Raw genomic sequence first — 67,928 nt, 5'->3', positions numbered from 1 at the left:
GCCCCCTCCTCAGTCTTGTGCAAGCTAAGCAGGGACCAAGCCTGGAATGGATTTCAGGAGAGCCAAACCGTGTGTGTGTGTGTGTGTGTGTGTCTGTGTCTGTGTAGTTTCTCCAACCCCAATTGCAATGGTCATCTTGGCTACTGATCTTCCATTTAGCTTTTGTTAAGAAGATTGCAGCACACACGCCTTTGTCGTTTGAGGGTACTGCAATGTCACATAATTTGAGATTGCCTGCTTGAACCAAATTACCGAATGAAGATGGTTGGTCTGTATGCTCTGTTGACTCACAAAGTAAGCAAATGTTTGGCTTAGTATACAGAGGGCTGAGGTATTGGGTAGGTGGGCTTGGTAGGTGAACTCGTCTCCTGCCTTGGGCAGGAGGTTGGACTAGAAGACCTCCAAAGTCCCTTCCAGCCCTAGGATTCTACGACCTGCTAAACTGCGGGGTCCTTGGTGCTCCCTGAGCTGGGTGGTTTTCTTGCAGACGTTTCATTACCCAACTAGGTAACATCTTCAGGGCTAGAACAGTGATGATATTACCTAGCTGAGTAATGAAATAGCTGCAAGAAAGGATCTCACAGTCCTCCTCCTCCCTCTCTTCATCCTCCTCCTCCTCCCCCTCCCTCCAAGAAAACCAGAGAGCACCAAGGACCCCACAGTTCACACCCGAGCTACAGATATTTCCTTCTGCTTAAGTGCAAGACAGCCAGAGCCCTTTCCCTGCCAGAGAATCTCTTCAGCCTATTTCTAAGGCAATCTGACCAGTTTGCTGAGAGAAGGGAGCCAGTGTGCAGCGTTCTGTGTCACCACCCTGGAAGGCTTTGGAAAGCTGCCTTTGTGGGCATTCCTCTCCCTGTCCCACCCTTAAAAGTCTTTGAAAGGCTGGTCACCCCAATACAGGACTGGGTGTCCACTCTACCTTGCCAGGACCTTTCCAGTGGGCAGACAGTGCCCCCGGGTGGTGAACAGCTGCACTACAAGGGAGAACCACCAGCCAAAGAGACCCTTTGCGCCAAGCCAAAGGGCGCTTCCCGGAAACTTCAATCAGGCCCCAAGGCGACAAGTTCAGGGCTACGTTTCAGAGAGGAAAGCATAGACTCAGCCAGTTTTATTTGCAGTGACCAGCAAAAAGCTGATGGAGCAAGGATGGTGATGGAGAGACAGCTTCTGCTCTGCGCCTCCCGTGGCGGCATCTCTAGAGAGAGAAGGGCAGAATCTAGTGGAGGCTGGGGGTTAAGTGAAAACGTGGGTCTTCTTTGAATGACCCATGGTTAGCGGAAAAAAGCCAGGTGTTCTTTCAGCCACTGCTCCGTCAGCTCTTCGGTGGATCGGATCTCAAAGACCTAGTCAAAAGAGAATGGCCGCCGTCATTAATAATTCAGCACGGTACATATGACTCTGCTCTATGCTACATATAAATGGGACATTTTACAAAATTGAAATCCAAGGCAGGAGAATATAAATCCAACAACCATACTCACCGAGTATACATAGCGATCGGCAGCAAGGAAAGCAAGATGAATAAAAAACTTGGTAATTATGTTCTATGCATCAGCAGCCGTAGGAAGGAGAGGGTAAGAAAAATTTCCCCCCAAAGCTGGAAGAGTCAAAGGGATTGGCAGAACGGTAAACAGTAAAAAAATTAAAAACAACAACAACCAGGATTAAATACCTTTGTGAGCTCAGCTGCCTGCACCAGCCTGTTTTTGCTTCCAGCGTACATCATTTGCTGCTCCGGCTTGCACCCTGGGTGGAGGGAAGAGGGAAGAGCTGTTTATTGGCAATTAGCATTCATTATCTGAGCCAGAATGCCTTGCAAAGGGTGGCATAATTCACGGGCACTCAAGGAGACGGGACTGACTGGGCTGGGCAGCGGCGTCCCCTTCCAAAGCCACAGAGAGGCTGGACCAGGGCGCTCCCTCCGGGGAAGAAAAAGGGAAAGCACACAGGGCAGGCGGTCCCCCACTTACGACGAGAGTTGGAGTCAGAATTTCCCTCGCTAAGCAAGGCAGTTGCTTAGAGAGTCACACCCAATTTTTACCATTATTTTAGCCACGGCTGTTAAGCTGTTAAGGGGAAACTGCAACGACGCCTACTCAGAATCACATCCTGCAGCCTTCGAAGGTTTGCATTTATTCCTATATGGCAAGGCTCTCCAACCTTGGCCGCTTTAAGACTTGTGGACTTCAACTCCCAGAATTCCCCAGCCAGCGCAGGCTGGCTGGGGAATTCTGGGAGTTGAAGTCCACAAGTCTTAAAGCGGCCAAGGTTGGAGAGCCCTGTTATACGGGATCAAGCCCACCTCCTAAAAACCAGCCCCGTCTTAAGCACCCCGGTTGAGACGGTTACCGGATCTTACCCGCTGGACTGGAGAAGATGAAGCAAAGCGGGTAAGAGACCCGCCCATCATCGTGCGTATATCTGTAGCTGTAGACAACAAATGTGGACACACGCAGACAGTCAAGGAAACAAAGGGGAATTTCAGAGCAAGCCAGCAGGACAGGGACCCTGAAAAGTCTACAGAGATCCGTTTCATCCTTTGGCGGATGGATTTCCATCCCTTCGTTCTGAGGGGCTCTTTTGGCAGTGCTTGCTCGTAAGCATGGAGCCCATCCCCAATCTGACCTCGCCTTTACCACATTGGCAAGGTAATCCCGAGATACCCAGGCTGCTTTCCTGGCTGAAAACGTATTTTGTTCCTTACAGCCTAACCTGTACTCTCTGCCTGCTGCTCAGAAACTTCGGGAAGGCAGGATCCATTTCTCCTTTGAACTATTCGCCTCCTTATAGCCGCTTTAATTCTCTCCCTATTACACAGACAGCATCACAGCCTTTGGCAACGCTGTCCTCTTAGCTGGGATCCATGTTTATGTGGCTATTTGTTTTGTGACACAATGGACAAGTGACACTGTTTGCCTTCTGTCCAGCAGTGATTTAACACAGGTCAAACTCATCTGGGCGGCAAACCTCTGGGTGAGCATTAGGCAGCAGCACAGAAATAGAGAAAACTCCAACAGAGGCAAGACCTCGACTTACGACCACAACTGAACCCAAAATTTCTGCTGCTAAGTCAGACGGCTGTTAAGTCAATCTTGCCCCATTTTACAACCTTGCTTGCCACCGTTGTTAAGTGAATCACTGCAGCAGTTGCGTTAGGAACACGGTTGTGAAGTGAATCCGGCTTCCCCACTGACTTTGCTTGTCAGAAGGTCGCAAAAGGGGATCATGTGACCCCGGGACTTTGCGACCGTCATAAATATGAACCAGTTGCCAAGCATCCAAATTTCGATCACGTGACCGTGAAGATGCTGCAAAGGTCATAAGTCATAAGTCACTTTTTTCCAGTGACATTGTAACTTCAAACAGTCACCCCAAAAATTATTGCAAGTCAGCTACCTGTAAAGCTGTTATCTCGTGGTCATCCTGATTTATACAGCCCAAAACTAAGGAGGAGGAGGAGGAGGAGGAGGAGGAGGAGGAGGAGGAGGAAGAAGAAGAAGAAGAAGAAGAAGAAGAAGAAGAAGGAGAAGAAGAAGAAGAAGAAGAAGAAGAAGAAGAAGAAGAAGAAGAAGAAGAAGAAGAAGAAGAAGAAGAAGAAGAAGCAGCTAAGCGAGCAGGATCTGGCTGTTGCTCAGAACAAAGGTCTATTTAGCTATAAACGCAGTTCTCTGGGTGGCCGGCCAGATGTTCCTGAGAAACTGCTGCGAGATTTGTCTGCTGAAACGGCCTTCCCCATCGACTATCCTTTAAACATTATAGCGATTAACCCTGGGTAAGATTTTGCTAATTAACCTGCAGATTCCTCTCATATTCTGCCCCCTCCTGAGAGCAAATTTCATGAATTAATTACACCTTCGCTGAGGGAAGGCTTCCTCTCGTCTCTCCTGAAGCCAGGGGAACAACGCGGAGCGACTGCCAGGTAGGGACAGGAGAGGGACTGGGATCAGGATATCGGGGCTGGCGCTCGGGTAGCTCCTCACTCAGCTGCTCAGGAGAGATGTCCTGCGGAAGAGAAGAGGGGAGGGAAGAGGCGGGACCTCAGAGTCACGGGGACTGCAAACACGGGGGGGGGCAGATTTATCAGCTGACACCTACACGCAACTTTGCTTGTGGGGTTGGAAGCAGGGAAAGCACGTCCAAAATGTAAGCCATGCAATGTTTCCAGCAGAATAACAAGAGTTGGAAGGGAACCTTGGAGGTCCTCTAGCCCAACCCCCCGTTCATTTCAGACAAATGCTGTGCTGGCTGAAGAATTCTGGGAGTTGAAGTCCACAGGTCTTAAAGTTGTCAAGATTGGACACCCCTGGCATAAGATCTGGACTAGAAGACCTCCAAGGTCCCTTCCAGTCTTATGATTCTACGTTTCTATTATACACTAGCACAATGTATAACGTTCAGAGATGCACCCCCCCCCCGGCCCTGCACTAGCCCCCCATGAGGCATTTAGGGCAGGTAGGGTCTCCCCGTCTAGTTCCCCAACCCAAACAGCCAGGCATCAGGTGGAGCTGCCCTGGCTAAAGGGAGCTGGAAAGTCTGGGCAGGTGGCAGTTATCACATCAAAATGCCAACACAGTTTGAAGCCTCAGCAGAGCCTCTCGACACTCCAGATAGTGGAATAAAATGGGCCATAAAATGCTGATGGTTGCTTGCAGCTCTCCAGAGCAGCGGAGGGTGGGGGCGCAGGAGGAGGAAGCAGCAACGGTGAGGCTGCGTCTTGCTCTGCATCAGAGGGAAGTTTCTGTCTTTGAAGGCTGCCTGCCCTGACTCGGTGTGGTGAAAAAAGGGGCTTGAAAGCTCTTTTCTTCATTTGTTCCACTGCGTTTGAGGTGCTTAAGCTCTGAAAAGAGCGATGGTTGTTTAGGAGGAGGGGAAAAACAGCTCAAAGAATCTAGAGAAAAGAAGAAATAGGGGGGACATGATAGCAGCATTCCAGTATTTGAGAGGCTGCCACAAAGAAGAGGGGATCAACTTATTCTCCAAAGCACCAGGAGGCAAGGCAAGAAACAATGGATTGAAACTAGTCAAGGAGAGAAACAACCTGGAATTAAAGAGAAACTTCTTGATTAGAAGAGTTAATCAGTGGAACGGCTTGCCTTCAGAAGTGGGTGGGTGGAGTGGGCGCTCCATCAACTGGAGATTTTTAAGAAGAGACTGGACGGTCACTTGTCTGAGATGGTACAGGCTCTCCTGCTTGAACAGGGGGCTGGACTAGAAGACCTCCAAGGTCCCTTCCAGCTCTATTCTGACTAAAGAGATTGGCAAGGTCCCCACTCATGTCCTTCCCAAGGCAGCAGAACTGATGCAGCCAGGGAAGAAGCCTCTGATAAGGGTGCTGCCACCAGCCCTTCTCTGCCCAGTCATAAACTCTGTACAGGTGGGCCTCAGGGGGGCTTGGAAGGCAGGGGGGGGGTGAGGAGGGCAGCAACAGAGGGCAACACAAGACCTTCCCAGAGTCAGACAACCTAAGAACAGGAGCCCAAGTACAGTCCTTGAATATCACCGTTCCTTTAGTGACGACTGGAAAAAAGGACTTTTTCATGCTTACGACCGTTGCAGCACCCCATGGTCACATGATCCAAATTCAGATGCCTGGCAACTGACTCATATTTATGACGGTTGCAGTGTCCTGGGTCACGCGATCTCCTTTTGCAACCTTCTGACAAGCAAAGTCATTGGGGAAGCTGGATTTACTTAATGGCCCCGTTACTAACTTAACAACTGCAGTGATTCACTTAACAACTGTGGCAAGAAAGGCCGTAAAACAGGGCAAAACAACTGCCTTGCTTAGCAGCAGAGATTTTGGGCTCAATTGTGGTTGCAACTCGAGGACCACCTCTATTATAGGGGGTAATCTCAAGACAGAACATCAATTAATATTTGGATCCCACAAGATGGAAGTAATTGTTCTTGACTCCCTGCTTGCCCTGACTAATCTAAGTGGTTAATTCTATTTAGAAGCATCTATTTTCTGCCTCATCCTAACTTTAATATTATTAAGTGCTGCTTTTTGCTTTCAGGATTCCCTCAGGACCGTTAAAATGATTCTGCATTCTGATAAAATGAAGCTTTCCGCAGAATCCCACCGACTCCTTGTGCTTTGCAAAAAAAGCAGTGAACCAGAGATCAAATCATGAACATCTCGCTGACATGTGTGAAGATTGTAAAACATACTGAATTAAATAGGAAGACAAACAATGCCATCAGCACATTGTTCCCGTGAGATAATAAATTTGATTTGAAATTCAATTTGCTTTTTGTCCGGCCCAGTAATTTCTAGCAAAATTTACATCCAGGAGGCTGGACTGTGTAATGGAAGAGTTGCTTTTGGGGGAAAAAAGTGAAGTTGCCTTAAGTCAGATTCAAGCAGTGGCAGAACAGGTTGGGAACTTACTCTTTGGATGACTGATTTAAGATCAAGAGGAGTGGAAATGGAATGTGTATTCCTGCGCATGCATAAGTGTATAAATGTACTTGCATGCACACGGGAAAGAATGAGTGCAAATGAAAAAGTAATAAAAAGGAGGTTGATTTCAGTGCCCTCTATGAAAAAACATTCAGTTTTGGATATGATTTAGGATTTGACAGCCTTGCTACCTTTCCATTGCACACAAGGAAAAGAGCTGGCTCATAATTTATCTTAATCCATAGTGTAGATCATTCATTTTTACGCCCCAAAGACAAAACTCCTTTATAATCTCCTCTGATTATAATAAGATACATATTTCTATGTCTTTCTAGTTTTACAAAAAAAATATTTTAGCATATGAAACTACGCTATTCATGAGATGCAGCTCTCCTCATGCTGCAAATGTGCACATTATTGGATACACAGGAGAACATCCTGCAGTTTGAGACTACAGAAAACATGCGGCTTTGTCTACATCCTCTGGTTTGGTTGAATGCAGGGATGTCCACTCCTGGCAACTTTAAGACTTGTGGACATTACAAAGAGCACTTCAGAGATGACTCATATACCCATTAAACCAGAGGTGTCCACCTTTGGCCACTTTAAGACTTGTGGACTTCAACTTACCATAATTCCATAGCCAGCCATGCTGGGAGTTCCCCAGAGTTCCCCAGCCATCATGGCTGGCTATGGAATTATGGTAGTTGAAGTCCACAAGTCTTAAAGTAGCCAAAGGTGGACGCCCCTGGCTTAATGTGTATATGAGTCATGTCTGCAGTTTAAGTGCTCTTTGTAATGTGTTTAGCAGCAAACACATGCTAGACAATTCTCTGATCCTTCAACCAACATATGTTCGAAGGCTAAATTATTTGATTAATGATTGTAACTATGATTATGATCTATGACCTATTACTTGCTGTTTATATGCACACTGTGAGCTTAACGCACCAGAGATAAATTCCTTGTGTGTCCGATCACACTTGTCCAATAAAGAATTACTCACTGGAGAAGAGCCTAACGCTGGGAAAGGTTGAGGGCAAGAGAAGAAAGGGACGACAGAGAATGAGGTGGCTGGTTGGAGTCACTGAAGCAGCAGGCGTGAGCCAAAATGGACTCCAGAAGATGGTAGATGAAGGCCTGGAGGAACGTGGTCCATGGGGTCAGACATGACTTTGCAACTAGCAACAACAAAATTCTATTCCATTCCTATTTCTATTCTAAATGCTGCTTTAATTTACAGATTGGAATTACGAAGAGGTATTTAAATAAATTCAAAATGTGGGTGGGCTTCTTTAATGGGAATACTGTACTGTTTTTAGTTTCAAAGATGAAATAAAAGTTGTGCCTACCTGAAATTCCTCCTCCAGAACCACCAGTTGTCTATTTTTGTCAACTTTCACTGATGACAGAGACAGGAGAAACCAATTAACATGTTTTTCACCTCTACCGGTTCCTAGAAAACTTGTAGCCTGTTATCACCCATTCCTTCCCAAATCCTCCAGCATGGCTGCTAGACCAGAGTGGGCACAGAGCACTAGTCTGGAAGCCCTGACTTTTTAATAGCGCTGAAGAAATCTACAGTAAGCAGGATTACAGCCAAGAGCTGTTTTCGTATCTCCTTCACTTATTCAAAGTGATGACAAATTCACTGATGTTAAAGGTTGCCGTTACAGCTGTCAGCAGAGTTTCAATGAACATCAAAGCCACTTTATATTAAGGTCCGCAAAGTGCTGATACATTTCAAAGTAGAAGGCTGCTGTCCTCTTGGGTTAAAAAACACAATCACAATGGTCTACAATGAGTTCATTAAAAGCATAAACACACGTGCATAATCACTGAGGAAGCACAAATTCTTGAAATGCATTAGGTCAGATATGAGTGCTACTAGCACTAAATTTGTGTGAAATATGGGCCAGGCACACTGTTTTGCACTAATAATTGTGCTAAGTCTCAACGCTTGAACATTCAAGGAGAGAAAACATGGGACAGAAGATGAATTGCAACACACAGGTGGTCCACTCACTAATTAAAGCTGTGTTGTTAGCCTCCTTCTGGAAACGAAATTTCTTTAGTTTTTCAATGAGCTCCGGATCTACATCACACACAACCAGAGAATCTGACTAAAAAAAGAAAGAAAGAAAGAAAAAGCAATGTGGATTTTCTCTCCCACTCAGGTGCATCATTCCATTTTCCTGAAGGCCACAAGAATCTCCTTTTCTCTTTGATTACTGCAAAAGGCTGCCTATATTTTCAAAAATTTGAGTCTCATATAAAAAAAAAACAACACACACACATACACCCAAATGGGAACAGATGACATATGCCAAATAAGCTTATTGTCTTAAAACCAGTCTGTTTTTCTACAGCTGAAGGATTAGAAGTAAATATAAATTTTAATTGAAACTGATACTAAAAATTCCAATTTCCAGGTGGCTACATGGGTTAGGGACGGATGGGGGAGCTGGTTGCACAAGCCTGGGGGATTGTACGCAACCAGGCGATATTTTTCTAATGTCTTTCTTCTTTTGCAGTTCCTCATTTTTTTTAAACAACGAAGTTAACACTAATCCTCCACAAAACATATATTTTTTACATGGATTTTGGTTCCTGCATCCTCATTCTGAACATGTTTGGTCCATGCAATATTTGCCTATAGTCAATCAATAAAATCTTAATTACAGAGACCAACAAATGCCTACCGTTAGAGTTTATCTTTCAACTCTTATCTCCTCCACCACTTCACCATTTTAAGGCTGGATTGTTAGATCTTTGGCAGCGGAAACCATGTTGCCTGTGTGTATTGTTGATGCAACATTCACAAAAACAGACAAGTTTTGAACTGACCAAGAAATCACAAGGTTATCAGGGGTCAAGTTAATCTCATCTGAGAAAAGGCAATTTTGACTCTTCATTTCAGGACCAAACAGGCTTAAATTTTCACAAGGGAGCCCGCCTCTTTGAGATAACTTAAACTCAGTTCTTCCAAAACACTCCGAAACACCCTTGTTTGGAAAAGCTGATCTTTCAATCCAGCATAGCACAGCAGAGGAAGTGCGTTTCTACCAACCATCCGCAGGAGCCTCAACTGGGGCCATAACTGTTTCTCTTGAAGCTTCATTTTGAGAGATGGCAAAGGAACGGTTCCTTCAAAACCTCCCCCAGACGGATTTTTGCATCTGAAAGACTGACTGACTAAATGGCAAAGTAACCAGTAAAATAAAACAAAATAAAAAGGTCACTTTTCCAAGCCAGCTAACCCAATATTTGAAGCAAAGGCCCCACCCAGAATTAGGAATTGCTTAAGCTAACCATTCTGCCCCGCTGCTCTCCAGTCTTATCTCCTCGTCTGGTCTGCTGAAATCTCGTAGCTCTGGGTTCGGTGCTTTTTCCCCTGGGCAGGATGTGTTGCTCTTCAGCTCAGCTCTTGCATCCGACAGATGCAAAGGAAAGACAGATCGGGAGGAAGTAATTGCTGGTGATGGGGTGGAGCAAAGAGCAACGCCAAAGGTTTGCATTTTTAGCTGCAAAAGAGGAAGAGCTACCCAGACCACAAGGTGGGAACTTACGCTGCTGTATTCAGGAGTATTTTTCAAAGGAGAATAGGGGCAAGGAGAGATTAAGGCTAGGACGAGGCTGCCGTCCTCAGCTCCAATTCAAATAGTAGTTTAGCAAAGTGGGTCACTCAAGCAAGCAAGCCAGGACATCCTCTTTAGGAAGAGGAAATCGGTTTTATCTACTAAAGCAGGGGTGGGCAACTATGGCAACTTTACAACCTGTGGACTGCAACTCCCAGAATACAGGGACCCAACAGATCTGGGTCAGATCAAGTAGGTCCCTTAAAGATTGGACTTTATTCCCAGAATCCTCAATCAGCTGAATTCAACTCAATGGAAGGCCAACTGCTGAGAAATAACCGGGCAATCACCTACGCAGATTGGATTAGCTACATCTGGTGCTAATATAATCAGCTTTAACCTTAATTCTCCAAATAAACCACAACTGACTAGGTTCCCACAAATAAGAGTTGCCTTATCTGCAAGATGGGAAACATGTAAATTTAATTCATTTTTATTTAATACAAATAAACATTTAGCCTATAAAGTAAATAAACATTCTGAATGAAAAGCAAGCAAAGTGATGCCTATTTCCTTGGGGGAAATCCACCATACTGAGTCAAACCCAGACCCACATCTGCAGGGCCATCTTGAAGGGGAAGAAAGCAACATCACAACACACACAATCTGGGATTGCAGCACACGCCTGCACGTGGAGGGTTTAGCTAGCAAACCCAGTTGGCTGGGATGCTCTGGCCCTGTCTTGCATGGCTGGGTTCACGTGACAGATTTAGCCTGTTGGGTGAACGGTATAAATGTAAGACTGGTGGGCTTCAATTCCCAGAATTCCCCAGACTGCATGCTAATGAACTTTGACTCCCAGAACTCCCCAACCAATACAAGGCAGTTGAAATGGAAGCTAGGCAGACTGCCGTTTCCAGGAATTCCATGCTGGCTGGGGAATTCTGGGAGTTTAAGTCCACACGTCTTAAAGCCTCTTGAACTTGTCAAAAACAGCGCTGGGCCGCAAGGGGATTTATGGGCTGGTGAATCCGACATGCTACAAAGGCCTGGTTAACTCGGGTTTGGGTTTTCCCAGGTTGTGTGAACTCAGCCAAGGGAGAAGGTCAATCTGGGCTCCAGGAGGCTTAAGGCCTGGGCCCGCAGGTCGCGAAGGGAGGCGGGGACCGGCCGGCGGGCGAGCGGAGCGGAGGGGGCAGCCTCGAGCAGCCGCTGCTGTGGGAGAACCGCGATTTGGGCGGGAAGCGGGGGGCGTGGCCGTTCCTGAGAGACTCAGGCCACGCCCCCGCTCCCTCTCCGTCTCACGCCTCGGTTTCCCGCCAGCTCATTGGCGGCCAGGAGCCCCTTCCGCACAAACCCCTCCCACCGCGAGCTCCGCCCCCCCGACGTCTCCGATTGGCGAAGGAGCGTCCGAGGGATTGGCGGCGGCGGCGGCGGCGGAGGGGGGATTAAAGGAAACGCTGGCGCAGCGCCGACCAATGGGCGCGCAAGGTGAGTGACGTAACTAGGCGACCGGGGCGAGTAGTTGGATTGGTTGGTCGGCCCGGGCCGCGCGTTCCCGGGCATGCGTGCCGCCGTCTCGCCAGGGTGCGTCCCCGCGTCGCCGTGCGTTGTGACGTCGCGCCCCCTCCCCCGGAGCGTGTGGTGGCTGGAGCTGCCCTGCGCGTGCCAGAGCGTGCGAGCGAGCCTGTGAGCGGGCGCGCGCGTGGATGTATGTCTGGACGTGGGTCTCCGGGCGGGCGCGCGCGCGCGGGTGTGGAACTCGCTCTCCCCGGAGGGGCCGGAGCGGGCCGCGGCCACGGTGAGTCTGACTGCGGGGGGAGGCGGAGTACTTGAGGCGACCCGGCCGGGCCCCACCCCCACCCCCTCCCGCGGGGGTCCTGGGAGAGCGCCGGCGGCTCCGCCCCCGAGGGAGGGGGTCTCGGCGACCCCGGGCCCCATCATCCCCAGCCACGCTTGGGGGGGTCCCTCCCATCGCAGCCCGAAAGGAGCGGCACGGCTGGACCCGAGACCCTCCCCGGACGCCGAAGCCCCCCCTTCATCGGACGGTTGTGGGGGGGTCGCTTCCTGGCTGTTATAAAGACTTTCCTTCTGGGGGGGTTGACGAGCAGCTGGAGCGGGAGGGCAGAGCTCCCCCAGAAGTGGGTGCCCCCCACCCGTGAATCAGGCCCTCCTCCTCGGGCACTGGAGCCCCCCCCCGTCCTTGGCTGAAGGGGCTCCTCGGGGTCTGCCTTTGGGCTGCCCGGACACCCCGCCTCAAAAAATAATAATTTATTAAATTTATGTGCCGCCCCTCTCACTAGCAAGCAACTCTGGGTGGCCTGCGATGCCATAAATGTAGAATAAAAACAATTGCAGAATTAAAAGCGTGAAAACATAAGGCATTAAAAGTGAAAGCATGTTAATAGTAAAGCGGGTAAGCACATTGATTTGTGCTTTAGATTGTAAGCCGCCCTGAGTCTTCGGAGAAGGGCGGGATATAAATGGGATTAAAAAAAAGAAGAAGAAGGAAGAGGTGGCCACTTTTCTTGGTCCGCCGCTTTTGCCCCCTTTAAAAAGTTTTTCTCTGGAAGGAAGGGTTGGGGTTTTTTTTGCTTTCTCCCAGGTCTAAATGGCATCTGCAGGTGATTTGGGGATTATTTCCACCCTACCATCTTGCTTTTGGTCCCAGCTGGGAAACTCCATGGCAGAACAGACCACAGATGGGAAACCTCTAAGGCTGCAAATATATCTGGGGGCATTGGCAATTTCTGAAAGTTTAAAATTCAAATGTATGAGAGCAGGGAAAGAGCTTGGGGGGGGGCTGACTGTGACCTTTCAGGTAACGGGGGAACTAGGATCGCTTTTCATCATGGTGTCATAAACAACTTATAAAGTCACTTGGATGTTTCCTTTAGGCATCTTTTACAGGAAATGTTTGCCTTTATTCACCTCACACGGGCTGCCTCATTGTTTCCATCCTTATGTTGATTGTTGCCTCACATTATTGCCTTGTGATGCTTTCCTCTTTTGTCCAAGCTCACATTAGTAGGGTTCACAGGTCCAACTTCAAGAGCACCCCTGGACTGAGGATTAGGGGTGACATGATAGTTGTCTTCCAACATTTGAGTGGGGTCAACCTATTCTCCAAAGCACCTGAAGGCAGGAAAAGAAGTCACAGATGGAAACTTATGAAGGAGAAATCCAACCTAGGAGAAATTTCCTGACGGAACAGTTAAATCAGTGGAACAGCTTGCTTCCTGGAGTTCTGGGTGCTCCATCACTGGAAGCTTTCAAGAAAAGACTGAACAACCATCTGTCCAGGATGGTATAAAGCCTCCTGTCTCGGGCAAGGCGCTGGGCTAGAAGACCTCCAAGGTCCCTCCCGTTCTACTTCTCTGTTTTTATCTTCTCCGTCTCAGGAAAGCATTCCTCTGTTTTGCCAGCTTCTGACTCTACGTGGTAGTGATGCCTTGTCTCAGTATGGCCCGTGCACTCTGCTGCCAGGTGCTCAACAGAACAGGCTCAAGTTCTCTTCGGGATAGTGGAGACCAAATGCAAAATGAATACTTCATATTTAGCTCTGGGTGCTTTGTAGAGGTAAAACCGTTCTAGCTTAATAGACTTACCGCATTCTTCATTTTCGCCACCTACTTGTTGCTTGCTGTCTGATACAGGTTTTCTTTCATGAAATTACTAATGATGCTCTGATCTTTCTTCCTTGTTGATGGAGGATTTTTTTTTAAAAAAAAATGACTAGCCCACGTTTGACGGTTGTCTTTGGATCCAGAACAGAAAGCTCCAACTTCTGGAAATGCTGCCTCCGAAGGCGATAAACTGGTGGTAACTCCAAGATGTAAAAAGTTTGTTAATCTGTTTTGGGATTGGTACAGAGATCTTTCTTGATCCTGAGTCCTGAAATGGATGGTGAAAAGAGGATCCAGCTGGGTTAGTTCTTTGCAAAATTTTGATAACTGGGAAAACCCCACATTGTGAAATTGGAGGTACACTTCAGTTTGGGCTCTTTTTTTAAACTCGTTTTATGAATAACCCTTTAAGGTGAAAAAGCTGCTATTCTGCTTGCAGTTAAGTTCATAGGTTAATGGTCCAGCCTATATGGAGGGAGTCCTCAACTTCAACCACAATTGAGCCCAAAATTTCTGTTGCTAAGTGAGACATTTGTTGAGTTTTGTCCCATTTTATGACCTTGCCACAGTGGTTAAGTGAATCACTGCTGTTGATAAGTTAGTAACCCGGCTATTAAGTGAATTGTCTTTCTACATTGTCTTTGCTTGTCAGAAGGTGGCAAAAGAGCTTGGGACACAGCAAAAGTCACAAGTATTTAAGCAAATGGCTGAATTTTGGTCACGTGATCATAGGGATGCTGCAAAGATTGTAAGTGTGAAAAATGTCATGTCACTTTTTCCATGTAGTTGTAACTTTGGTCGCTAAATGAACTGTTGTAAATGGAGAACTACCTGTAACCTTTTCTCAGCTAAACCTTAATTGTGGCTGTGCGTGATTTAGCATATTGGGGCAGATTCGTGTTTTAGATTGAACTTAATAATCCTCTGGTGTTCTTAACTTATATTAAGTACTTTGTAACTAGGCCTGCCAAGCCAAGATAATAGCCTTATGAGATTCTACGCTTTTTTTGTGGGTTTTAAAACTGGAACTAGAAAGCTGCACTAGATTAGAAATTTAGCACAGGTCCTAATGATCTTTGTCAATAAGAACAAAATTCCATACTGCATGTGATGGCTGAGACTACGTGAGGCTCACTAGAGGCCTATATTTAGCTGAAAGGCTTGTCCTACTTAATATCTATATTGTTTTATTGCCAATGACAGATGCCCTTCTATTGAAAGACAAAATTGTGCCACGAGCGCTCAATCAGATGCCGGGTGTCCATCCTGCCCCTTGATTTGAAAATGTTGGACTGCTTTCAGATCTTTGGATGTGAATGGCTCTAAATTGCGATTTATGGCTTGCTTTTCTTGGTCCTGAGAAAGGCCTGGTTAATGCAATGAAGTAATTTACAGAATAACAGTTGGAAGGGACCTTGGAGATCTTCTAGTCCAACCCCCCTGCTCAAGCAGGAGACCCTATACCATTCCAGACAGGTGGCTGTCCGGTCTCTTCTTGAAACCTCCAGTGTAACTCACAACCTCTGGTGGCAAGCAGTTCCACTGTTTAATTGTTCTAACTGTCAGGAAATTTCTCCTTAGTTCTAGGTTGCTTTTCTCCTTGATTAGTTTCCATCCATTGTTTCTCAAATGCTGGAAGAAGATGGCTATCGTGTCTCCTCTAGGCCTTCTCTTCACTAGACTAGACAAACCCAATTCCTGCAACTGTTCTTCATATGTTTTAGCCTACATCTCCCAATCACCTTTGTTGCTTTTTTCTGCACTCCAGAATCTCTACATTTTTTTAATAATATGGTGACCAAAAGTGGATGCCATATTCCAAGTGTGGCCTTACTAAGGCTTCATAAAGCGGTACGAAGTGTATGCCTCTGTTGATGCAGTCTAGGATTGCATTGGCTTTTTTGGCTGCTGCCGCACAAGGTTGGCTCACATTTAAGTGACCATCCACTAGGATTTCAAGATCCCTTCCGCTGTTACCGCTATTGAGCCAGGTTTCACCTACTCTGTATCCGTACGTTTGCCTTTCCTTGCCCAGTGTGGATCATTCCACTGTGTGTTCTGTGTGTCCCAGACCGTGAGAGCAAAAAAGCCAAGATTGACAGGTTGTTGCTCTTCTCTTGCGTAGCTCGTTTGCACAGTTCTTGGCTGGCAGGCGCTGCTGCCATAGAGAAAAATGGGTGTGTGTATGTGTGCTTTGGACGTGGTTTGTGCAGAGACAAGTTGGGCCAGCTAAAACTCTGTTTTTGCAAGAGAGGCCAAGGAAGGATCGCCGTGTAGCAAGCAGAGTTTCTTGGCTTTAATGGCGGTATACAGGCAGTCCTCGACTTACAACAGTTCATTTAGTAATAATAATGAAGTTGGAAGGGATGTTGGAGGTCAGGAAACCGTATACCATTTCAGACCAGTCTCTTCTTTAAAAACCTGCAGTGTTGGAGCATTCACCACTTCTGGAGGCAGGTTGTTTCACTGTTTAATTGTTCTAACTGTCAGGAAGTTTCTCCTTAGTTCCAGGTTGCTTCTCTCCTTGATTAGTTTCCATCCGTTGCTTCTTGTCCTGCCTTCAGGTGCTTTGGAGAATAGCTTGACTCCCTCTTCTTTATGGCAGCCCCTGAGATATTGGAAAACAGCTATCATGTCCCCCTTCGTCCTTCTCTTCATTAAGGATGACCATTTGAAGTTACAACAGCTCTGGAAAAAGCCACTTATGACCATTTTTTACACTTACAACCTTTGCAGCATCCCCATGGTCACGTAATCAAAATTCAAATGCTTGGCTACTAGTTTGTATTTATGACACGGTCGCAGTGTCCTGCGGGGGGGTGGGGGGGTTTCACATGATCCCCTTTTTGCAACCTTCTGACAAGCCAAATCAAAGGGGAAGCCAGATTCACTTAACAGTGGAGTCACCAACTGAACAACTGCAGTGATTCACTTAACAACAATGGCCAGGAAGGTCGTAAAATGGGGCAAACTTCACTTAGCAAATATCTCATTTAGCAATGGAAATTTTGGGCTCAGTTGTCGTATACAGGACGGCCTGTATTGGAACAGGGGCCATTCAGCTGCTGCTGCCTCTCTTCTTTGACATCCACCTATCTATCAAGGTCTCCACTGTCAAAGTCAGGGGTGTCCAAACTTGACAACTTTAAGACCTGTGGACTGCAACCCCCAGAATTCCTGGGGTGTTCTGGGAGTTGAAATCTACAGGTCTTAAAATTGTCAAGTTTGGACAGTCTTAGTCAAAGTTATTCTCAGCTCTCTTTTGTGCCATGCAAGTCAATAGCCTGTCTAGGAAGGATAAGATTAAGCCTTGCTTTGCCTTAGAAGCTTCACTGGAATGGAGACTTTAGGGAAAAATCTGACTGCTCTACAATCAAAGTGTTTTTTTTCCTCGCCCACCTAAATATCCTTTTTGCATCCACAACACAACAAATATGCGTGCAACGCTTCAAGGAATCCTCCTCCCTCAAAGAGGGCGGCCAAAATAGGGAGTCGTGCATTGCACACCGGCAACTAACCGTATTATGACATCTTGCTCCGTACAAAACTAGTTTCATGCTGTCCACCTTTGTATCCTCCCTGCTTGATCCGAAAGCAATGCAGTCTGCAGGAATCACAATAGCGGCCTGCTTGAGACTTCCTTTTATTAAGCTCTCCAGCCTCCTTCGGTCTGGAAATGGGGGTGCTCCATAGCATTAGCCCCTAAAGTTCAAACCGTGTCGTTTCTCTTCATTCTACTTTCTGAATTGGAAAGCTGGAAGTGAAATTGGAGGATCCTGTTGTTTTCTGGTTTACAAGTCCTATTTTTGGAGCTGTGGCAGTGATGTTTCCTTGGTTTTGATAGGCAGGGTGAGAACATGCCCTATTGTGCCCGGAGGGAAGGCGAAGGGTAACCACAACTCAGCTGCTTTGTGTTCTTTTGCTCCAATTAAATGTTCTGCAGGGTGTTTTGGGGTAGCAAAATAGGCTTAGCTCTGCATCCCTGGAGTCAATGGGGGAAATAGCCACAAGTATTTGGTAAAGGATGTTTTGGCTTAGTTGAGTCACTGTAACCTGACTAATTCTAGGTTTCTAGTCCTGGTTTGTTTGTATAACTGAAATACATTTCTCTCCTTTGGGCAAAGTCTTGAGAGCAGATATCAAAGTTTTATGTGCAAGAAATTTCAAAATGAAGCACAGGTTGTTCTCGGCTTAATTCATTTGGGGACCACTGAAAGTTATAACAGCATTAGAAAAAGTGGCTTAGGACCATTTTCACACTTATATCCGTTGCAGCATCCCCGTGGTCACGTGATCGAAATTCGGACGCTTGGCCGTGGGTTCCTATTTATGACGGTCGCTGTGTCCCGGGGTCACGTGATCCCCTTTTGCAACCTTCTGACAAGCAAAATTATTGGGGAAGCCGGATTCACTTAACAACCGTGTTACTAATTGCAGTGATTCACTTAACTATGGCAAGAAACATCATCAAATGAGGCCAAAGCTTACTTAACTGTTTCGCTTAGCAACAGAAATTTTGGGCTCAGTTGTTGTCGTAAGTTCAGGACTGCCTGTATCCTCTTTCCCCCAAGTTTAACTGGCCTGGAGTCGCGCTCTCCATTAGGCTACAGCTTGGCTTGCTGTCTTTTTGGTGCTGCTGCTGGTCCCCCCTTCCATGCTCCTGATCCCTCCCTCCCTGTGTGGCAAGGGGTCTCTTTTCGGTGAGCTGACAGTGTGACAGCGGATGGCATTTGGCTGCTGCCTCCCCCTTTTGAAGGTACAATTAGGGACAGCTGCCTCCGACCCCTCCTGGTTGTTTTCTTTGGGGAGTATGCTTGCTTCAGTGATCTTTAATTATGTTGTTGTTGTTAGCTGCGAAGTCGTGTCCGACTAATCAGTAATCACGACCCTATGGACAACGTTCCTCCAGGCCTTCCTGTCCTCTACCATCTTCTGGAGTCCCTTTAGGCTCACGCCTCCTGCTTCAGGGACTCCATCCAGCCACCTCCTTCTCTTTCGTCCCCTTCTTCTCTTGCCCTCAACCTTTCCCAGCATGAGGCTCTGCTCCAGTGAGTCCTTCCTTCTCATTAGGTGGCCAAAGGATTTGAGTTTCAGCTTCAGGATCTGGCCTTCTAAAGAGCAGTCAGGATTGATCTCCTCTAGGACCGACCGGTTTGATCCCCTTGCAGTCCAAGGGACTCGCAGGAGTCTTCTCCAGCACCATAGTTCAAAGGCCTCGATTCTTTGGCGCTCAGCCTTTCTTATGGTCCAACTTTCACTGCCATACATTGCAGCTGGGAAGACCATGGCCTTGACTATACGCACTTTTGTTGACAGGGTGATGTCTCTGCTTTTTACAGGGAGTGCAGAATTATTAGGCAAATGAGTATTTTGACCACATCATCCTCTTTATGCATGTTGTCTTACTCCAAGCTGTATAGGCTCGAAAGCCTACTACCAATTAAGCATATTAGGTGATGTGCATCTCTGTAATGAGAAGGGGTGTGGTCTAATGACATCAACACCCTGTATCAGGTGTGCATAATTATTAGGCAACTTCCTTTCCTTTGGCAAAATGGGTCAAAAGAAGGACTTGACAGGCTCAGAAAAGTCAAAAATAGTGAGATATCTTGCAGAGGGATGCAGCACTCTTAAAATTGCAAAGCTTCTGAAGCGTGATCATCGAACAATCAAGCGTTTCATTCAAAATAGTCAACAGGGTCGCAAGAAGCGTGTGGAGAAACCAAGGCGCAAAATAACTGCCCATGAACTGAGAAAAGTCAAGCGTGCAGCTGCCAAGATGCCACTTGCCACCAGTTTGGCCATATTTCAGAGCTGCAACATCACTGGAGTGCCCAAAAGCACAAGGTGTGCAATACTCAGAGACATGGCCAAGGTAAGAAAGGCTGAAAGACGACCACCACTGAACAAGACACACAAGCTGAAACGTCAAGACTGGGCCAAGAAATATCTCAAGACTGATTTTTCGAAGGTTTTATGGACTGATGAAATGAGAGTGAGTCTTGATGGGCCAGATGGATGGGCCCGTGGCTGGATTGGTAAAGGGCAGAGAGCTCCAGTCCGACTCAGACGCCAGCAAGGTGGAGGTGGAGTACTGGTTTGGGCTGGTATCATCAAAGATGAGCTTGTGGGGCCTTTTCGGGTTGAGGATGGAGTCAAGCTCAACTCCCAGTCCTACTGCCAGTTTCTGGAAGACACCTTCTTCAAGCAGTGGTACAGGAAGAAGTCTGCATCCTTCAAGAAAAACATGATTTTCATGCAGGACAATGCTCCATCACACGCGTCCAAGTACTCCACAGCGTGGCTGGCAAGAAAGGGTATAAAAGCAGGAAATCTAATGACATGGCCTCCTTGTTCACCTGATCTGAACCCCATTGAGAACCTGTGATCCATCATCAAATGTGAGATTTACAAGGAGGGAAAACAGTACACCTCTCTGAACAGTGTCTGGGAGGCTGTGGTTGCTGCTGCACGCAATGTTGATGGTGAACAGATCAAAACACTGACAGAATCCATGGATGGCAGGCTTTTGAGTGTCCTTGCAAAGAAAGGTGGCTATATTGGTCACTGATTTGTTTTTGTTATGTTTTTGAATGTCAGAAATGTATATTTGTGAATGTTGAGATGTTATATTGGTTTCACTGGTAAAAATAAATAATTGAAATGGGTATATATTTGTTTTTTGTTAAGTTGCCTAATAATTATGCACAGTAATAGTCACCTGCACACACAGATATCCCCCTAAAATAGCTATAACTAAAAACAAACTAAAAACTACTTCCAAAAATATTCAGCTTTGATATTAATGAGTTTTTTGGGTTCATTGAGAACATGGTTGTTGTTCAATAATAAAATTAATCCTCAAAAATACAACTTGCCTAATAATTCTGCACTCCCTGTAGTGTGCTGTCTAGGTTTGCCATGGCTTTCCTCCCCAGGAGCAAGCGTCTTTTAATTTCTTGGCTACAGTCCCCATCTGCAGTGATCTTGGAGCCCAGGAAAATAAAATCTGTCACTACCTCCATTTCTTCCCCATCTATTTGCCAGGAATTGAGAGGGCCGGATGCCACGATCTTGGTTTTCTTAATGTTTAGTTTCAAGCCAACTTTTGCACTCTCCTTCTTCACTCGCAACAAGAGACTCTTCAGTTCCTCTTCACTTTCTGCCATTAGAGTGGTATCATCTGCGTATCTTATCTTTAATTGTAGTGCCCAGAGAATAAAAGGACCCAGACAGTCGTTTCCTCAGTCTATTTTTTCCCTTTCATTTTTTTTTAAAAAATACAGATGCTCTCTGTTTGTAGAACTGCTTTAATAGAAGTTTTGGAACCTGCTTCTTCCTTTACCGAAAAAGGGATGTCCGAACAAGAACATTGTCCGGAGGCAACAGTGGCTGGGCTAGGCTTATGAATGTATTGTTTTTAATTGATTATTTCCTCTCTTCTGGGTTGTCGCAAAGGTGCTTTTTCAAGAGGCAGCTGGACTTTCTTTGTTTTTCCTTGGAAGATGTTTCGCTCTCATCCAGGAAGTTTCTGAGAAGAACTGAAGAAGCTTCTTGGATGAGAAGTGAAATGCCTTCAAGGAAAAACAGAGAAAGTCCAGTTGCCTCTTGAAAACGCATCTTTGGGACAACCCTGACTTTGATGACGGAGAATCTCCATAGACACTTTTCTGGATTGCTCTTGTCCTGCCTTGAATTCCTGCATCTTAACCCACGCTGCAAAATTTCCGGGATTTTCTGTTTGTTTGCACGCTGGCTGGCTGGCTTTGATTGGCAGTTAATTAGATTCATCCATCTCAACCAGCTTCTGTCTCCTTTGGGGGTCCTGGAGAAGTCATTTAAAACTTTCACGATATTGCTTCTTGGGGCTGCATGATTTGCATAACACTCTCCATTGAGCATCTTAAAATGCAGTTTGTCGGAGATGATTGTCCTCACACTCTATTCTTTTTGACACTCATCCAAACACCGTCTCGCTAATTCCATGCTAGCTTTTTCTCTGACTAGCTATGAAGAATGTCAGGTTCATTGTTCAGAGGAAATAATTCTCAAGATAGCTTAACACAAGAAGTAAGAAAACACAAGTTGGTGGGCTTAGGTGCTCCCTTAACAGAATAACAGAGTTGGAAGGGACCTTGAAGGTCATCTAGTCTAACCCCTTGCTCAAGCAGGAGACCATTCTATACCATTCCAGACAAATGGCTGTCCAGTCTCTTCTTGAAAACCTCCAGTGATGGAGCATCCACAACCTCTGGTGGCAAGTTGTTCCACTGGTCACTTGTCCTCTGTCAGGAAGTTCCTCCTTAGTTCCAGATGGTTTCTCTCCTTGATTAGTTTCCCTCCGTTGCTTCTTGTCCTGCCTTGAGATGCTCTGGAGGATAGGTGGACCCCCTCTTCTTTGGGGCAGCCCCTCAAATACCGGAAGACTGCTATCAGCTCATCAAATTAGACATACCCAAGTCCAGCAACTGTTCTTTATACGTTAGTGTACTGTGAAGTACACTGTTTTCTTTTTACGTCTGTGTTTCATGTTCCCGGTTTAGGAATGTGCTAGATCAACCTTGGCCACCTCAAGACTCGTGGATTTCAACTCCCAGCTGGCTGGAGAATTCTGGGAGTTGAAGTCCACAAGTCCTAACGAGGCCAAGGTTGGACACCCTGTGCTAGATAATAGAGAAATGGGGAGGGATTTCCAAATACATTTCCTATGTATTTTTCTCTCTTGTCCAGGGAGATCTGAAAGGATCTGTCAAAGAAGAGGAATCCCAAAGGGCCTGCAGAGAACCAGGAGCTTCTGACCTACTTCTGTGCCACCCTGTTTCCCTGTCAGTGTGAAAGTTGGTGCTGTGGTGCTGCCTAGGTGCTAAGCCCCCCTCCTTGAAAACATGTGAGGGGTGCCCCTTTCCCTGTACCTCTCTTGACCCCTTTGCGGGGGCGTTGCTGCTAAGGCCAAGGTGCTGGCCATCATGATGTTCCGGGATCAGGTGGGCATGCTGGCTGGCTGGTTCAAAGGCTGGAACGAATGTGAGCAGACGGTCGCCCTGCTCTCCCTCCTCAAGCGCATCTCTCACACCCAAGCCCGCTTCCTGCAGCTCTGCCTGGAGCACTCGCTGGCCGACTGCACAGAGATCCACGTTCTGGAGTCAGAAGCTAACAGCGCAGGTAAGTCGGGGGTTTTGGGGGGGAGGGTTGAGCCTTTCTCCTCATTGCCTCTTTGCATCCGCATAGCTTGCCCATTTGGGTACCGCTAAGTCTTGATTTATGACCATTCCTTTAGTGACTGTTTGAAGTGAACTTCACCAGAAAAAGTGACTTATGACCATTTTTCGACCGTTGCAGCATCCGTGATCAGAATTCAGGCACTTGGCAACTGGCATGTGTTGATGACGGTTGCCCTGTCCCGGGGTCACGTGAGATTCAAGGTGCTGGTGATGACCTATAAAGCCCTAAATGGCTTGGGTCCGGGATATCTGAGGGAACACCTGCTGCCGGCATCAAGCTCCCTTCGTCCTGTGCGCTCCCACAGGGAGGGTCTCCTCAGGGTACCGCCGGTAAAAGTTTGCCGGCGGACAATACCCAGGGGGAGGGCCTTCTCTGTGGGTGGGCCGGCCCTTTGGAACCAGCTGCCTGTAGAGCTTAGGACTGCCCCTGACCTGAAGACCTGTCTCTTTGAGCTCTCTGGCCTGGTCTGAGAATATTAATTGGGATTTTAACTGTATTTTAACGGGTTTTATTGCAAGGTCTATATAATCTTTTTAATTGATTTTAAGTTTTGTAATTGTTGTATTGTTTTTAAAAAAATCTTGTGAACCGCCCTGAGTCCTACGGGAGAAGGGCGGTATATAAATTGAATGAATGAATGAATGAATGAATGAATGAATGAATGAATAAATAAATAAATCAAAATTTGCAACCTTCCCAGCCAGCTTCAGACAAGCAAAGCCAATGAAGGAAGCCAGACTTGCTTAATGACTGCATGGTTCTCTTAATGACGGCAGGGATTTGCAAGGCTGGCTGGGGAATTCTGGGAGTTGAAGTCCACAAGTTGTAAAGCTGCCACGTTTGGAGAGCCCTGTCCCGGATCCTGCCAGCTGAAATTCCTTGGCTGAAAGGGTCTGCAGTGTATACGTCATACTGTTAAATATAACAGTCATGTAAAAATAAGACCCCAGAAGAGGTAGGGTGGCATCCGATAGGGCTGTTATGGCACCTCTCTTGTGGCAGCAAGCCAGCCATTGGCTCCATCACGTAGGCCAGGGGTGGGGGACGATGGCCCTTTTAGGACTTGAGGACTTCCAACTCCCAGAATTCCTGAGCCACAAGTCCTAACTGGGCCATCTTTCCACAAGCCTGACGTAGGCCTTGATAGGAAGGATCCCGCCTCAAGCTTAGGGCCTTCCCTTGGAGACCCCGGAAGAGGTTCCTGGCTCTTAAGCGTCTGATTTGTGTTCCTCTTCCTCCTCCCCCCCACCAGCCCTCGTCAACCAGTGGCATCAAGAGCCCAAAGACAAAGTCGTCTCCCTGCTCCTCTCCCACCTGCCCCTCCTCCAGCCCGGCAATGCAGATGCCAAGTCCGAGTACATGAAGCTCCTGCAGGAGGTGCTGGCCTACTCCATCGAGAGCAGCCTCTTCATCGAAGAGAGCCGGCAGCTGCTGTCTTACGCCCTCATCCATCCGGCCACCACCCTGGATGACCGCAGCTCCCTGGCCCTTTGGCTCAACCATCTGGAGGAGCGCCTTTCCAGCGGCTACCCGAGCCAGGGCAGGGGACGGCCAGACACGGCCTACCACTCGCGCCAAGGTTCAGACGACTGGCAAGGTCCGGTGGAGACGGGCCTCGGAGATCTGGGGCATGGCTGGCAGGAGAAAGCGCCGCGGGAAAACGGGCACCTGTCCTTCCACCCTGCTGGCTCGGTGTCCTCGGCCATCAATAGCATTGGGAGCAGCACGGGCAGCACAGGTTCGGAGAGGTGTCGCTGGGGGGTGGTAAATTGGGGTGTCGCCATCCAGGCTGGGATATGTGTGAGGAGCTGGGAAAACTCTTCATATTTCTGGATCAAAAGAGCCTTTTCCACGAAATACGTCCAGATCCTGGCTTGTGAGCTAGGAAACCCTCCAGCCCCTGAAGCTCATAGTTTGGGTGCCAGCCGTACAAGATAGAGCATTTGTTATTCGACTTTCTGCATGCCTTGGCCATTTGTTGGCCTGAGGAGGGCCAGCTTTGCTGGAGAAGCTCTTCCTCTAGATGAGAGCCAGTTTGGTCGGGTGGTGAAGGTACCAGGTTAGAGACCAGGAAGCTGGGAGTTCTAGTTCTGCCTTAGGGATGAAAGCCAGCTGGCTAACCTTGGGCCAACCACAAGGTCTTTTCCATAAGAGGAATGTGGTGATTTTGCGACCGGTGCGCCCTCCTCCCATCTCTTCCTCGCAGCTCTTCCTTGCCAAATCCACCCCAGCCCGTTGAAGCGCTCCATGTCGCTCATCCCCACGGGCCAGCAGGTCCCCAGCGAGTGGATGAACATGGACGAGATGGCGGCCAGGCCGGCCTTCATCTCCGGCGGGGAGCACGCCCCCCTCTCGCCCCAGAGCAGCGTGGCTTCCTCAGGCAGCGAGCAGACGGAGGAGCAGCCCGGCGGTCGGAACTCCTTCCAGGAGGACGGCAGTGGCATGAAAGGTATGGCTGGTGCTGGGGAAGGGGACCAAATCACTGCCCCGCAGGCCCGAGCCGGCCAGGGCGGGGGCGGCCCAGGGTCCGATTCCGTCTCGCTTGCCTGACTGCAGCCCTGCGGAGTCGGCAAGAGCCCCGGCGAGGTTCTCTTCTCTCAGGCTTCTTCAGGGTGCATCTTAGTTGCAAAGTCTTTTTGGGTGGAGACCTCAGAGAGAAAAACCCACCGGCCTGTCCACAGAGCTACGCGGGTAGTCCTTGACTTACAACAGTTCGTTTAGTGACCATTCAAAGTTACAACGGCTTTGAAAAAAGTGACTTAGGATCGTTTTTCACACAACCGTTGCAACATCCTCACGGTCACGTTATCAAAATTGAGATGCTCTTATTTATGACGTGAACCCCTTTTGTGACCTTCCCACAAGCAAAGTGAGTGGGGAAAGCCAGATTCGCTTAACAACCATGTTACTAGCTAAACAGCTGCAGTGATTCTCTTAACGGCATGGGGCGAAACTCACTTAACAACTTTCTTGCTTAGCAACATAAATTTTGGACTCAAATTATGCTCGTAAGTCAAAGACTACCCGTACCGCCTCAGCGGGCTCTGTAAGTCAGTTTCTTAGAAAGCCTCCGAAAAAACCTTTTGAAAGAGGATCCGGCCTTGTCAGCCTCTATCTGGCTGTCCCGAAGGTTGCCTCGAGGTGGGGAAGCCCAAGCATGGAGGGTGGGTGGGCCTCCAGCAGGCCCTGCTCTCCAAGCAGCACTAGGAAACTCAGTGATATTTCTCGCTTCGCCCCAAAACTTGTGAAACGTCTCCTGGAGGGCTGCATGTAGCCCCCTTCCTGGTGGTCTTCTCCAGGAAAGGGGGCTCTGGGCACGGGGGTCTTGACTCCTCGGTCCTTACCCACAGATGTTCCCTCGTGGCTGAAGAGCCTCCGTCTCCACAAATACGCGGCACTTTTCTCCCAAATGACTTATGAAGAGATGATGACTCTCACGGAGCAGCATCTGGAATCGCAGGTACTGCGGGGCAGAGAGGAGAGCGAGGAAAAGGGGGCTGCCTTCGAAAGGCGGGCATTTGGGTGTTACCTGGCAGAGCCAGCCTTGTTTCCCATTCCTGTGACTTTGGTCACAGGGACGCCCCTGAAATGCGACGCCATGCACCGCCGAGGGGGCCGCTCTGTAAAGGCTGGAGGGCAGATGCATCTCTAAATTCCCTTTTTGGCTCTTTTTCTTCCCCGAGCAGAATGTGACCAAAGGAGCGAGGCACAAAATTGCCTTAAGTATCCAAAAGTTGCGGGAAAGACAGAGCGTCTTGAAGTCCTTGGAGAAGGTGAGGGAGCTGCTGAGCGGGCCTGGGATTCCGTGGGATCGTGTGAAGGGTTCAGACTCAGAGCAGTGGTTCTCCGCCTGTGGTCCGCAGACCCCTGTGGGGCTGTGATGTCACGGAGGGTCTGCACAGCCTTGAAGAAATACTAGGATTTAAATCTTAAGTCTTGGGGATCCGTGGCCACAAACGGTATTTAAAGGGCTTGAGAACCACTAGTCTAGTCCAATTTTTCCTGAAACTCGGAAATGTTAAGATAGGTGGACTCCCAGAATTCCTCAGCCAGCACAGCAGAATTCTAAGGGGATCCTTCCCCTTTGTCTTGGCTCCCCCTTTTTTCTCCCCAGGACATTTTGGAAGGGGGGAACTTATGGAACGCCCTTCAGGAGCTGCAGCAGATCATCACCACCCCCATCAAGGCCTTCCACGCTCTGCAGGCCGCGGCCGCATCCAAGGAGGCCCTGCCGTTGGCCGCCGAGCCAAGAGGGGGTCCCAAGCTGGCTCTGGAGAAAAGCAGCAACAGCAGCGAGGACAAGGAAGCCACTGACGACCCCTTCCCGCCCCCAACAGGCTCTCCGTGTGATGGAGAATCTGGAGCAGCACCGATCGCCGAAGGGGACATTGCAGGGCAGTTCACTCGCGTGATGGGTAAAGGTGAGCTCTTTGGGGCGGGGGGGGTGTGTGTCTCCCCCAGTCACCAGGACAGGTTAGGCTGACTTTTTCCGGAGACACCTTCAAGAAAGCTAGAATGTATGGACTGCACTGTGGGTCTGTTTCCCCCATACAGAAAGCTCTGTTCTCATAAGCTACTCTCAACGTTCCCAGAGTTTTGAGGATGGATGAGGTGATGTTTCTCATTGATAGAATATTTCTCGCTCAGATGTGAACTGTGGGGTCCTTGGTGCTATCTCAGCTGGATTGTTTTCTTCCAGACGTCTCATGACCCAACTAGGTAACATCATCAGTGCACTCTGAGCTTGGTTGTCAGTTCACTGATGATATTACCTAGTTATTTATTTATTTATTTATTTATTATTGGGACTTATATGCCACCCTATCTCCCGAAGGACTCAGGGCGGCTAACAACAATAAGATACAATAGTACAAAAGTTAAGAAAAAATTAAATTAATAGCCCCAGTAAAAATTAAAATTAAGTTAAAAATTAAGACATTAAAATCCCTATCAGTCCAGATCAGCCTGATGGAAAAGGAGGCCGCGGTGAAAGGACCGGAGATCCGGGGCCGTCCGAAGTTCAAGGGGGAGTTGGTTCCATAGGGCTGGCGCTCCCACAGAGAAGGCCCTCCCCCTGGGGGTCGCCAGCCGACATTGTCTAGCCGACGGCACCCTGAGGAGACCCTCTCTGTGTGAGCGTACTGAGCGATGGGAAGTTGTTCCCGGCAGCAAACGGTCCTGCAAGTATCCCGGGCCTAAGCCATGTAGGGCTTTAAAGGTAAGTACCAACACCTTAAATCTCATCCGGTGGACAACCGGTAACCAATGCAGCTCACGCAGGAGGGGTGTAATATGGGAGTATCGGGATGCTCCCATCACTACCCGCGCAGCCGCATTCTGCACCAGCTGGAGCCTCCGGGTGGTCTTCAAGGGCAGCCCCATGTAGAGAGCATTGCAATAATCTATACGGGAGGTAACGAGTGCGTGAGTGACTGTACGTAGGGCATCTCGGTCCAGATAGGGGCGCAACTGCCGCACCAGGCGAACCTGGGCAAATGCCCCCCTGGCCACGACTCCAATATGATCTTCAAAATTGAGTCGTGAATCCAGGAGGATGCCTACATTGCGCGCCCTAACAACGGGAGGTAACACCTCTCCTCCCATAACCAAAGATGGAACCTCTTGGACTAAACGAGATGCTGTTACGTAAAGCCACTCTTGGCCGGGTTGAGTCGGAGCCTGTTCTTCCCCATCCAGATTCGTACCGCTTCCAGGCAACGGGACATCACATCGTGGGCATCACTGGGTTGATTCGGGGTGGAGATAAAGAGCTGGGTATCATCAGCATATTGATGATACCTCACCCCGAAACCACAGATGATCTCACCCAGTGGCTTCATATAGATGTTGAACAGGAGGGGGCGAGGGTACCGACCCCTGGGGCACCCCACAACTAAGGGGCCTAGGGGCTGACCTCTGCCCCCCTGCCAACACCGTCTGCGAACGGCCTGAGAGGTAGGAGGAGAACCACCGCAAAATGGTGCCTCCTATTCCCAACCCCCCAAGACGTCGCAGCAAGATACCATGGTCGATGGTATCAAAAGCCGCTGAGAGATCTAATAGGACCAGGACAGAGGAGTAACCCCTATCCTGGGCCCGCCAGAGATCATCCACCAGCGCGACCAATGCCGTCTCCATGCTATACCCGGGCCTGAAACCAGATTGGTACGGATCCAGATACTCAGTTTCCTCCAGGACCAAAGGGAGCTGCCGTGCCACCACGCTCTCAACGACCTTTGCAAGAAAGCGAAGGTTGGAGACAGGACGAAAGTTGTTTAAAATAGCTGGATCCAAGGCAGGTTTCTTGAGGAGGGGCCTCACCTCCGCCTCTTTCAAGGCGGCAGGGAAGCACCCCTCACTCAAGGAAGCATTGATAACTGGTAGGAGCCAGCCTCGTGTAACCTCCCGAGCCGCATACACCAGCCAGGAGGGACACGGGTCCAACAAACACGTGGCGGCACTTAATTTCCCCATGATCCTGTCCACTTCATCTGGAGTCACAGGGTCAAACTCTTCCCAAATGTTTTCGGCCAAACCCATCGCTTCCCCCTCGTCAGATACTGCCCAGTCAGAGTCCAGACCAGCCCGAATCTGAGCGATTTTATCCACCAGATACTAAATTCCTCGGCCCGTCCCCACAAGCGGTCCTCTCCCGTCCCCTGATTTAAAAGGGAGTGGACCACTCTGAACAGGGCGGCCGGGCGGTTGTCTGCGGACGCAATGAGGGTGGCGAAGTGAGCACGCTTCGCCACCTCCATTGCCACAAGATAAGATCTAGAAAAGGATCTTAACTGTGTTCGGTCAGACTCGGACCGACTGGACCTCCAAATGCTCTCTAGGCCCCTTCTCCGGCGCTTCATCTCCCGCAGGTCCACGGAAAACCAAGGAGCGAGCCGGGATCTGCGCCGGGTCAGAGGCCGCAAAGGCACAACGCGGTAATGAAACATCTTCAAGAAAACCACTAAGCTCAGAAAGCACCAAGGACCCCTCAGATATTTCTTATTGTGCCTTTATGTTGAATTTGACTCTGGTTTTCCAGCTTTGATATAAACCTTTTTAGGAGTTGTTTGAATGTAGTGATATATAAGCTAGACAAACAGTGCCACTCAAACGGGTCTGATTTCTCCACCTCTCCAGATCCCCCTTTGTAACCATTTCCTCCTCCTCCTCCTCCTCTCTCGTAGTGTGTACGCAATTGCTCGTCTCCCGGCCGGATGAGGAGAACATCACCAGTTACCTCCAACTGATAGAGAAGTGCTTGATGCATGAGGTAGGCCTGGGCATTACGGGACACACACACACCGCACTGCCCCAAGAGGTCAGCCATCTGAGACTGTTGATTCTTTCCTTTCCCAACATGGCTGCCTTTCCACCCGCCTCCCGTCAGGCCTTCACCGAGACCCAGAAAAAGCGTCTCTTGTCCTGGAAGCAGCAGGTCCTGAAGTTGCTCCGTACTTTCCCGAGGAAGGCTGTGCTGGACATGCAAGGCTACCGCCCCCAGAAAGGGTAGGTCTCTGGGCACCGTTGGGGTGAAACACGAGCAGGGCATCCAAGTGGACACAAGGAGCTCTCTAGGCCGATTAGAGAGCGTCAGGCTTTTTTGTGTGGACTGGGAAGGAGAACCCTGCAAGATTGGTCAGACTAAGAAATGGACACCGTGTAGACCAGGGGTTCCGACTTGTGGACTTCAGCTTACAACAGTTGTAAATCGAGGACTCCCTGTATTGCAGTGGTCTTCAACCTTGGCAACTTGAAGACCTGTGGACCTCCACTCCCAGAATTCCTCAGCCAGCCCTGAGTTGAAGTCCACAACTCTTCAAGTTGCCAAGGTTGAGGACCTCTGGTGTAGACCTATGGCTCCTTTTATAGCTATCCTAATAGTTTTAACTCTTCCGTTGTGTCCGAGTCTTGGTGACTGTGGGCAGGTGCTCTCCCTGCTACCCTGCCAAGCACAGCTTCTGTTCATCTTTGCTTGCCCCCTTCTTCTTGATCCGCCAACCAATCCTAGTATCACCGACACCTGCGCAGGAGCAGAATTCAGTTCCAAAAGGGAGCTCGGAGTCTTTCACAGCTTTCTGAGCAGCTGTTGCACTAGCTAATATTATGACAAGCAAAGGGCAAATCGGGATGGCATTGTCGGTTTGTGGTGTCAGCCTGCCACGCAAATGACACTTCAGGGATCTTTTGTGGGAAAGATGGAACTAGATCGTTGTCAGAACTATTTCCGAAGCCGCCAGCTTAAACTCGTAAATCCTGAAGAGCTTTGCGACTGATTGCTTCCGAAAGTGAATTCAGTTCAACAATAGGGTTTCTTTTATGCTACAAAATGACGGGGAGGTTTTTTTTTTGTTGCAACGAATGCTTTCATACTTAAGGGAAACTGTCACTTTAGTTAATAATAATAAGAAGAAGCCTGCGAGTGCCCCTGTGCTATGGTGAGGTTGCAATATGCAAGTGTAAACTGCTCGGTTTGGATCCTTTTTGAAACAGACGGGGCTTAATTGACCCATCCCTACTCAGAGTGAGGAGATTTGGGGGGGGGCTTCCCTGCAGCTCCACCTAGCTGGAGTCTGTTAGCTCACATTGCTCTTTGCGGTTGGGATGGGGTGGAGAGGAAAGCTTCCAAGGGTCCAAACCCCTTGAGGGAGGGGCCATTCTTCTGAGCCAGTTTAATAGCTTGGGCTCCCGAGGGCAGCTAGTGGCACCGCTTTGGGTGCAAAGCAACTTCAGGACCCCCCCCCAACGATGGTCTGGCCACTGATAGGATTGACTTCCTGTCTTTTTGCAGATGGGCCTTTGGCTCCAACTCTCTCCCCATAGCTGGATCTGTGGGGGTGGGAGTGGCCCGCCGAGGACAGAGGCAGTTCCAGATGCCCCCCCGTGCCATCCCCCCAAGCCGCATGGGGATCCTGAGTCCCGTGGGCATCGGTGGAGTCTCTCCGCGGCACGGTCTGACCAGCCCAAATCTGGGGAGCCAAGGTCGGCAGGTAAGATCCGGCTTAATTTGGCAGAATAACATCCGAATGCCTCGGGAAGAATGCTGCCGGTCAAGAGGTGCCTTGACTGGAAGAGGGTTGGGGGGATCTTTGGCCACCGCCCCACAATGAACCCTCTCCCTGCTCTCTCCTTGCACTGCCCTTGGTCCACCACACAGGAGAAGCCTCTGTCAGCGGCCTCTCCTCTTCTGCCAGATGCGGCTCCGTCAGCCAGCCAAGTTACCTGTCTCTGGGGTGAACTGTTTCTGTTGCTCCAAGTGCAGCCCCTGCTCAAGAGACCCCCTGCCATTCCAGACAAATGGCCGTCCGGTCTCTCTTCAAAATCTTCCAGTGATGTAGCACCCACAACCTCTGCAGGGAAGCCGATCCCTTGGTTACTTGTTTCTCACTGTCAGGAAATTTCTCCTAGTGTTCCAACATCTCAGGGGCTGCCACAAAGAAGCGGTGTGTGTGTGTGTGTGTGTGTGTCAACCTATTCTCCAAAGCAACTGAGGGCAGAACAAGAAGCAACGGATGGAACTAAGGAGAAATTTCATAACAGTGAGACCAATCAGTGCAACAGAAGCTGGTGCTCCATCGCTGGCGGTTTTTAAGAAAATGGCCTAGGCTCTCCAGCTTGAGCAGGGGGTTGGGCTAGAAGACCTCCAAGGTCCCTTCCAACTCTTACTACTCTGTTGGGATCAAGGGGTCGCGGTTGGATGAAACAGAGGAGATTCGCTCAGGGCATTTCCGAAAGGTTTTTTAATTTATTCCTACTTCATGTTTCTGAACTGCCAATCTCCCCGGAGAGGGCCTCTGAGATCCTGTGCCAACGAATTTCTTTCCTGTCCCGTAGAACCTCTGGTTTGCCAATCCCGGAGGCAGCAACAGCATGCCCGGCCAGAACCGCAGCTCAGTCCAGCGGACCCACTCACTGCCCGTCCACACCTCCCCTCAGGCCATCCTCATGTTCCCACAGGGTGAGTGAGCCGCCCCTCCGCCTGTCACCTGCATAGGAGGCATCTGTCTTCGTCCTACGGCAGGGGAATCTCTTGGGAACGCTGCTCTCGGAATTTTTGGCTCTGGAGCACCAGCCCTTCCTTAAGCGAGGGGTTAGGTCTTTGGGTGAGGGTCTGCGAAGGGCTTTCTCCTCATGTTTAAGGATCGGCCCCATCCTCTTTCCTCTGCCCGACTTGAGCAAATTTGTGGCATCTGTATTTCACCACGGCCCCTAAGCACCAGCCACAAGCGGTGCCATCTTCTCTGTGGACCGCCAGAACCACCCACGGCTGTGCCTGATGGTTCTTCTGATCTCTCATCCAACCTCAGATTGCCAGCTCCCTGGAACGGATCTGGAGATCAACCCCACCTTGGAGTCACTGTGCCTGAGCATGACCGAGCACGCGCTGGGCGGTAAGGAACCCTGCCTTGCCAGATCATGAAAAGGAAGGCCCAAGATGGGCTTACCCTGAGCGTGGTGGGATTCTGGATTGGGCGACACCCAGGTCAGCAGTCCGATAGGGCAGTCTTGTCCAGGGCTTTCTCTCAGCTCGGCCTACTTGTAGAGTTATTGTGGGCAAAAATTTAGAAGTGCCACATGCGCCAATTTGACCTTCTGAAGGAAAAGTGGATATAAGTCTAAGCAATACACAGGGTTCTTCAAACTTGGCAACTTGAAGACTTGTGGACTTCAACTCCCAGAATTCCTCAGCCAGGGGCTGGCTGAGGAATTCTGGGAGTTGAAGTCCACAAGTCTTCAAGTTGCCAAGTTTGAAGAGCACTGCAATACAGGGAGTCCTTGACTTATAACTGTATGTAGTGACCGTTCCATGTTACAACAGCACTGGAAAAAGGGACTTAGGACCGTTGCAGCCTCCCCCTTGTCACATGATCAAAATCCAGACGCTTGGCAACTGGTTCACATTTATGATGGCTGCAGTGTCCCCGGGGGGGGGGAGGTGTCACGTGATCCCTTTTTGCAAGCTTCTGACAAGCAAAGTCAATGGGGAAGCTAGATTCACTTAGCAACTGTGTTACTCATTTAACAACTGCAGTGACTCGCTTAACAACAGAGGCCGTTGTTAAGGTCGTAAAACAGGGCAATACTCACTGAACAACTGTCTTACTCAGCAGCAGAAAAGTTGGGCTCCATTGTAAGCTGAGGACTACCTGAGTATCTCTGTCACTTGGGGCAGGAAGTGGTAATTCCATTTAGGAGCCACTCATTGCTTTGACTTTCATAGGCAACCATTTTTTCTTGTAAGACTGATGAAAAAGGATGATCTGAATGGACTCAGAGCTGCTATTTTGCTGCTCAGAGATCATGTGACCTTTCCTGAAGTGGACCTTCCTGCATCCTGCAAGGCCAGTTCAGGATAGGTGACCGGTCAGTTTCTGCCATTATTTGACAGACCAAGAAATTTCCTGACAGGGAGAACAATTTTTGTGCAAAGTATGCTTTAAACCACGGGTCTTCAAACTTGGCCCTTTTATGACTTGTGGACTTCAACTCCCAGAATTCTGGGAGTTGAAGTTGACAGGTTTGAAAGTTGCCATGATTGGCCAGCCCTGCTCTAACCTCTCTCTGTGTGTGATTTCCTGTTTACACCGAACCTGAGAAGACTCCCAGATCCCCAGGACATCAAAGCCCCCCACCCCACCCCGTGTCTAGAAAACAGCTGTGACCTGTGAACACGACAGCCCCCTCAGTGCTGCCCCCTTAGCCCTGTCCTCTCTCTTGCAGATGGCACGGACAAGACCTCAACCATCTGAACAAGCTGGATCTGCGGGCATATTATGAGAAGCTTTAGGATGGCTGTTTTATTTTTTTCTCCTCCCATTCCTTTTCCGGGGTTTTTTGTTGTTGTTGTTGTTTTGTTTTAAACCCCTCCCCCAGGGGTAGGTCACTACCGGGGTAGCCGAATAATTTTTTGTTTTCCTCTTCTCCCCCCCAAAAAACCCCCCATCCCTTCTCCAGCATTCCTTAGCAGCCAGAGGAATAGAGGAGAAAAAAACTCTCACTACAATCTTTACCATCTTATTGCGTTCTAATATTTTTTTCTCTTATTTTTTTATTACTCTTATAACTTCAGATATTGGTTTAATATTTTGATGTACAGGGGAGGTGGCGGTCTCCCCGGTTTAACGTGCAGATGCAGGGGCCTAAATTAGGCCCGGTATAATTCCCATTTGTTTTCCCTCCCAGCCCCTCCCCTCCTTTCCAGTGCCTGCCTCCTCCCTCTCCTTCGGCAGGCAGCGCAAGGAAGGAACAGGGGAGGTAATCCAAGAGGACACCTGCCTAGAAACAGTGTTCACGCCGAAAGACCCCTCCCCTTGTATTGGGGGGGGGGAACCAGACAGGCCGGCTCACGTTTTCACCCACCGCTAGTTTGGGGCCTTCGGAGGGGGAGTCGGAAGAGCAGGGAGGAGGAGGAGGAGGAGGGGGGGGGGTACAGCAGGTGACTTGTAAAATTTTAAAAGTGCCTCTATTACTTGCTTCCACCGAGATGGTGAATGGGGTGGGAGGGGGGCCCCAGGAGCGGCCCAGGGAGCAGGGGGGCGTCCAGCACACAATTGGGGTTCGTTTTCATTTTTACGCTCTTGCAACCGCCTCCAGCTCTTTGAGGAACCGGGCAGAGTAGCTTAGGCATCTCCCAGAAATAGCGTGGGATTTTTCCCCCGAACCCCTTCAGTTCCTGCCCAGTGAGGCTTTTTTGTTGTTGTTCTTTTTTTTAAAATGTGGCAGTATTAAGCCTAATTTTGTTGCAGCAGTTTGGGTGGGTGGATCGGAGATCGCTCCTTTAGGTTTCAGAAGCCGAATTCTCAGTTGAGCTGATTTGAGTTCCGGGCATGGCTTCCAGACTCTCTGTACCCTCTTCCCTTTCCCTAACCTCCCCCCCCCCAGGTTGCGGAGGGGGGCAGGAAGGGGGAGGGGGTAAACGGTCTGAACATCTATGCAGCATCTCCCAAAACTGCTCCAGAGTTTTTCTCTAGCTCAGTCGTTTGGGTTGGGTAATTGTGTGTCTTCCTTTGTTGAAAGGGGCGATAGGTAGGACCAGGGCAAACTGGCCATAGCAGGACCTGAAGACAGTGTGTGTGTGTGTGTGTGTGTGTGTGTGTGTGTGTGTGTGTGTGTGTGTCTTTTTCCCTCCACCCAATTTCCTGGTACTTAGCAAAGTTGAGGAGCAGATGGGGTGATATTTGCAAAGCCAGGAAGAAGAACTTGATCAGATGCTGGCATGCAAATGATCCAGGATCATCGTGGCTAATTGGGACTGGGAGGGGGGAGGAAAGACTTTGGGGATGCGTCCCAGGGGGCTACAAGATTTGGGTGAGAGTCGTGGGGGGCCGTCAGGCCAGACACCCTCCTTCGCACATCTCCAGCCGGGTCTGCGCTGTCTTGTTTACAGTTTCCTAGTTTCGGATAGCTTTACTGCAGGAGGGAGGAGAGGACATTGCTACCTGCCCCCCCCCGGCCTTCCCCCCCTTCCTTCCCCAGGGAGGTGGTGCCAGGAAAGACGGGGCAGGGCTGGCAAAGACCAGCCTTCCCTCCCGATGGCAGGTCCGTGTAAGCAGGGTGAGAGGACGAGCGAGCGAGGGTGGGTGGGTGTTGGGGGCTTCACAAACGGGGGGCAAGGGTAGTTTGCCCAGTGAGGTGGGGGGCTGGGGGGGCGTCCTGTGGGTTCTGCCCCCTCCAGCTGGGCGTGGCAGCGTCTCTCTGCAGCCCCTTCCCCATCCACCAGCGTCGGCCAGTTCTTAGGTACCGAATTCTTGCCGCGTCCCCTCTCCTCTTTCACACCGACGAGAGCTGTTCGAAGTCTGAAAAGCCTTTTTCCAAAGTGTATACCGAAGAGTAGTGTACAAAAACAAAATGAAACAAAAAACGAGAAAAACAAACCAGACAGAGCTACTGTATTTCTTAAAAAAAAAGTAGAGAGACAAGGTTCCTGTTTGAAATAGAAATGTTATTTTAGATACATTTTATTATGAATAACTTTTGTTATGACTATGGCTGGTAACCATGAATACGTTATTTAAAAAAAAACACACACAAAATGTTTTACAAAAAAAAAAAGATCAAATTCTGACTTTAGATTGCTTTGTTGGACTCCTTTGCTGCTTTTCCCCTCTTTCTGGTTTTTTGCTTTGTAAAGGGCATATACAGAATTTAAGCATTAGTCCTTTTTTATTAACCTCTATGATAAAGCTGTGCTTATTTTGTATTATTTTTTTTAAGCGCTTGGTTTATTGGGGTTGGGGAGGGGACCTGGCCCAGCTCGGTATCTCCGCTCGGTAGCCTTAATGGAAGAGGCGGTTGGAGAAATTCAGCAGGGGGGGGAGGGGGCTGTTAAAAGATTGCCTTGCTCTACCACTGGGCTCCCCAGTCATCGGGGTCTCATCCTCTGCAGTGAGCACCTAACCTGGGCTGGGAGGTATTTAAAGATGGTAGGCCTCACCACCGAGTCATTTCGGATTGGGGAATATCTGGGTGGTCTTCCTGTTGAAGGAAGAGCAGCTTCTTCGGACCGACAGCCTGGATTGGGGAGTGTCAGGTGTGAAAGACCCACAGGTGAAGGTCCAGTTAAGCTGGTTTATTGCTAAGGGCCTGTGTGCGGGAATCTTCTGTCAGTAGCTGGCATCTCCTGGAGTTAGATATGGATCAAAAAAATGGAAGAGGGGGTGGACTTAGTTCACTTATGGCTATGTAGGGATGCCAGGCCAATACCTCTTTTAACTCCGCCCCCCAGGTTCTCCCTACAGCACTTAGTGCTTAGACTTATATACCGCTTCACAAGGCTTTAGAGCCCTCTCTAAGCAGTTTAGAGTCAGCCTATCACCCCCAAACAATCTGGGTCCTCATTTTACCAACTTCGGAAGGATGGAAGGCCGAGTCGACCTTGAGCAGGCCAGAATCGAACTGCTGGCAGTGGGCAGAATTAGCCTTCAGTCCTGCACCACCTTAATGGCACCTTCGAGCACGGCGTTTCCCAAACTTGGCCATTGTCAGGCATATGGACTTCAACTCCCAGAATACTTATCGGTGGACATGCTTGGTGGTGGAATTCTGGGAGCTGAAGTCCCTAAGTCTTGAAGCTGCTAAGCTTGGACACCTGCCATCTATAGAGGTTTGCCTTTTGAAGTTCCACTCCTGTGCTTGCCTTGGAGGTGCCCCAGGGTCAATGCCCACGCTCACGGGGTGGGGGCTGGTGGGTTTCCTCTGGAACAGTCGCTGAACGAACGGTCATAACTTGATGTCCTGTATTACAAAAGCAGTGTCGCCAAACGAGCTTTCTGTCATTTTAGCCAATTGCCATTGGCGAGTTCATCAGTCGTCTTCTCTATAGGAATACTTGGGGAGATTTTTGAATACATTTTAGCACACGTGGCAATCGTCACTTCAATTTAAAGGCTCCCGTTGTGATGGGTAGTGAATTGGTGTATGTGAGTCAGCCCAATTTGGGGAAAATTTATCCCAAGTTTGGGAAGCACTGTTAGGCGGACATTTTTTATCTAACGGGCTGGCTCAGCAGCTGTAGGAAGCCAACCTTGGTTTGTTCTTAACACGGGCAACGATCTACCAGGACTTCCTTCTATGGCACCTTCATAGCAGCTGCCCAGGGGCATCGGTCCCTTGGCAACACAACACCTGCCCCCTCCCAGTCTTTTGGACCCCCTCTCCCCGCTCAGCCATACAGCCCCTCCTGACCAGGTCTCAGTTGGGGGGGGGTTCCCCTTTCAAAAAGCAACGCCAGGCTCTCGAGCCCCCCTGTACTGGGAGCAGAGTTGCAGGCTGCTTGGACACCTTGTTCCCATCAGCCCTAGTTTTTCACAGCAGTGGAAGGATTGGGGGCCTTCCCCCCACTCCTTTTTGCGAAACCACCATGGCTGGGAAGGCTGGGCACGAGAAACAAGCTTTTCAGGGGCCGCTGGGTACTTGTTCAGCCCCCTTCCCAACATAAGAGGAAACTCCAGCACGACGCGCAGTGAACCAAGAAGGTTTTAATGATATACAACGGTGCAGAGCGACAGGTTGTGAAGGAAGTCCGACAGCAGGAGACGTTCACAACCACACACCCAGGATCCCTCCCCGAGGATAATGCAGGTGAGGTTTCTGGATCTGCGGTGGCCGTGTTGTGTCCCTCGAGGTGAGACACTTGTGGCTCCCTCTGCTGCCCTGCAGCCAGCAGGATTTGGGGTGCTTTCGAGGTCTACCCAGAGCAGCAATCACCAGTAGTCCTCAACTTATGACCACAATTGCATCTAAAATTTCTGTTGCTAAGCGAGACAAGTGAATTTTGCCCCATTTTACGACTTGCCACAGCTGTTAAGTGAAGCACTGCAGTCGTTAAGTTAGTGGCACAGTTGTTAAGTGAATCCGGCTTCCCCCTTGGATTGTCAGAAGGTCACAAAAAGGAATCACGTGACCCAGGGACACTGCAACAGTCACAAATACAAGCCAGTTGCCAAGCGTCTGAATTCTGATCCTGTGACCACGGGAGTGCTGCAACAATTATAAGTGTGAAAAACGGTCATAAGTCACTTTTTTCAGTGCTTCAAACGGTCACTAAGTGAAGTGGTAAGTCGAGGACTACCTGTACAACCTGGAGGAGTGGAAGAAGCACAAAGAAATGTGGGATTGTGCCGGAGGCGGAACCCAACAAGGGGCACCAGCTCCTCTTCCCACCTGACGTTTGTGCTCAAACGCCTGGCTTGGAACAGCCCTGAACCCCCAAATGTTGTGCTTTTTCTCAGGAAGGGGAGGCAGCCGCCGAGCCCCTCAGCAAGAGCCCACCGGTTGGGGCGAACCTCCCGTCTAGCGGGGGAGGGGCTCCCTCCAGCCTTTGATGCTACTTTGACTTAACTGGAAGTCCTCATTTTTCGCTCTGGCTTGCAAAGCTTTTGGGCCTCCTCCACAGCCCGAAGTCTCTACTACACTGGATTTTGCACCCAAACTGAAAAAGGCCTCTGCAAACACCCTTGTGCTCACAACCCTGGGAAGGCCTGGAGGGAGATGGGCCCGCTCTCTCTGCCCAAATGCTGCCCAGGTGTGCCAGGCTGCCATGGTCAGTGTTTCCAGCCAGCATGCTGGCTAGGCGTACCAGCAAATGGCGCCCATCCCTTCTGGAGAATGCCACCTAAGAGAAGATGGGTTAAGAATAATAATTGTCATAAAGGAAAAGCAGGTAGAGTTGGCAGGCTGATCGGTGGTTGGCGGTCCTCAAAGAACGGATCAGGTGCCCCAGGTGTCCAGGCGCCGCACCCTGACCCTCTGCTTGTAGTGGTACTCTTTCAGGTACTCCTTCAGTGCCCGGGGCAGCGGAAGGTGCCCAATGCCGTCGTAGGAGGTGCAGCAGGTCACCACGGCCCGGCAGAGGTGCTGCAGGCCGAAGGGGAAGGTGCGGTGGACGGGGACGGAGAGCAGTGGCTCGAAGAACATGCAGACGCTGGGGTCCTTGTAGTGCTCCAGGAGGCCGCTCACGGTGGGTGCGTGAAAGACGCTGGGGTCGTGGACGTCGAAGCTGAAGTTGTGGTTCCACTGCTCAATGCGGGCGTGGAGAGAGCGGCCGTAGCGCCGGAAACTCACGGAGAAGAGGTAGTCTTCTTGGGCCGAGTCCCGCAGGAGGAAGGTGCCCTCCGGCTTGCCCTCCAGCAGGGACTCAGCTTCGTAGCGGTCCATCACACCCCAGTAACAGGAGAGTTGTGTCAGCTGCAGCAGGTCGGGCACCAGGCAGTGGATGTAGTCGATCTGGGTGTGCACCCGCAGGCCGTCTCGAACCTCCGGCAGCCCAGCCAAGGCCGACTCCAGTTCTTCCTCCTCCTCCTCCTCCTCTTCCTCTTCATCCTGCTCATCGGTGGCGGTCAGCACGGTCCGGCCAGGTCCAGCCAGCTCGGTCATGCCGTGGGCGAGCTTTGGCCCCAGTTTGTAGAGAGGGTTGATCTGCGCCGTCACCTCAAAGGTGTGGATCAAGGCATCCGGTGGCGGATCCACGCCCTGCTCGATGCTGATGCGGCGGCGTTCCCTCAGGCGGTCATCTTCGTCCTCGGGGGGCAGGGCGACCAGACCCTCGTGCTCGGAGACGGGCACCGTGTGCTGCTTGATCAGCTTCCACGTGCGGGCCAGCTCCGAGCCAGGGGGGAAGGGGCAGGTGTCCAGCATCAGTTCCCGGAGGTGAATTTTGCGCTGGGAAGAGAGGTCCGGTGAGCGCGGCAAGCTCTTGATGGGGAAGCACTGTCCCACGGCGGCTTGCAGCTTCTGCCGCAAGGAATGGCCCAACCCCTTGGCGGGCTTGGGGTCTGCCCGCCGTGGGCCCTCCGTGGCTGGTTCCACTTTGGAAAGCCTCTCCGAGGCGTGGCTGGGTCTGGCCTTCCCACGCCCAGCCCTACAGCTGCTTGTGCCGCCATCCGGCTTCACTTTAGGCCGAGCCCCCGCTGTCTTGTGACATGGCCCCCTGGGCAGGGGGCACGCTGGAGGGCTGGTGCTCCCCCCGGGCACTTGACGCGATGGCTGCTGCTCTTCAGGGGACGGGGCAGACCGACACGGCCGTGACGATGCTGACCTGGGGAAGAAAAGAGCAGAGCGTCAGTAGCTGCCCGTCTGCCCCGAAGCCCAACAAGAGCAAATCACAAATCCACCAAGACGGAATTACAGGTAGTCCTCGACTTACGACAGTTCATTTAGTGACCGTTCAAAATTATGACAGCACTGAAAAAAGTGACTTATTTCCGTTTTTCACACTCATGACTCTTGCAGCATCCCCATGGTCATGTGATCAAAATTTGGAAACTTGACAGCTGACTCGTGACAGTTGCTGTGTCCTGGGGTCACGTGATATCCTTCTGTGGCCTTCTGACAAGCAGTCAAGGGGGAAGCCGGACGGCCGTGGTAAGAAAAGTGGTAAAATGGGGCCAAACTCACTTAACAACTGCCTCACTTAGCGGCATAAGTGTCGGGCTCAATCGCGATCGTCAGTCGAAAACTACCCATAAACGGGTACCATTGGTGTAAGCCCGTTTCTGAACCTCAGCAACTTGAAGCTGGGTGGGCTTCAACTCCCAGAAATCCCGGGCCGGCAAAGCCCCCCACCATCCACCACCCCAAAATCCTAAGGAGGGTTGTGGAAGTTTCCGGTGCCAAAACCTCCCAAGGAGGCAAGTCGCACCTTTCCCATTTTAGGAAGAGTCACGGGCTTTGTAGTGTGGCCGGACTCGTTTGCCAGAAAAGGTGCGCCGGGGCCTCTGGGAGGCTTTGGCACCCGAGCTCGCACCGCCCTCCTCCCGGCTCCCCCCCAACCTCCGCAGCCACAAGGGGCTCTTTGTGCGGCCTTAAGCGGCTCCGGCTCCCGCCCGGGCACCGGCCCGCCTCGTTCCCCCCCAGCCCGCCGGAGCGGGTCGCTCTGCCGCGGGGGGCTGGCGGGAGGGGGACCGAGCCGGGCTCTCGGTGTCAAGCGCCCCCGCCCCGGTGGCGGCCCGATCCCCTCGCCGGCTCCCAGCGGCCTCGCCAAGCAAGCCCTGCTCGGCAGGCCGAAAGGGGAAGGGCTCGCTAGGGCGCCCCCTCCCCGTCCCTCCCGAGCCCCCGCCGGGGAGCTTCCTCGGGCCCGCCCCGCCCTCCCCGGAGGAGCCCCGCCGGCCACAGGCGACCCTCCCGAGAGCCCGTCCCGCCCCGCCGCACCCGCCGTCCATCCGGAGGGCCGCGGCCGAGGCGGGCGCTTCCTGGGTGGCGGCGCGGAGAGGAAGCGCCGCCCGTCCGGCCGCAGAGCCGCCTCGCCCCGCGCAGCGCAGCGCCGGAGCCGGAAGGAGGGAGGGAGGGACGCGGAGGAGGAGCCGGGGGGGAGAGCCGAGGCACCCGTGAAGCTCAGCAAGGTGGAGGGAGGGAGCCCATCTCCCCTGGGAGACCCATCATTCTGGGCAAGACTTGAAGGAGCCCTCCTTCAGAGACCCATAATGCTGAGCAAGGAGCACCACCAACGGGGAGGCAGCAGCCGTGTGGTGCCCGAGAGCCGGCAGGGACCCCAGGAAGCCCTCCCCCGTGGGCCAAGCCCTTCGGGGGGCGCACGGAGCCTCAGCTGGGCACAGCCGCAGCCCACCCCCTCCTTGGACCTCGCTTCTCCCACCCACTCAAAATCCCTCCCCCAACCACCAGTTTGCTTCGCCCCCCACGATCCCCAGGACTTCTGGTCTCCTAGCAGCAGCCCAGGGGCTCCGGATGCCTCCCAAACCCCAAATTGCCCCGTTGCTGAGCAAGGGACCCCCCCAACCAAGACCCCTTGGCACAGGGGCTGCAGGCCCCAGGCGAGAGGCTGCCCTCGGGGCTGCGGACACGGGTCTTTCTGGGCGAGGCACTTTCTGCGCCTCACCATCTCCTCCAGGGACCTCGTCTAGAGCATCCGTGTAGATTGGAGGGCCACGGCTGCATAGAGAAACCCGCCCTCTCTCACCTCCGTGCCCAAACCCTGCCCTGAAATCCCAAATCCCTCCCCTGGCACAAGTGGCACCGCTTCCTGGCATTTATCCCTAAATGCCACTGAAGAGGCTACCTTGCCTGGTAACGCAACGTTCAGGAAACGGCCCTCAGGCTCGGAGAACGAACCTTCGCCCTCTTCCTGGCCTTTCTATGGCTGCCATCTTTCTGCCAGGCCTCTTTGTGACATAAAAATGCATCCGACCTTGGGCGCTCCCGATTTACACAAAGCAAACGGGGACGCTGCTGTCGGAACAGCTCCCTGACTGAAAAGCCAGTGGATTGAGAGAGAGAAAAGGGATCGAAACAGAAAATCAAGAAAGGGGAAAAAACATACTTTATTGCAACAGAAAGGGGATGCCTGTACTTATATACAGCAGGGAATAGCCAGGGCTGAAGCACAACTGCCCAGCCCACACAGCCCACCGGTGGCAGAGCTGGCAAAGGTCCCTCTGGACCCCTGGAGGGGCCTCCCCCAGCAGTTCCAGTCACACACACACCCCTCCCAAAGGGCCTCCATGGCTGCTCAGTCACTGTCACTGCTGTCACTGCTCGACTCCGAAGGAGCGTCGCTGGCGCTGGCCTCGCCTTCCTCCTCGTCCTCGTGGTTAGAGCGGTCGCTGCCACTGAAAAAGGGGCTGCGGTTGCCCCGGTGCTGCTGCTGCCGGCTGCTCCCCCCGTCTTCATCCTCCTCCTCCTCTTCCTCGCTGCCACTCTCCTCGTCTGCCTCTGGCCGGCCACCCTCCAGCTCGGAGTCTTCCTCGTCATCGTCACTGCCGAAAATCTCCTCTTTGTCTCGTGCTGCCCGCTCGTCCTCCTCGCTCTCCTCGGCCGCGGCGCCCTCGCCCTCACTGGGCGAGCGGCCTTCCTCCTCTTCCTCCTCCTCCTCCTCGGCTTCACTGGCCTCCTTCTCGCTTTCACTGCCTTTCTCCGGCTCCTCGTCTGGAGTGGGGGAGACAGCAGAGGGGAAGGGGGGACGGTGGGTTAAACACGGAAGAAGCCTCCCTCTCTGGTGGGGAGGGGGGGTGGGCAGTTAATTTCCTCCAGGGGGGCACCTGAGAAACTGGGGTGGTTAGTTACGTTAAGGCTTGGTCTCCCTGGAGCCGGGCCCAAAACCTGATGTCGGGTACAGATTCTTAGAATTCTTCGCTAAGGAAGGCAAAGGTGTCAGCTTTGGCGGACCCCAGTAAAACACACAGGAAAATCCCACTGCCAATCATTAAACCAGGTTAGGGCTGTGAAGGCGTGTACACATGCACATATGTAAATTCCAACAGAAATAGCAGTTGCCTTCAAAAGAAAATTGTAGTTGCGCCCGGTGTGCACTTATTTACATCTGATTTCTAACTTGCGACTGAGCTGACGCCAGCCAAAGGGGGCCCAGGCCTGCTCTATGGGGCAGGCTGGGCTCTGGGAGAAAGACCCCTTACCTGAGCCTTGCGCTTCTTTGCCTAAGTCCATCTCCTCCTCCTCCTCCTCTTCGGGTTCGTGGTTCTCCAGTTGTGCTTTGCGGGCTTCCTGCGAGGAGGGATGCGAAGGTGCCCGAGTGAGACCCCCACCACGAGACCCCCTCCCTCCCTCTGCCATGGGGAGGAGCCCAGCCCTGGGTTCCCTCTGCCTGCCAGGATGCCCAGCCCTACCTGGGCCTCCAGCTCCTTCTCGTTCATGTCCCTGTGCTTCACCACCAGCACCGCATTGGTGCCGGACTGCACCCCGGCCTTCGCTCGCCGCTTGCTGAGCCGCACTCTGCCGGGGAGAGACAGGTCAGAAAGGGGCCCGGACCCCTGCCCCTTGCCAGCATCTCAGTTCCCCCCTGCCCCTTTTACCTGAGGACCCACAGCTTTGCTGGCTGAGAAAGTCCACAAGTCAGAGCACCCCCAATCTTCCCTTGGTGGGCAAAAGCCGCGAAGAAGAAAGGTGGCATTTTTTGAGCAGAGTGTGGTCAGTCCTCCGCTTGAAACAGTCCATTTAGTGACCGTTTGAAATTATGACAGCACCGAACAAAGTGACTTAAGGCTGACTTCCACCCTTACAAGCGTGGCAGCGCCCCTGGGGTCACGTGGTCTGGCAACCCGCTCATATTTATGACAGTCGCAGTGTCCGGGAGTCACTGTGTCCGTGACCCCCTTTTGTGGGATCAAAGCAAAGTCGACGGGGAAGCAGGACTCACTTAACAACAGCGGAAGTGATTCACTTAACAACTGTGGCTAGAAACGTCGTGAAATCGGACAAATTCACTTAATAACTGTCTCCCTTGGCAATAGAAATTTTGGGCTCCATTGTGGTCGTAAGTCAAGGATCCCCTGTAGATGTTGAGCACTGGAAACTGGCTCATCAAACAATTGGCCCAGGGAGGTCTCACTGCACCGCCTCGTCTGCCAAGCCCCCCGCAGCCCCCTCCTCGGTGCCCCTGCCTTGCCCCAAATGCCCTCCCCCCTCACCTGGTCTCCAGTTCGTTGTAATAGACGCCATCGCCCTCACGGAAGATGAAGAAATAGTTCTCTTCGTAACCCTTGCTGGCTTTGTTCTTCACATTCCAGTTGTACTCCCTGGCAATTTTATACTCGTATCTAACGGGGGGAGATAGGAAAGGAGGAGTTTCACCTCTGCTTGTGGGCAAAGCCAACTGGGAAAAACCAACTCCTTCCCAGACTTTTTCTAAAATTGGATTGATTTTCTTGCTTACCCAAATCCCATCGGTGGGCTAGAGCTATTTTGCCACAGCAAACGAAGGTAAGAAGAGGCACGTACAAAATTCAAGAGCAAAATTAAGCAGTCCGTGCAACTTAACATTTCTATCCCCTGTGTGTGAAGGGAAGGGCTCAAGAAAAAGGATGTCATTTTAATCCGTGACTCTGAAAGGCCAAATTCGGACTAAGCCGGTTGGAAAATGGAAGCTAAGCTGCCTGCGGCTGGCTGACCCACGTTTTCACCTATGGGAAGCCTTATTCCAACCGCGATGCCCCTTTGGGCTTCCTTCCAGGTTGAGTTTAGCCTTGTTTGCATTCCTACTTCCTCTAGACGACCACGCTTGGCTTCTGCGCTCACGTACACGTCCTCGGGTGTGTAATCCATCTCCTCCTCTTGATCCCGTTTGCGTTTCCGCATCGTGTCGTCCACGGGAAGGAAGTAGGCCACAAACTGGTTGCCCTCTTCATCCATCATGCCCCTGGAGGTGGAGGGAAAGGCGGAAAGAGGCACATCAGCGCCCCTGCTGCTTTGGACAGAACAGCCCCGGGGCCAAGCAAAATTTTCACTGGCACCTCCATAGAAAAGGAGAAGGGTGAAGATTATAAGAGAGGAATAGTTCTTTCTGCTTGAGGTCTTAAAAGAGCTGGGCAGGGATCCATGATGGTCCAAAAAAGCCCATATTTGAAGAAGTGTCAAAGGTCAAGACACAAGGAGAGCCAGTTTGGTCTAGTGGTTAAGGCACCGGGCTAGAAAGTGGGAGATGGTGAGTTCCAGTCCCAGCTAAGGCATGAAAGATGGCTGGGTGGCTTTGGGCCAGTTGCACTCTCTCAGCTTAACCCAACTCATAGGGTTATTGTGGGAAAACTAGAGGGAGGAGGATGTGTTGGATATGTTCACTGCCTTGACTTATTTGTAAAAATAATAAATGCGGGATAGAAAAAACAAGCAAACACCCTCAGCCAGGAAACTGAGGCTGGCCTCCCCCTCCCTACTTTACATATGAACCGTGCTCTCACCTAATCATAGCTTGTGACATCATCTCCAGAGCCGCTGCCCCGCTGGTGTCCTTGGGCGCTGGATCGGAGTCAAAAATGACCTGAGCACAGGGGTTGATCCACATCTGGCAGGGAGGAGAGAGAGAGAGAATGAGAAAAGCAGTTCAGAGCCCAGCAAGTCCTGCCGGCTCTTCCTGGGGCCACCTTGCTTTCCCTTACCTTGAAGTCAGGAAAGACCGGCATGACTTCCATTGGAGTAACGCGAGGCTTGCTGTAGTGCTGAGAAATCTGGGGGGGGGGGAGGGAGAAGCAGAGTTTCCCATTACGAGACACCCAAGAAAGAGGGAACATAACCACACTCGCTAGGCCTGAAAGCTGTAGCTCAATGTAGGCTCTGCAAAGCACTCTTTGCCACCCCAAAAAGAAATCAGAGTGCATTTAACCCACCAATACAAAGATGATAAAAATGGCTCCAGCAAGCTTCTACAGCTGGGATGTCTAACCTTGGCAACTTTAAGACTTGTGGATTTCAACTCCCAGAATTCCCCAGCCAACAGAGTTGAAGTCCACAGGTCATAAAGTTGCCAAGGTTGGACACTCCGGTTCCACAGGACTAGAAGACCTCCGAGGTCCCTTCTCTCTTTCTGCACAGGTTGCCTCTCTAAAAAGGCACAACGATGAGAGGAGAGGAGATTTTCTTCTTTTTGTGGGGGGGGGGGAGAAGAAGAGGAAGGGCACTCACTGACTTCTGAGCATCCTCAAAGGTCTTCTCAATGGCTGCGATCTGGCTGTCTCGGTCCTTGTAAATCTCCTCCTCGGTGAACTGCTGTTTGACAGACACACCAATCCTAAAGCGAACGAGGTGGGGGAGAGCTCGGAAAGGGCGTCTCAGCCAGGGGACAAAGAGCCTGGCTCCCTTGTGTTGGACTTTTTAAAAAAACATTACATATTGTTTTATTGTAAAAGATAAAATACAAAACGGGGGGGGGAACATACATTCGGCACTGATGACAAAAAAAAAATTGTGTACAAAAAGAGAGAAGAAAGTGACCCAAACACCAAGCAGATTTAACATACAGAATCCACCCCGGCTGGGCACTGAAAGGGAGACTGTTACTTTCGAGCTGAGCCGAACTTCTTTGCTAGGGTAAAGCTGGACAGGAAAATAATTGCCGAATGACTGCTAAACACCTCAAGTGAGGTTGCTACTCACTTAACCTCCGGCTTCTCATTGGAGACTCCGTAACGGTTGAACTCCGTGGAGATGTATTCGGTCTTCCGCATCCATGGCACAACTTTGGCGTGCTGCTGTGATCTGAAGGGGGAAAAAGCCCAAATGTCTGGCTGGAGCGGTTCTTCTGCCTTCCCCAAGCCCATCTGGTTAAGCTCCATCTGTCCCCAGCCAGCAGGGGCTTTAAGGAGGGTCTTGTGATGCAGGAATGCTAAATCCTCCCCACGCTGACTAGTATGACAAAAAAGACAGTTGTGCCCTTATATGCAACTATAGCCAGAGTTGCTTTGGATAGCGAGATGGGTGGTGTATCAATTTAATAAGTAGGTATGCAGGAGAGAGAGGGAACGGAGCAGCTGCCAGCATGGAGAGGCTGAGGAGAGTCATGTAGACTTAGAGGCAAATGTTCAGGTCCAGGCAGCTTAGGGACTCTCTCACAAAGGAGGAAATAACAAGCCACGCCATGAAGGACAACTGCAAGAAACTCTGAACAATCTGATGCTGGCGTGGGAGAGAGAGAGGCAGCAGACCCTGGAGCAAGGCCAGCCTAATTGGGCTGTGGTGTCCGAGGGATCGCACTACCTCTTGGAACTGGTGGGTGCCTGGATCTCCTCCTCCAGCAGTTTCTCATCTGCAGTATCTAGAAGAACTAAAAGAAATCAAACATGGTCACAGGTTGATCACCTCCACCGAACGTGCTCGGAGAGGTAGAGATGCAGTCCAGTCTGCTATGTTAGGTAATTGGAGATGTACACATTTTATTTCATTTGCATTTACTTCAGGTAGTCTTCACCTAACGACAGTGATTGGGACCAGAACTTCCCTCACTAAGCAATGTAAAGCACCACAAACTCAGTGGAGAAGCCGGTGGGAAGTTGCAAATCCCAGGTGGTTCACACAGGTAGGCAGGTAAATGGCTGCTGCTACCATTTTAAGTGCAAGTCAGCTGCCAAGTGCCCAGACTTCAGTCATGTGACTACAGGGTTGGCATGACAGCTGGGACTTCAAGGACCAGTCGTAAGTAGTACCCATCAGAGCATGTCCAAGAACTGATCTACTGCTGTTGGAACTTTGAACGTGTGATAAATGAGTGGTCGGTAAGCAAGGACTACCTATAAGAGATTTTAACACACAGCATTCATCCTCCTAGTTGTATTATCTTTTTATTTGTTTAGTGGGTACCAGAAATCTATAATGCAGGTTTTCCTCACACACAAAACAGGCACATCTCCCTAACCAGCATCCACCTGCAGACACATTATCAACCCTCCACTGTGACGGGTGTACCGAGAGTCCGTCTCACCGTTGGGGTCAATGCGATAAGTATCCGGGTTTATTAGATCTATGGTGACTCCCAAGTCAGGTTCGGTCAGCAGGTCGTGTTTGTGCTGCTTTTCGAGAGAGGTGGCCTTGTACTGTACAAACCTGGAAAGGGAAGGAAGCAAGAAAAACCTTAATCCAGGAAAAGGCCCAAGCAACTCTCCAAAGCCGAGTCTCAAACCTGCCTGCCCGAGAGAGAGCCGGGCCCCGCGGGGGGGGTGTCTCACCTGTTCTGGTCGAAGGGGTAGGTGATGAACTTGGGGTCGAAGGGGATGTCGGGGAGGCTGTTGCAGTACTTGACGCGGCACACCACCCCGGACCTGCGGGCCGAAGCACAAGGGCAGGGGTGACCGGGAGGCCGCCGCCGTCGCCTCTCGCGGGGCCGGGGCCTCCGACGGGACGGGAGGGCGGGCGCCTTACCTCTCGGGCAGCGTCCGGTGCGAGTTGGGCCTGCGGGGAAGAAGAAGCGGACGGGCGGAGAGTTAACGGCCGCGGAGGAGGGAGACAGGCCGAGCCCACCCCGTCCCGGAGGCGCCCCCTCCCCACCTGTGGCCCGGCTCCTCCCGCTGCGCCTGGGTCTGGATCGTGGGCGCCATGGCAGCGGCTTTCCCGAGCTCCCGAGGGCGGAGCCGCCAGGCCTTTACTGCCGCGGGGAGCGCCGGGAAGGGTAGTCCGAGAGCTCGCCGGGGTCCTGCGCGGTAAGCGTGGCGGGACCGCAACTCCCAGAGGGCCACGCTCCGCGAAAGGCCTGCCGGGAAGCGTCGCTCTTGGGCTCGCGTCGGGGGAGCGCTCCCGCGGTGCGTGCTGGGAAGTTTACGTCATCGCGCAGCGCTCCCGCGCGGGGCCCGCCGGGAAGAGTAGTCTCGCGGGAGCAGCCGAAGATGGCGGCGCCGTCTCAGCCGCAGGTCCCGCCGCCCCAGGCGCCCCCTCAGCCGCCGCTGATGGGCCCGGCGGGGCCCTCCGGGCCGGGGGGCCAGCAGGCCGCGGTGGGGGTGCCTCCTCTGGCCGCGGGCCCGGCAGCCTCCGGCATGCAGGTGGCCGCGCAGGCGCAGGACTTCGACCCGGTGCAGCGCTTCCGCCTCCTCCTGCCGCAGCTGAAGGAGAGCCTGCAGGTGAGCGGACTCCGGGGCCCGTGGGGCGCGGCGGGTCCTTTCTTCCCCGTGGGAGCCCGGGAGCTGCAATCCACCCCTATTCATTTGGGGCTTCTGGGGAGTTGTAGTCCACCCCTTACTCCCTGGGGGTTTCTGGGAGTTGTAGTCCACCCCTTACTCCCTGGGGGTTTCTGGGAGTTGTAGTCCACCCCTTACTCCCTGGGGGTTTCTGGGAGTTGTAGTCCACCCCTTACTCCCTGGGGGCTTCTGGGTGACTCCCTGATTAAGGGATCGTTTTCCATTTGCTCGCCTGGTGAGAATCCCTGCTATCCCTAGAGCGGCAGGGCAAGCCATTGCATGTGAACGGGGGGGGGGGGTCAAAGACAGAGGGCGTCGCCTAGTTGGGTCATGAAAGGTCTGCAGGAACTCCTCCAGGCTCAGGACGAAGCCCCCCTCGCTTCCACCGTGAGCTGCAGAGATCCTGCTCTTTGGGGGTCCCTGCTGGGAAGCCCACTTGATGCTCTCCTCCTCCCTCCCCCCTTTCAGAACCTGATGAAGGTGGCTGCGCAGAACTTCCTCCAGAACACCAGCATCGACAGTGGGCAGTGAGTTCCTCCCCCCTTCCCTGTCCCTCCCCCCCCCCGCCTTTCGTTCTGCCGAGAGAGGAAACTTTTCTTTCTTGCCCTTTTCCTCAGGAAAATCAGTGAAGTTCCGGTACAAAGAGTAGACAAAAACCTGGAGGAATTTTACGCCTTGTGCGATCAGCTCGAACTCTGTCTGGTAAGTCAAGCAGGAGGTGGGCCTCCCTTCTCGTTCACCAGCCACGCATTCCCACCTGATGAAGGGAACCTTGCTGGGGGGGGGGGGGGTTGCCCCTTTTCTCTTTTGTACGCCTTGTCTCTGGTGGGCGCAGCGGGGGATGGGCACCCAGGGAAGGAGCTGCCTCTGCACAAAAACAGGATTGGTGGGGGGGGGGACCTTGGAGGTCCTCTAGTGAAGCCCCACCCCCTGCTCAAGTAGGAAACGCTACACAGGTAGTCCTCGCCTTGCCACAGTTCATTTAGTGACTGTTCAAAGTTACAACAGCACTGAAAAAAGACACGGCCGTTTTTCACACTTAACAACCGTTGCAGAATCCCCATGGTCACATGATCAAAATTCAGATGCTTGGCAACTGGCCTGTATTTATGAGGGGTTGCAGTGTCCTGGAGTCACGTGCCCCCTTTTGCGACCTTCTGACAAGCAAAGTCAATGGGGAAGCCAGATTATTCAGTTAACAACTGTGGTGAGAAAGGTCATAAAATGGGGCAAAATTCACCTAACAAACTGTTTAGCAACCTGTTTTGGGCTCAGTTGTGGTTGTAAGTCGAGGATTACCTGTACCATTTCAGACAAGCGACTGTCCAGTCTCTTCTTAAAAACTTCCAGTGATGGAGCGCCCACAACTTCTGGTGGCAAGCCGTTCCACTGGTTAATTGTCCTCACTCTCAGGAAGCATCGTCTTGGTCTTCCTCCGGAAGGGACAGGCTGCTGTCTGCAGGCAGACACACACACACACACCCTCCAGCCCCTCCGCAGGGTAGCATCCGATCCGCTCTGTTCTCACATGCCCCCTTTCTCCCCCTGCCCAGCGCCTGGCCTACGAGTGCCTTTCCCAGAGCTTCGACAGCACCAAGCACTCGCCCACCCTCGTGCCCACCGCCACCAAGCCCGACGCGGTCCAGGCAGAGAGCCTGCCCTACACCCAGTACCTCAGCATGATCAAGTCCCAGATCTCCTGTGCCAAGGACATCCACAACGCCCTGCTCGAGTGCTCCAACAAGATCACGGGCAAGATGCCTTCGCAGGGGACCTTGTGATCTGCGGGCTCTTCGTGCCATGCCTGGTTTCTGATCCCAGAAGGGCCAAACAGGCTGCAGGTGGCAGAGGCAGAATGGCGGTTCTCCGTCCTGCCTTCCATTCGTCTCCATATTTATTCAGCCCTGCCTATGTGGCTCTTCCAGTTTCTGATGGCCTTTGCAGCAGTCACAAAAATTCAGCCACCCGCAGGCCGCAGAGCTCTGCCAGAGTTTAGCTGGCCAGTTTTTCCTATTTTTATTTTCACTTAGGAGGAAGCCTGGTGAGATTTCAGAACTGATTCTTTTTAAAAAGATCACTTATCCCAAAAGTGCATCAGGCAGATAGAGGAGGTGAAATATCTTTCTCCAACTAACTACCCAGAATGAGGATCTGGCCACAAATACAATGTTTAGTGGACCTTGTTGTCAAGTGTGTATCTGTAAAAAGATGATTTCTGGGCTGATGAGGAAGCTTCTAGAAACATTTTTTTTCTTTGCTCACTTTTCTGTTACACTTGATTGAAGACATTGCACTACAGTAAAGTCTGCCTGATGAGTTTAGTTCAAAAAGGCACAGATGATGCTACTAGTTGGGTCACGAAATGTCTGCAGGGAAGCCACCAAGCCCAGAGAGCACCAAGGACCCCACAGCCCTCCTCTTCATCCTCCTCCCCCTCCCTTCTAGCACTGATGATGTCATCTAGTTCGGTATGAAATGCCTGCAAGAGAAGAGCAGCAAGGACTCCACATTCCTCCTCCTCCTCCTCCCTTCTAGCTCTGAAGAGGTTACCTAGTTGGGTGATGAAATGTTGGCAAGAAAGCACCCAGGACCCCACAGTCCAGCCCTGAGCTACACGTGCGCTCTTCAGTTCAGCAAGGTCTTTCCTCTCTGCCCAATTGGGGTGATTTGGGGCCTGGTCAAGTTTTTCTCCTGACCGGTTAAGGAGCCCGCCAAGCAGGCTCTTCAGCTGGAGAGCAGCTGGTGTGTTGAATCCCGGAAAACAGGAGGAGCCTGGAAGGGGCTCGGGCGAGGCCGTGGGCAAGCCCCCCGCGCCAGTGTGGAAATATTGAACCCAGAGCCAACTGCTGTTTCTCGTGAGGCGCTCTTTGGGCTCGGGCGTGTCCTCTTCCATCTTTTTGTGCAAGATTTCCATCCTTGTCTTGGTCTTTGTACGTTTTACTGGCTGGTGAGTATCGAGAGCAAAGCCTGTCTCTCTAGTATCGGACGTGGATCCCTCAGAAGCAGCCTGGGAGGAGGCGCGTGGGGCCGCCTCCTGCCGAGCCAGGCCTGAGGGACGCACGGACCTTCCTCTGCTGCTGGCGAAGCACTTCCTGCTCCGAATCCGTCTGGAAGTGCCGAGGGATGGGGTCAGCACCCTTCTGCAGACCACACTGGACACCAGCAGCTCCCCTCTGGGATGAAGCAGGACCCCACCTCCTCTATCCAAGCCTCCTGCGCAATTGGGGAGGGGCCCTCTGTGTTGTGGGGTCCCACAGGACAAGGCAAACCTGGGCAGAAGAAACTGGCTATCCAGCCCCCCCCCCCCCAGAACACACCACCTGGGAGCTAGAACGGTTTGGGGGTGCTTTGTGCTGCTCCGGGGGCGGGGAGTGGGAGAAAGGCAAGGGGCCTGGCTGCCCCACTTGGTTCCTCCTACAATTCCACTGGGCAGCTTTTGCAATGTTTTACTCCAGGCGTGGGAGCAGACGAGAGTAGGACGTCCAGTTCTTGCTACGGCCACCCAGTTGCATCAGAGAAAGCCGAGGAAAGCTTTTTCCTTCCTTCCTGGTTGTCCAGCATTTTTGCATGCAGCTGGGTGGCTTCTCTCCAGAGTAACCCTGCCTCCTTCCTCCCCCCCCCGGCCCCCTTTCTGTTGCAAGGGCAGGGAGGGGGACAGGAAGCTCCTGCAGCCAGCAACAGAACACCCTGTTCTAAGCCGCTTTGGCTGCGCCTCATTCCCCCCCCCCGCCCCTTCGGAAGCCAAGGGAGGCTGTGAGTTCTTGGAAAAATCCATCCGGTGCCAAGCCAAGCCACAGGCTGGGAGCTGTGTCAGCAAGTGAAAAATTCCCTCTTCGGGCTTTCTAAGGCAGCTCATTCTCTCCCCTCCCCCCAGGTGGGGAGGGGGCTGTTTCCCAGAATGAGGCAGCAGCCCTCTTTTAATCCAAAGGGGGTTGAATAGGGTTGGAAGGGACCATGGACATCTAGTAGTCCCTTCTCAAGCAGGAGACCCTATTACTCTTCCAGACCAGTGGCTGTCCAGTCTCTTCTTCAAAGCCTCGAGTGATGGAGCACTGTCCTCGCTGTTGGGAGGTTTCTCCTTAGTTCCAGGTTGCTTCTCTTAATAGGTTCCACCCGTTGCTTCTTGTCCTGCCTTCATGACTTTGGAGAATGGGTGGATCCCCTCCTCTTCTTTACGGCAGCCCCTCAAATACTGGAAGATGGCTATCGTGTCACTCCTAGTCTAGTCTAGTTTAATCTAGTTTGTTAGACTAGACCAGGGGTCCTCAACCCAGGCAAATTTAAGACTTGTGGCCTTCAACTGAAAACTGGATTCACTTAACAACTGGGTGATTCACATAAGAACTGCAGCATTTCGCTCAACAACCATGGTAAAAAAAGGTCAAAAAATCAAGTCTGACTCGCTTAACAACCTCTTTGGTTTAGCAATGGAAATTCTGGTCATAAGACATCCTGTTCTCAGTTTGCACGCTCCCACCAACTCCAAGTGATCCGTGTGACCCTAGCCCAACACAGTTTGTCATTGCTGCAAATTGCAAAGGGGACACTGAGGCACTCGCACCTGCCCTGGCTGTTAGTGGTCCTGGCAAGACAGGAGCCCCCCCCCCCCCCGTTACCTGGGGGCTGAGAAAAATGCCAGATTCCCTTCAGGGCCTCCGTTGTCTTTCAGCCCACTAACCACCTCGGCTGTACGTAAAAGCTCCTATGTTTTGCTGAGTGAAGGTGAAACCACACCACACAATTCACAACCCTCCCTTGCTCGTGCGGTTGGCTTTGGGGCTTTCCCACACACACACACACACACTGCAGATGGCAGTGCAAAAACTGTGACACGTGTGCTCTCTGTCCCTTTTTTTTAATGTTTTGTCTTGTTTTGAGCCAAGCTAACAAGTGTCTGTTTTGGGTTATCTGGTTAGGGAAGGTATGAGCAAATCGCACCGGTTTGCATTTCCTGCTTTGCAAACATGCCCTATAAAGGCAGGCGGGCCCTGGAAGATGTGAACGGAAGGGCTGTTTTTTGTGGCGGGGAGGGGGCTGCACCCCTCTCTCCCCTGGCACGCAGCTTCAGATTATTTTTATAGCACTTTGATCAAACTTCTTTTAAGTATGCAACTTCAAACACTGGCTTCCTGCAATGGGCCTTCTTACCTGTAGGTGGGGCCCAAGAGCAAATCTTGGGAGGACTTTTGGGTGCCTCTTTTCATTAGAAAACAGAATAACCGCATTGGAAGGGACCTTGGAGGTCTTCTAGTCCAACCCCTGCCCAAGTAATGTCATTCCAGACGAATAGCCGTCCAGTCTCTTCTTAAAAGCCTCCAGTGTTGGAGCAGTCACAGCTTCTGGAGGCAGCTTGTTCCACTGGTTAATTGTTCTCACTGTCAGGAAGTTTCTCCTTAGTTCCAGGTTGCTTCTCTCCTTGACTAGTTTCCATCCGTTGCTTCTTGTCCTGCCTTTCAGGGGCTTTGGAGAATAGCTTGGCTCCCTCTTCTCTGGGGCAGCCCCTGAGAGATTGGAAGACTGCTATCATGTCCCCCCTCGTCCTTCTGTTCATTAAACTACACATACCCAATTCCAGCAACCATTCTTTATATGTTTTATACTCCAGCTCCCTAATCATCTTTGTTGCTCTTCTCTGCACTCTTTCCAGAGTCTCGACATCTTTTTCTTTACATCCTGGTGACCAAAACTAGAGGCAGGATTCCAAGTGTGGTCTTACCAAAGTCTTATAAAGTGGTACTAACACTTCAAGTGATCTTGATTTTATCCCTCTCTTAATGCAGCCTAGGACTGCCTTGGCTTTTGGATGAGAAAGCAATTGCCTGGTGCTTACACCCAGGTGTGCAGAAAAGCCCATTCGCCCCCCTCCCCCCCCCCGAATCTGGTCCTGAGCGGGCAAGTGAATGAATCTGTGCACACTCTCCCAGAGGATTAAGTAGGCTGCATGTGCAAGTGTGTAGGATCTAATCACAGGGGCTGCACCTGCCCTGCAGCCTGTGCCAAGGTGTGCGCCTTCTGGGGTGGACACCAGATGGAAGGGGGGGCTGGAAGAAAGGTCAGCAGTACTCCCAAACGCTACCTGGCGCCTGCCCGGCCTGACCCCTATCCAAAACAGCCCCCCCCGCCACCCTGTCCATAGAGTCCCCGGCCAGGGGTGCTGCGTAGGTGGATGGCCTCGTTTCCTCCTGAAACTCCTTCGGATGGGGGGAATGACCAGTGGGGGTGCCTGGACAGCGGGGACTCTCCTGAGGAACTCTGCGCATGGCTAGGAGCTAGCTTGGCTAAGGAAGAAGAATGGAAGTGGCTCCCCGAGAGAGCATTGGGTTCCCCCCCGCCGCCGCCATTTCCTGCTAAGGGAGAAACCGTGACCGACCCGATTGCATTGTGTGTCAGAAGTCACCCACATAAACCCGGTGCCCGCATGAGAAAGGCAGTTAATCAGAGGTTACTAACCAGCCTGAGTGACTCCGAAGAGTGACTCCCTTTCTACCATGTGCATGTCTGTGTGTCTGTCTGCGTCCATCCTCTAGGCCAGGGTTCTCCAAACGTGGCCACTTTTAAGACTTGTGGGCTTCAGCTCCCAGAATTCCCCGGTCAGCTGTGCTAGCTGGGGAATTCTGGGAGTTGAAGCTGACAAGTCTTAAAGAAGTGGCCGTGTTTGGAGACGCCCTGCTGTAGGCAAGGAGTGCAAAATTGCTGACTTCAAGACCCCTGGACTTCAACTCCCAGAATTCCCTAGCCAGCAAGCTCCTCCCCCTGTTTCTCTTGCTTTGCCCTTCATGGTTCCAGGAAACCCGGTTAAGAAATGGGAACTGCTTCTTAAAAAGAACGGTTTATTGCAAAGCATCGGCTCCGTGACTGCCTCCTGCCCCCCTCCTCACCGCGCCCTCTTTCCCCCACATCCAAACAAGGCGCTTCCCCGAGCTGCCCAGCCCCTGTGAAATTGCAGCCAGCGGGCTGGGATGAGTCACGGGTGCCTCAACGAGGCCAGATGCTGCCATCTGCGGAGGGTTTCCCAGAACTCGGGCTGTGAGTGCGAGAAGAGGTTCGGCCAGCTGCAGGACTCAGCTGGGGAGACAAGGAAGGACCCAGGGCCCCCTCTTTCCTGCACCAAAGAGGCAATTCTTGGACACTTGAATGACGACTGTGCACTCCCGGATTTGAGGCTTCCTCTCAGAGCCCCCACCCCACCCCAGGACACAGTCGTACAGTGGTTCATCGCACAGTCAGCCAGATGTTTAGACTGGATTTGGCATTGTGGTCCACTAAGTAGACCTGAAATAGGCAGCTGTTGTTATTGTGGGTGTTAAGGATCTTGTTCCAAGTCAAGCCATCTTTTGCAATTGACCGACGAGTTTGTCAATGACAAAGGCGTTCAAGCATTCAAAGAATAAATCAGTATTGTGGTTTGTTGCACAGTCAGCCAGACGTTTAGATTGGTTTTGGCATCTCTGTCCACCTCTCAAGTCTTTCCCAAGGACCTGGGAGAGACAGGTGGGGATGTTTGACGATGTCAAAGGTCTCGTTGCCGGATGTCAGCTGCTCCGAGTCCAGCTGCCTTTTGCAATTGACCGATTTCGTCAAGGCCAACCGTGCTCAATTATTGGGAATATTTCTGTTTTCTTTGGCCAGATTATTATTGGGTAAATTTATGGGGCCACCCAACTCACATATGTGCAAATCTGGGCGCCTGACAACATGACAAAATAGGCTTACAGGCAGTCCTTGACTTACAGCCGTTCATTTAGTGACAGTTTGCAGTGACAACAGCATTGAAAAAAGGGACTTGTGACCATTTTTCACACTTATGACCGTTGCAGCATCCCTGTGGTCAGGTGATCAAAATTCAGACGCTTGGCAACTGGCTCGTACTTATGACGGTCGCAGTGTCCCTGGGTCACGCGATCCCCTTTTGCGACCTTCTGACAAGCAAAGTCAATAGGGGGAAGCCAGATTCACTTAACAGCCGTGCCGCTAACTTAACAACTGCAATGATTCATTTAACAACAGGGGCTAGAAAGGTCGTAAAATGGGGCAAAACTCACTTAACAAGTGTCTTGCTTAGCAATAGAAATCTGGGGCTCAATTGTGGCCGTGGGTCAAGGACACTCGGTGATGCTCACTTGCAGGAGTGCCAGCAGACTACGCTCAAAATGTCCATATGGCAACCACAACGGTGTGATGGAAACCCCCTCCCCCTCCCCCGGCTTTCATGCGCATCCCTCCTTAGAGCCCTGCATGGGGAGCTGGGAGGCTCCCTCAGCACATGCTCAGAGGCAGGGTGTGTGTGTGTGGGGGCGATCCCCTCCTCCTTGGGCAGCTCTGGCACCGCAAGCCAGTTGCAGAAAGGAGCCTGTGGGCGCTCCCGCCCTGCAGAGTGATGTGGGGGGAGGACGATGGACCCTTTGGGGGCAGGGGCTCTGTCTGTGGGACCCCCGCCAAGGAGGGGGCAGCAGAGCCTTCTGGGCTGCTTGGGGCACTTCTGTTTTTCTCCGGCGTGTTGTGTTTTGAAGGGTGAGGGATTGCGCCACTGAAAGTCCTGGGTCCGTCATGCTCCCGTGTGCTCGCTTGCCAGCGCAATTTCCTGTGCGCATTAGCAACTTCCCCACCAGCCAGGAGAGGAAGTCAACAATCGGCTGTGCAATATTGGTCGGCAGGGCCTTACGCAACAACACGCACAAAGGAGAAGCGGCCGGGATGAGCAGAGGAAGCAAAAGGCGCCTTTCCCATCAGTCGGAGGGAACCGTTTTTTCTTCCCAGAGTTCTTCAGGTGCTCAGCCGGCAGTGGGGAAGCCAGGCGTCTTTTTTCCCAGAAGCCTCCGTGTGTCCTTCCTCCAAAAGGGGCAGGGCCCACATTTAGTTGGCCCAGAGTTACCCTGTGGTAAGATGGGTGGCCAATACATTTTATAAATCCTCATTCGTCATCGCCATTGTCTATCCACTGCAGGATGAAGGCCTCCTCCGCTTGTTTCCAACCCAAACGGTATCGGGTGAGAACAAAAAATCCCACCCCCCAAGTTAAAGTCCTGCCAAAGTTTTCCCATCCCTTCTTTGGCAGCCGAAAACATCCGTTGCGCTTCCAAGTAACCAAACGGTTCAGTTGAAGCCATCCGGGCTGGAAAAGAGCTGCTGACCATGGGCTGGATCAGCCTGCAGGGAGTTAATTTTCAACAGGGCTTTATTATTCTCATTGTTCTTGCCTCCTCTTAACGTGTCGCGTCTAACATTTTAACGCCAGCACGTCCTGTGGCATTCTGTTTTTATATTTCGATGGTCTGTGGTGCAGCGGCCAGGATCCCCCTGGGAAGGAGAAGGGCGGTTCAGAAAAGTGAATAATGGACAAGGAAATAAACCAATAAATACACGTGCAGGTCGTCCTCAGAAGGTTGTCGAAGGGGATCGTGTGAGCCCGGGACGTGGCGACCGTCACAAGTATGAACCAATGTTGATCACGTGATCGCCGGGATAATCACGGCAAAGGTTGTAATTGAAAAACGGTCCTAAGTCATTTTTTTCAGTGCTGCTGTAACTTTGAACGGTCACTAAATGAAGTGTTGTAAGTCAAGGACTTGAGATTCCCTCCAAAAGAGATCTCAGAAGCGCCTCCAGACTCTTTCTGGATCAGACCAACACCTTTGGTTTGCTGTTTGTTTGTTTTGGGTCCCTTTTGTGGTTCCCAGACTGCCGGCTATTAGTCGGAGGGACCCCACCTCCCTCACGCTGAGGTGGGCGGCAAATAAATGTAATAAATAAATAAATAAAATACAGAGGTTCCTGCCCTGCAGTGTTTCTTTACCGAATCTCACTGTCAGTGCCTCTAAACATGGAGGTTCCATTTTCAGGGTGATCGACAGCATGGGTAAGACGTCTCCGTTCTGTTCCTCCGGGCGATGTAAAAAAACTGGGTACGTGTCTGCCGACTTTTGGGTTACACAAAAATGCTTGAGGAAGCATTCACGCATTGAGGTCCCCTCAAGGAGGTCAAACCATCAGGGCTCTGATTTTTTATTGTTATTATTATTATTATTATTTGGCAGCTTAAAAATGGATCGAACAGAGTGGAGCCATTTTTATAGCCTGCGCAGGAGCAAATTGCTTTGGTTCCTGGCTGCGTTCAGCTATCCTGAGGCTTCCTTCAGGGTTAGATTAAGCAAGCAAGATTCCACTGGATAAACCTGGCTAGGTAAAGCAAGCTAAGATGCCTCAACTTCCAGATAAAGCCGGCTAGGTAAAGCAAGCCAGGATTCCTGCAAAGGCCCACCTTTTCCAGGAAAAGCTCTCTCTCGCCCTGTTTGGCTCGGCCTGGAGCGCAAAAGGCGGAATGGGAACTTGCTGGGAGTTTTCTTCCCCCTTCCGGACAGGCGTCTTCCCAGCCCTCCTCGCATGCAACAGGCTGGCCAGGCAATCCCCTCCGAATATTCCCCACTCTGCGGCCGCCAGCAGGAGCCCCCTCGCCTCGCCTCCCCGGCAGCCGCCTCCCCCCTGCAGGAGGGTTTTCCCAGCAGCCTGCCAGGGAATTCCCCAGCTCGGAGCTGCTTCTCCTCCCTCGAAGCAGTGTCGCCCTGCCTGGGAGCCGGTTCCTGGCAGTGGATCAGCACCCGGGGAAAAGGCACACACACGCACCCCCCGAACTCAGCTGGGTCCCCAGGGTGGAAAGCCCCCACCCCACTCTCCCTCTCCCCATCTCTGCTTCCCAGAAATGACATGGATTCTTAGTCCTCCTTTTTCCCCAGAGAAAGGCCTGATTTTGCTTTTCACTCTGCCTGACAGCCCAGAGCCTTTAAAATGCCCCCTTGGGCTTCAGCAACTAAAAAGAATTAAAAGCAATGCAGCTAGTCCTCTGAGCTTTGTTGATTCCTTGCAGGTGTTTCATCGCCCAGCTAGGTAACGTCATCAGTGCTACAAGGGAGTGGAGCGTAGGAGGAGGAGGAGGATTGTCGAATGGCTGGTGCTCTGTGAGCTTGTTTGTTTTTCCTGCAGGCATTCCTTTACCCAACTAGGTAACATCATCAGTGCTACCACTGAAGGTGTTACCTGGTTGGGTCATGAAATGTATGCAAGAAAAGCAGAAGCTCAGAAAGTCCCAAGGACCCCACTGTCATTCTCCTCCTCCTCCCCCCCCACATACTCCCTTCTCTTCTAGCACCGATGAGGTTCCCTGGCTGAGTCATGAATGTCTGCAGGGAGACCCCCAAGCTCAGAGGCCATCCTGTCTCCAGCCTTCCTGCAGCTCCCCTTGAAGACACGTGTGTGGGTGTGCGCCCCAAACGTTTCCCGAGAAGGCCCCCCGCTGGTGCTGCTTCCCTAGGGAGACATTCCTCAGGACCCCCAGCTTGCCTTCTTCCCCCCCCCCATTCCAGATTCAGGGGCCAGCAGAAATTCCTGGTCTTGGTCATGCATTTAATTTTATTGAATTTATGCATGATAGGGATAAGACTTGCTCCGACGTGGATCTGTGGTTTTCTCCGAGGTCGGTGGGGATTTGGGAAGTTAGGGATTTTTTTAGAGCGGGGATGGAGACGCAGTTTCCCTTGCGTAGTCAGGCCAGTTGAAAGGCCGCGTGGACGTCCTCGCTCAGCTTGTGACACACCGGTCTGTATCACATGACAAGGAAGACGAAGAGACGTCTCTGCTTGTTGAACAGTTTAAGGAAGGCTTATAAATAAAAGGAAAGAGTAAAACAACAAAACAAGAAGAGCACAATAAATAAAGGGTTCTTGGAAATAATAATAATAATAATAATAATAATAATAATAATAATAATAATAATAATACAGCAGAATAGATGACAAAGAACTGGAGAAGATAACAAAATGCAAAGACCTACAAATAGAAATAGAAAGACTGGGGCAAAGGCAAGCGAGGGCGGTACCAATAGTCATAGGCGCCTTGGTAAGTCAATCCATGTATGTGTTGTGTCACAAGAACCAAATGCTACATCAGATTTACTCTTGAAAGGACAGACGGAAGGGGCATCTGGACTCCCACCAGCCCTGCCAGGGGGCCCAACCCAGAAAGAGAAACGTTTTTATTGCAAAATTTGGGAAGTTTCAGGAGCAGCATCCGTTGACTTCCGGACTCCCTACAACTGGCTTCCACAGCCTCTGGTGTGCCGTGTCAGTGAGTTCACGTCCTTTGTTATTGGGAGCGTCTCCGAGTAAATTCCCTTGGTTGGGAAAAAACCTAGGTCTGGATCCTCCAGGTCTTTGCGCACCTGCAGGCGGATCTGAGCGTGTCTCCCTTCTCCAGGATCAGCTGGCTGAGGAATTCTGGGAGTTGAAGTCCACAAGTCTTAAAGTGGCCAAGGTTGAGGACCCCTGGGCTAAGCAACTCTTTGCGTAACCGACATTGACTTTCCCTCTGGAGCTGCTCCCTTCCCTGGTGGTGATGCCTGCTGCAAACGTAGGCCATCCTCGACTTACGACCGCGATTGAGCCTAGGATTTAGGTGGCTCAGTGAGACATTTCTTAAGTGTGCTTTGCCACTTTTTATGACTTTTCTCGCCACGTTTGTTAAGCGAATCGCCGCAGTTGTTAAATGAATAACACGGGTCGTTAAGTCTTCCCCCTTGACTTGGATTGTCAGAAGGTCGCAAAAGGGGATTGCATCACACACACACACACACACACACACACACACACCAGGACCTTGCAACCCTCATAAATGTGAGTCGGTTGTCAAGTATCCGAATGTAAATCACGTGACTGTGGGCGTGCTGCAACGGACATAAGTGTGAAGCATGGTCATAAGTGGTTATTAGAACAATTTATCCATGGAACAACCTGCCTTCGAAGCTGTGACTGCTCCAACATTGGAGGTTTTTAAGAAGAGACTATTGTTATTTCTTCAGTGCCATTGTAATTTCAAACGGTCACTAAACGAAGTGTTGTAAGTCAAGGACTGGCTATCTCCAGCGACAGAACAATCCGGAGCAGCGGGATCTAATCTGACTGATTCTCCGGCTCAAAGGAGCCACCGTCTTTCGGGGGGAGGTTTAGTTTCTCTCTGTTTCACTTTGGCACCTAAACATTTCTTTGGCAGTCTTTGCGCTTTGGGATGAAAACCTCTGTCCACATCAGCCCTGCATGAGTCCCTGGTCTGGCAGGCCTTTCCACCTGTCCTTCAGAGAAGCAACAGGCAGCCTCCCAAGGACCGCCAGCTCTGCCCTGTCCTTTCCACAGGGTGGATAATTCAGCAGGAATCCCGGTAGGTGCCAAAAAGGAGCAACGGGATCTCTTCCCCTCACGGGATGAGGCCGGGGACTCACACAGAGAGGCCACAGGCCCCCTCTTCTCTTCAGCAGCTCAACTGCGCTTGGCACTTTTCAATGCCCTTTCACTTCTCCAAAGGCCCCAGAGATTTGCAGAAATAAACGAGAATAAAACACGCCATACTCTTCAAGGTTTGCTCAATTGTGGAGGTCCCCCTGGAAAAAGCAGAAGCAATACCCAGGTTGCGTGTTCCCATGACAGGCTGACATGAGAGTAGGGTTCCAGTATTTTGAGGGGCTGCCCCAATAAACAGGAGGGTCCACCTCTTCTCCAAAGCGCCTGAAGGCAGGACAAGGAGCAACGGATGGGAACTGACCAAAGAGAGAAGCAACCTGGAACTAAGGAGAAATTTCATGGCAGTGAATTAACAATTAACCAGTGGAACAGCTTGCCACCAGAAGTTGTGGGTGCTCCATCCCTGGAGGTTTTTAAGAATAGATTGGACAGCCATTTGTCTGGAATGATGTAGGGTTTCCTGCTTTTTAACTTCAGAGATATTTTTTTTAAAAAAATAATAAAAAGAATACATGTGGACACTACCATCCATTGGAAAATTGATCCCAGGCAAAAAGGTGAAAGCACCCTCCAGGTCCAAACTCAAAGATTCATCCAGGCTGCGAGTAGTACCGAATTCTGCCCGGGCTCGTGAGGGAGAAGTGTTAGTAAAATAACAGAATGAGAGAAGGGACCTTGGAGGTCTTCAACCCCCTACTCAAGCAGGAGAACCTAGATCAGGGTGTCCAAATTTGGAACCTTAAGCTTTGCTGGCTGCGGAATTCTGGGAGTTGAAGTCCACAAGTCTTAAAATTCCCAAGTTGGACACCCTTCTCCTACACCCTTTCAGACAAATGGCTGCCCGGTTTCTTCTTCAAGGGGTTTCCCCAGGCCTGGCCGGCCAAGTGACCCTCAAGTGCCCCATCGCAAAACTTTGCAAGGAGCCTGGTCCCTTCCTGCCACAGGCAATTTTCTCTTCCCCCCCCCCACAGGCAGGTAAACACCTCACCTGGGCCTCTGTACACAATGACATCACTGTTTGTTCTCCCGGCAAAATCCCCTGGGAGGCAGGCAGGCAGGCGGCATTAACCCTTTGGTGGCCCTGAAGCTGGGCTCAAACCTGGAGTCACGTTCCAGAGGAAACCCGCTACGGGGGGGGGGGGAAATGAGTCACCCCCAGACTCCCTCTCCAGGAAGAGCCCTGCAGCCCTGCAAAGCTTATCTGGCCTTGTGAAAGCCACCCCGGAGGGGACGGGTGGTGCCGAAACACACGCCCCCTCCTTCCCAGAGGCTTCCTGGAAAGGTTCCCGCCACCCCCGCCCCCCCATCTCCAAACAGGGCAGTCCTCTATTTACGACCACAATTGAGTCCACTGCTAAGGGAGAGATTTTTTCAGTGAATTTTGTCCCATTTTGCCACGGCTGTTAAGGGTATCCCTGCAGGTGTTCAGTTAGAAACCCTTAAGGTTGTTCAGCTTTCCCCGGAAACCTTTGGGCAGCCCCGCATTACATAAAGGTTGCGCGCAGGAGCAGCACCACGGCTGACCTCAGGCTGACATGCTCACCGCCGCCCCCAAAGGCAAACACACACTCATACAGATACACAAAGACATGAGCCACACACTAACCTGGTTGCCACAGGGACCTGGCGCCAGGCAACGGCGGCTTCTTCCAAGTCATCGCCTGGCAAGGCTGCCTGTGGCCTACTCTCTGGGGCTGGGGGCTTCTGCTGCTCAACCCTCCCCGCTCGTAGGCATAGAAAGGTGGCCCTCTGTGCAGGCTCAGAGGAACCTTGGGCACCCAAGTCGTGGCAAAATGTGGCTTATATCTATTTCTGGCTACAACATGGAGTCCTCTACTAGTGACGATCCTTGAGTCCAAAATTTCCATTTCGAGACAGTTGCTGAGTGAGGTTTGGCTCCATTGTGTGACCTCTGTTGTTTAGTGAATCACTGCCGTTGTTCAGTTAGCAACAAGGGTCGTTAAGTGAATCTGGGCTTCACGGCCACCATCATAAATGTGAGCCACTTGCCAAGCGTCCGAATTTTGATCCCGTGACCACGGGGGGTGGGTGGGGGTGGGAGGCTGCCACAGTCATAAGGGTGAAAACCGTTCATAAGTCACTTTTTCCAGTGCCGTTGTGACTTTGGTGGCTCAAGGAGCAGTTGCGAGTCACTTGAGGAAAGCAGAGAGGCTTCCCTTGGCAGTCCAGGCCGTTGCACCCTGGTTTCCAACTGGGCTGATCCCTGGACACTCTGAGGTTGGACGGGGCCCCTTTTGACCCCTCGCAAGGACGGTGGCATGACTCAGACTTTCCAGGAATCCCCTTTTCGGGAATGCCGCAACAACCCTGACCTTTGATTCAGAGGCTGCTCAACACACCGTCACACCTTCCAAAGTCCAATGTTGCGTGTTGTTGCACAGGCAGCAGTTTCCCTTTAGCCCCACCCCATCTGGCTTCCACCCCTCCTTCGTTTCAAATAAAATCAGAAATTTCGGAGGGGGGGGGGCGGGATAAGCCCCAGATGTCAATCACCTGTTCTGGAATAGCATCCCTGATGGAGGGGGGGTGTCACTTCTTTTGGGAAATCAGGAAAGCTGCTTCCCCCCCCCAGATCCTAGGGTTGGTTCATGCAGATGGGGGGGACATTGCTCTTTCCAGACTTTCGGAAAGTCCATCTGCAGTCGGGGTCCCACGTGGGGAGGGAGCGGAGGGTCCAGGGGTCCAGCGCTTAAGCCAGGGGTCTGGGGGCTGAGCAGGTCAGGGAAGATGGTCTTCACAGAGACCAATGTGTGTCAATCTCAGCCACTCTGAGAGGGGTGGGCCTCAGCTCCCAGAATTCCCCAGCCAGCATAGCCGGGAGTTGAAGTCAATAGCTGTCTGGGGAATTCTGGGAGTTGAGGCCCACCCCTCTCAGACCTGGACCTGGAATCTCAGCACTGAGCCTTCCAAAAAACAAAGCCTTGAAGGGCTCGCCCACCTAACCCTAACCCTACATTACCCTCAGAAGAGAATATTTGTAGCTTTGTAAAAATTCCCCCATTCCCCCTTTCCTCTAACCTCTGACACGAGGGTAGACTGCCTCTCCATCTGGAGGTTCTGCCCTTGGCTAAGACAGAGGAGCCCCTGCCGTGCCCTGAACATTTTGGCAACCCCGGAGGCACTCGAGGCCGAGTCTTCCTTTCTCCGAAAGAGGCTGGGACACAGGCAGCTATTTGATGTGGGAGAAATTACTTCCAGGGAGAACTGGCAGGCCTGGCTGATCCACCCATTGGGTAACGTGGCCCTCGTGTGAGGCCATCCATGGATCTCCCTAAGGGAGGTCCCGCCTCGTCTGCCCAGGGAAGTGCCACAGCGAAAGGGTGACTGGCTGCCAGCCCCCGGGGCATCCTCGTGGGCGGAGGACAGGCGCCTGTTTCTGCTTCTGGGCACATTCTGGAGCGCCCTGCCAGGTGTTTGCCACCTGCCAGGTGTTTGCAACCGGCCCCTGGCCTGCCCTGACGCCTCTCGGGGTGAGCTCCGATCAGGGTGGCGAGATAAGGCGCAGGGATCGATGGTGAGACGGGCTGGGCGATGGGTGCCCTGCCTCTCAGCTGGCAGCGTCTGCCACTTGGGAAAGCCTCTGCTGCGTGTGGGCACAGCTGTGCAATTGCGGGGTGTGACCAGACAGGTCTTCACACCTTGCAGGAGAGGGAGGCCACCTTCTCACGGGTTCCTTGCTGGTTCTGCATCAGGAGTGCCCGACTTTGACCACTTTAAGACTTGTGGACTTCAACTCTGCAGCTTTATAGTTTTTTCATTTTTCAGCCTGTGGACACTTCTGTCTGGTTTTTGGGGTCCTTTTCTGCCCCTTTTGCCGATGATCTGCTCAAAAGAGGGACCCCCTCTCCGTGTGCTGCTTCCGGCTTTCCCTTTGTCCAGACCCCCCCTTTCTTTTCCCTCTGTCTCTGCTTTGCCAATTCCCAAAGTCGGGCCTGATTTGAGTGGCAGACGCT

General features: G+C 51.5%; 5 protein-coding genes across 6 annotated transcripts; 2 read left to right on the top strand and 3 right to left on the bottom strand.

Moving 5' to 3' along the window:
• Positions 1–1,079: 1,079 nt before the first annotated feature.
• On the bottom strand, positions 1,080–9,844 carry GMFG (glia maturation factor gamma). Its single transcript, XM_083369027.1, has 7 exons — positions 9,719–9,844; positions 8,433–8,529; positions 7,759–7,808; positions 3,956–4,005; positions 2,363–2,445; positions 1,676–1,749; positions 1,080–1,346 (listed from the first exon to the last, which is right to left on the bottom strand). Exons 1-7 carry the CDS (start codon positions 9,719–9,721, stop codon positions 1,275–1,277), a joined length of 429 nt encoding a protein of 142 aa, XP_083225153.1. The 5' UTR covers positions 9,722–9,844; the 3' UTR covers positions 1,080–1,274.
• Positions 9,845–11,539: 1,695 nt separating this feature from the next.
• Positions 11,540–36,706, top strand: SAMD4B (sterile alpha motif domain containing 4B). Its single transcript, XM_083369655.1, has 13 exons — positions 11,540–11,785; positions 22,341–22,772; positions 24,085–24,570; positions 25,039–25,281; positions 26,183–26,292; positions 26,519–26,605; positions 26,947–27,253; positions 30,017–30,102; positions 30,220–30,338; positions 31,621–31,819; positions 32,664–32,787; positions 33,137–33,220; positions 34,551–36,706. The coding sequence occupies exons 2-13, from the start codon at positions 22,577–22,579 to the stop codon at positions 34,577–34,579; spliced, it is 2,070 nt and encodes a 689-aa protein (XP_083225781.1). The 5' UTR covers positions 11,540–11,785; positions 22,341–22,576; the 3' UTR covers positions 34,580–36,706.
• A 2,085-nt stretch (positions 36,707–38,791) lies between these two features.
• LOC310644760 (suppressor of cytokine signaling 5-like) lies at positions 38,792–42,567 on the bottom strand. Of its 2 annotated transcripts, none has more exons than XM_083370063.1 (2): positions 42,477–42,567; positions 38,792–41,364 (listed from the first exon to the last, which is right to left on the bottom strand). In XM_083370063.1, exons 1-2 carry the CDS (start codon positions 42,485–42,487, stop codon positions 40,038–40,040), a joined length of 1,338 nt encoding a protein of 445 aa, XP_083226189.1. In that variant the 5' UTR covers positions 42,488–42,567; the 3' UTR covers positions 38,792–40,037. The 2 variants fall into 2 exon arrangements, 1 of the variants encoding a protein (XP_083226189.1); XR_014493377.1 differs by lacking the exon at positions 42,477–42,567 and adding an exon at positions 41,473–42,200 and having other exon boundaries at positions 41,240–41,364.
• A 1,012-nt stretch (positions 42,568–43,579) lies between these two features.
• PAF1 (PAF1 homolog, Paf1/RNA polymerase II complex component) lies at positions 43,580–50,145 on the bottom strand. Its single transcript, XM_083369965.1, has 14 exons — positions 50,049–50,145; positions 49,923–49,952; positions 49,730–49,822; positions 49,486–49,607; positions 48,765–48,831; positions 48,165–48,266; positions 47,694–47,799; positions 47,171–47,239; positions 46,973–47,076; positions 46,318–46,434; positions 45,707–45,835; positions 44,906–45,011; positions 44,696–44,783; positions 43,580–44,207 (listed from the first exon to the last, which is right to left on the bottom strand). Exons 1-14 carry the CDS (start codon positions 50,096–50,098, stop codon positions 43,792–43,794), a joined length of 1,599 nt encoding a protein of 532 aa, XP_083226091.1. The 5' UTR covers positions 50,099–50,145; the 3' UTR covers positions 43,580–43,791.
• Positions 50,146–50,254: 109 nt separating this feature from the next.
• MED29 (mediator complex subunit 29) lies at positions 50,255–52,849 on the top strand. Its single transcript, XM_083369964.1, has 4 exons — positions 50,255–50,614; positions 51,140–51,198; positions 51,289–51,373; positions 52,225–52,849. Exons 1-4 carry the CDS (start codon positions 50,384–50,386, stop codon positions 52,450–52,452), a joined length of 603 nt encoding a protein of 200 aa, XP_083226090.1. The 5' UTR covers positions 50,255–50,383; the 3' UTR covers positions 52,453–52,849.
• The last annotated feature ends 15,079 nt before the right edge of the window (positions 52,850–67,928 follow it).

Source organism: Vipera ursinii, assembly GCF_947247035.1.
Source record: "Vipera ursinii genome assembly, chromosome: 9".
NCBI classification, from domain to species: Eukaryota; Metazoa; Chordata; class Lepidosauria; order Squamata; family Viperidae; genus Vipera; species Vipera ursinii.
Note: the sequence above shows the minus strand (reverse complement) of the source record. Positions and strands in the feature narration are given on the sequence as shown.

Coding starts and splice junctions, on each gene's coding strand:
- PAF1 (XM_083369965.1), bottom strand. CDS start 50,098: ATGGCGCCCACGATCCAGACCCAGGCGCAGCGGGAGGAGCCGGGCCAC. Junction 48,832..49,485: donor TTATCGCATTGACCCCAACG/GTGAGACGGACT, acceptor GATTTCTTTTAG/TTCTTCTAGATACTGCAGAT. Junction 46,435..46,972: donor ATGTCACAAGCTATGATTAG/GTGAGAGCACGG, acceptor CTCCACCTCCAG/GGGCATGATGGATGAAGAGG.
- GMFG (XM_083369027.1), bottom strand. Junction 4,006..7,758: donor TTCTGGAGGAGGAATTTCAG/GTAGGCACAACT, acceptor TCTCTTCCGCAG/GACATCTCTCCTGAGCAGCT. Junction 1,750..2,362: donor CATCTTCTCCAGTCCAGCGG/GTAAGATCCGGT, acceptor CCCTCCACCCAG/GGTGCAAGCCGGAGCAGCAA.
- SAMD4B (XM_083369655.1), top strand. CDS start 22,577: ATGATGTTCCGGGATCAGGTGGGCATGCTGGCTGGCTGGTTCAAAGGC. Junction 24,571..25,038: donor GAGCAGCACGGGCAGCACAG/GTTCGGAGAGGT, acceptor TCTTCCTCGCAG/CTCTTCCTTGCCAAATCCAC. Junction 31,820..32,663: donor TGGGGAGCCAAGGTCGGCAG/GTAAGATCCGGC, acceptor CCTGTCCCGTAG/AACCTCTGGTTTGCCAATCC.
- MED29 (XM_083369964.1), top strand. CDS start 50,384: ATGGCGGCGCCGTCTCAGCCGCAGGTCCCGCCGCCCCAGGCGCCCCCT. Junction 50,615..51,139: donor AGCTGAAGGAGAGCCTGCAG/GTGAGCGGACTC, acceptor CCCCCCTTTCAG/AACCTGATGAAGGTGGCTGC. Junction 51,374..52,224: donor ATCAGCTCGAACTCTGTCTG/GTAAGTCAAGCA, acceptor CCCCCTGCCCAG/CGCCTGGCCTACGAGTGCCT.